This window comes from Benincasa hispida, chromosome 9, assembly GCF_027475165.1.
Source record: "Benincasa hispida cultivar pf3 chromosome 9, pf3_genome.v1.1, whole genome shotgun sequence".
NCBI classification, from domain to species: Eukaryota; Viridiplantae; Streptophyta; class Magnoliopsida; order Cucurbitales; family Cucurbitaceae; genus Benincasa; species Benincasa hispida.
The window spans coordinates 45,235,049-45,307,137 of NC_143486.1; the positions used below are offsets into that span (position 1 = coordinate 45,235,049).

General features: G+C 33.8%; 3 protein-coding genes across 4 annotated transcripts; 2 read left to right on the plus strand and 1 right to left on the minus strand.

Annotated features, from left to right (window-relative positions):
- The first annotated feature begins 5,718 nt into the window (after nt 1-5,718).
- On the plus strand, nt 5,719-17,482 carry LOC120085489 (Ikzf5 (DUF668)). The gene is made up of 13 exons (XM_039041480.2): nt 5,719-6,247; nt 6,528-7,142; nt 7,720-8,045; nt 8,156-8,248; nt 8,361-8,451; nt 10,362-10,455; nt 10,863-10,960; nt 11,283-11,352; nt 14,559-14,662; nt 15,848-15,964; nt 16,077-16,153; nt 16,494-16,538; nt 16,629-17,482. The coding sequence occupies exons 2-13, from the start codon at nt 6,819-6,821 to the stop codon at nt 17,146-17,148; spliced, it is 1,959 nt and encodes a 652-aa protein (XP_038897408.1). The 5' UTR covers nt 5,719-6,247; nt 6,528-6,818; the 3' UTR covers nt 17,149-17,482.
- A 3,417-nt stretch (nt 17,483-20,899) lies between these two features.
- LOC120085392 (forkhead-associated (FHA) domain-containing protein) lies at nt 20,900-25,775 on the plus strand. The gene is made up of 6 exons (XM_039041346.2): nt 20,900-21,315; nt 21,404-21,612; nt 22,218-24,377; nt 24,457-24,592; nt 24,729-25,114; nt 25,299-25,775. The coding sequence occupies exons 1-6, from the start codon at nt 21,057-21,059 to the stop codon at nt 25,530-25,532; spliced, it is 3,384 nt and encodes a 1,127-aa protein (XP_038897274.2). The 5' UTR covers nt 20,900-21,056; the 3' UTR covers nt 25,533-25,775.
- Nucleotides 25,776-36,241: 10,466 nt separating this feature from the next.
- On the minus strand, nt 36,242-39,114 carry STOP1 (C2H2 and C2HC zinc fingers superfamily protein). 2 transcript variants are annotated; one of them, XM_039043361.2, is made up of 2 exons: nt 38,704-39,114; nt 36,242-37,952 (listed from the first exon to the last, which is right to left on the minus strand). In XM_039043361.2, the coding sequence occupies exon 2, from the start codon at nt 37,874-37,876 to the stop codon at nt 36,341-36,343; it is 1,536 nt and encodes a 511-aa protein (XP_038899289.1). In that variant the 5' UTR covers nt 37,877-37,952; nt 38,704-39,114; the 3' UTR covers nt 36,242-36,340. The 2 variants fall into 2 exon arrangements, with proteins under 2 accessions (XP_038899289.1, XP_038899288.1); XM_039043360.2 differs by having other exon boundaries at nt 36,242-37,925; nt 38,704-38,991.
- Between the last annotated feature and the right edge of the window lie 32,975 nt (nt 39,115-72,089).

A 72,089-nucleotide genomic window follows, 5' to 3' on the forward strand; every position in this document is an offset into this window, starting at 1 on the left:
GAAAGATCCGCTTTCGCTAGAGGTACTCTTGTATAAGAGTTCCTTCAGTTACATGTAACTGTAAGCATGTGTCAGAGGACTGGCTTATAAATAACCTCATTTAACCACCTTAAAAGGGGAGAGAGATGATCTAAAAAAAAAAAGAGAAATATGGCCTTACTTCTTGTTGTGCTTAGCTTAATTTGCCACTCTTAGTACTATCTTAATCATCAGAGTATAGTAGGCTTGACACCACATCGGTGCAAGGATCTCTTACTACTACAACAAAATATACAATCCATGACATATGAACAGTAGCACATATAAAGGGGAGAGTGAAAAAACGGACATAAAAGCTCATTTCTCGCGTTTTTGGTAGAAAAACACGGAGTTTTCCAAAATTTTCAAAATTCATGAAAGTTTTTTTGTGTCACAAATTTATGACCGAAAAAATGTGTCACTAAATGTAGAAAAACGAGAAGTGTGCGATTTAGGTGAGAAAAAATGAAAAATTTCTAACTTTTTTTACTACTGTGATAGTTTTCTTGTGTCAATAACTAATGACTATAATCAAACGAATCTTTGTTTGTGGGAAGCAAATTTTTTTGTAGAATTTCTGGACTTTTATGACTATTATTTAGTATCATCAATCTATGACTTGTACGAATTGTTATTAAAAAGAAAATTAGTTGTAGTTGACTTTTTCAACCATGAAGATGATTGGGAATATGAAGGAAAAATATACCAGTAATGCCTCACGTAACTAAATTTTAACTATAATTTAGAAAATTAAGACATCATATTATCGTTTAAGTGAGCTAAGTTAAAGTGAGATTTTGAGTGAAATGTAGTCAACAAATTGATGTAGAATGTGAATATCAAGATCAATGTATATCTGACCTATGTATATTGTTATTATTATTGACATTATTGTATTGACTTAAATTATAATATGGATATTTTATTTACTTAGGTCTTTGCACAAGTTATTGAAGCAAGGAAACCCATCAAGTAAATTATTTATATATGTTTTTTTTTTTTTTGTGACAATAGCATCAAATTAGTTGTAATTACTAGATTTGTAAATGACTTAATCAAAGTTTGGTTACTGGTTTTGTTGTATATAGTTTTTTTGTATTAACATTACAAACTCTATTGTTGTATATGAAAGTTCATATTTATATTTGTATACATTTTTTGTGTAAAAAATTGAAGGAATTATAAGTGGAATAATAGGTATGAAACAAATAGTCATCCAATATTAAAAACATTCTTTTGACATTTGTCATGAGGTGTAGTTATATAATATTGAAATATTGTCATCAATCAGACTATAATCACTATAAATAAGTATCAATTAACGTAATTCAATGGCGTTTTGACAATGTCACAATTAAGGCATTATTGACACTGTAAATGTGTCATTGTTAACGTTTTTGTGATGGATCTTCATTGTCAAGATAAATGTTTAATTGATAGAAAAAGTCAATTTTTGAGTCATTTTATTGATAATGAGAAATTGTTATAGGAAATGTTACCATGATAGGTAATTAATATCACTAAATTATTATTGTTGACTGAATTTAAAAGTCATAAAACAACCAATTATGACAGATTTTTCACTTGTCATCTATACACACTTTGATGATGGATTCAAGGACTAAAAGAAAGAGCCACGAAAAGTGGTAATGACAAATTTTTAAGTCATGAAAACTCGTCTTTGTTGTAGTATACGTAGGTTAGATTGGATGAGATTGATACCAGATTAGAGGAAAGCGAGCTAGAGGTTATGGTCATCGGGCACTCGCAACCCTCTACTAAAAAAATTAATGACTTAAAACCATGTTTGGAATTGACTTTTAGAATAAGTGTTTTGAACTAAAGTATTTAATTATAATTAATTTTGTGAAAGTGTTATAAACCATGTTATTATTTGACTTCATACTTATATAAATGACTTCAATTTAATTAAAAGTATTTCTAAATAATTACGATTTATTTTCAAAGATAGTTTAGAATATATATATATTTGAGATTGAAGAAAGGAAAATTATTTCAAATAATAAAATTGCTGAAAATATTTCCAACATATAGTAAAATTTCATAATCTATCAATGATAGACATTGATGGTCACTGATAGACTTCTATTAATGTCTATCAATGTCATTGATAAACACCGATAGAAGTCTATCAGTAGTTATCAGTGTCTATCATTGATAGATTCTGAAATTTTACTATATTTTGTAAATATTTTTATTCATTTTTCTATATTTAAAACAGTCCAAAAAAAAATTAGTGGCAGCGAAAATTATATAGGAAGAAATAAAAGTTTAAAAATGAAAAACTACTTCAGGTTAAAAAACCATTGAAGGGATTTCCTAAACAAACATTGGAGAGAGAAAGAATGATAAAAATAATATTTTAAAAATATAATAAAATTAAAGGTAAACACTATAAAAAGACTTTAGCAAGAAATAAAGATAAAAATGGACCACAATTTTAAAAAGAAATATACAAATTTTCTAAAATTTTTAGAACAAAATAAAGTGAAATAGGAGGAGATTTTTTCTAAAGAAAAATAAAATGAAACGATAGTCTTTTATAAAAAGAACAACAACACACAATAACCTAACATAAATCACCTCCTAAATGATTAATAGACAATCACTTTGATTTTGAATGTTTTTAGAATCATTTTTTTTAATTTTAAAACTCTAGCAATTTAAAAGTTAGTAACTCATTGTTAAAGCCTAATGATAATTTTTTTTTTTAAAAAAAAAAACCCAAAATTAATTGGCCCAACTCTAAGGAGAGCTATAGAAGGTTACTTTGTGATCGAAGACCATGAAATAAGGAGAACTACTTCCCCATTCAAGATTTGAACACTCCACAAAACAAGTTGATTAAAATCTTATTTGAATGCTTAAACATGCAACTTATAATCAAGAATTACAGAAAGGACGTGTGATGAATCTCCATCATCAACACAAAGGAAAAATATAATTCTTAAATTCAAATTCAAAAATCAGTTATGTACAATTGAGTTATCAAGCGTCATACACCTTAGTAAAATGATAAAAAGATCTTTATTTAATATGCTTAGAAAGGATAAATTTGGAAAATAAGAAATTTACATCGAAATTAATAAAATTACTGTCGAATATCCAAAATACTAAACATATTCTAAACTATTTAACATTTGTATCAAGAAGCTGAGAAGTTTAAAAAATTTAAAAAATTTGGGCCCAACGGGCAAGTTAGACAATTTGCTCAAATATCAGACCTAAATGAAAATGAGAGAAATTTGTTACCCCTTTTTTTTACCTTAATCTTATTTTAAATGGAAATCTGTCTCCTTGAGATGTAAAATAATAATAATAATAATAATAAATAAATAAATAAATAAATAAATAAAAATTAATTAATTAATTAATTTAAAAAAATCTATTTGAAAATTCAATTTTACAATTTTTTTTAAATATTAAGGGTCGATTTTATAAACATTTTTTTCACTTATAAATAGTTATTTAAATATTTTAGAAACTAAATTGTTCTTAAATTAAAAAAACACCTATATTTGAACATTATCTTTTTCAGTTCAACCCATTATTTCTATAGAGTGGAACTATACTAAAGTCATTATACACATATAAATAAATTCAAGGTGGCCACATTTAAACATTGCTATTAAATACGATATTGATATTTGAATAAAAACAATATGAATATTTTGGCCCAAAAGACAAAAAAAAAAAAAAAAAAATGAAATTATTCAAATTTTTTTTTTTTAAGATGACCAAAATGAGCATAAGTGAATCACATGTACTATATTTTTTAAAGTTCAAAATTAAAAGAAATTGAGAAAAATTCTTTGGTTCTTACATTTTGGGTTTAGTTTCTATTTGATCACTGATTTTTAATGTTATGCTTTTACCCCTAAACTTTAAGTTTAATTTTTATTTGGTCCTAAAGTTTCAAAATATTACAACTTTACTATTAAGTTTCGAGCTTTGTTTTCAATTCGGTCAATTTTCAAATATTGGTATCAATGTCTATTTTATTAATATAAAATAATAAAATTAAAGGCAAATATCAATTTATACTCCTGAATTTCGGGAGTTGTATCAATTTTGTATCAATTTAAACACTAAACTTTATGATTGTATCAATTTAGACCCTAAACTAAACATTGTACCAATTTAAACTCTGAATTTTCATAAGTTTATCAATTTAAACCCTAAACTTTCGTAAGTGTATCAATTTAAACCATTCGTTATGTTTTATTTGGATAAACATCTTGTGAGACTTGTAAATTTATCAATTAAATCTCCAAACTCACATAACCAAATCAATTTAGACTCTTAATTAAGATTTATTTGAAAATCATCCCCTCAAATTATAATTGCGATCTTATTAAATAAATATTTGAAGAAATCTATACATGTATAAAAATAGTTGCAAATATAACAATCAGACCTAAAGTATTAACAAACATAACATAATGTAAAAAAAAATTATAAATATGACAAAATTTAGATAGTCTATCAGTAATAGATCATACCACTAATATGAGGTTATCAATGATAGATCATATCGCTGGTAAGAGTCTATCAATTATAGAAATCTATCGTTGATAGACTTTGTTATATTTGCAATTTTTTTTTAAAAAATGTTCTTTGTACACTTGATTATTATCCCTAGAAATGCTATCCATTACAATTACCCTTTATACATTGACAATTTTCAAATATATTCCTTATAAAGATTTTAAATCGAATTCACTTATAACAATTTATAAGTTTAATTGAAAAAATTAAGGTCCCGGTTGGTAATCATTTTGTTTTTGGTTTTTGTTTTTGAAAAATAAGTTTATGAACACTACTTTCACCTACAAACTTCTTCTATTGTTATCTACTTTTCACCAATAATTTAAAAAACGAAGTCAAATTTTGAGAACTAAAAAATGTAGTTTTCAAAAAGGAGTTTTGGTTTTGGAATTTGGCTAAGAATTCAACCATTGTGCTTAAGAAAGATGCAAATCATTATAAGAAATGTATATGAAATAAGCTTAATTTTAAAAGACAAAAACAAAAAATCAAATGATTATCAAACGAGACCTATGTTTTACATGATATTTTTCAAACTAAATTTGAAGGAAAATATAAATTAATATACTTATAAAAGTTTAGGGTTTAAATTGATGTACTTATGAAATTTCAGGGTTTAAATTGATACAATTATTAGTTTGAGGTTTAAATTGATACCATTCCCAAAGTTTAGGATTTAGATGAATACGATTATTAATTAAATTGATACGTTTCCAAATTCAGAGATATAAATTGATATTTCTAAAATTAAATTAGTTTCCTCTTAACTTTTTATCCCTATTAAAAATAATTAAAAAATTTTACATCCTAATTATTTTTAGTTAGTTAACTAAAAATTAACATCAAATATCAAAATGAGTATTTCAAAGACAAAGTTGCAAAATATAAAATTTAAAAATTAAATAAAAACTAAATTCAAAACTCGTATAATATTTTAAAATATTTAATTAAACAAAAATTAAATTCAAAACTCGTACAACATTTTTAAAATATAGAAATCAAATGAAAGATAAACTCGAAATTTAAAAATCAAATAGAAACTATATTGAAATGATGAATTGAGATTTTAAAAAAATTGAAGGTGGGAAAATGGGAATAAGCCACGTGTAGAACACGCGCCATAGACGAGAATGGTAGAGTTTGATGGAATAAGAGAGAGAAGTCCACCGAAGTGAGGGATTGAGGAGTTTTAAAGAAGAAAGAGAGCAAAGAAATATATATTTTTATTTTTTCTTTTGGAATTAGTAAGCAATGGAGGCTGGGTAAGCTTCATGGGGCTTTGACCAGACCCGCTTCCCTTCAACCATGGCTTCTTCTATCACTAACCCCATTTTATAGACTTCAGACTTCTACTTCCTTTTTCATTTTCTGAAAGCTGCCTTCCCTGACTTTGTCTCTCAACTGGGTTTTCTTCCATTTTCATTTCCCTTCATTTATAGTCTCTCATTTTCTTTCTCTTTGGACTTTCCCCCCCTCCTTCTCTCTTTCTCTCTCTATAATCCTTTTCACCTGATTCATCACTCTAAATCGCTCAACATCATCGTTTCTACATACCCTTTGATTTTCATCGCATGTTTTTGGTGTTTGTTTCAGTGGACCGGCAGAGTTTCAATCTGGGTTTTCTTATAGATCCATCTCTACGCCTGCCAATTGTTTGCTGGTTTGTCTCTTTTGTCTCTATGCCTTTAAAACTTGCTGAATTTACTGATTTTACCCTTTTTTCTATGAGCTGTGGTGTAGATCTTTGCCATGACTTTACTTGACTTGCTTTAGTGCTGATTTTTCATTTTAATGATTGTGTTTGTTGCTTTTTGTTGTTTTGAGGATTAGATATCGCTTTTTGAAATATGGGTTTTGGTGAAGGCTTCCTATTTTGCTCCTCTATGTATTTATTTTAATTCTTGATCTTTGTACTCTGTTGTTTGTGTTTCGATTCACAGTTGAATGCCTATGGTGGATGGGTTGGAGCTTCAAAATTTGTCCAGATATGTTTTGTGGTAATTGGGTTCATCAGGGGTTTTCAGTTTTGCGGTTTAGATTGTCAATGTTTGCAGAAGTTCAGTTTGGAAACGGTCAACTTTATAAAAATTAATTGAGGCAGGATTTCTGTGCGGATATTTAGTTTTCTGCTTCAGTGAGGACTAGTTTCATCTCTAGAGATAAAGAGGCAAATATTTGCCTTTTTATGGAAATTGTGGACGCAGGAGAAATATAATTTGTTTTTGTATACAATGGGTGGAGTTTGTTCGAGAACAAGAAGAACCACTTCAGATGATATTGGTGGCCATACTGGTGAAGGGGGTTTCACGCATGCAAATGGTTATTCTAACAATGAGTCGGGGATGGTTTATCAGCCTCGTGGACTGCCCTTGAAAATTAGTGACTCCACGCCGTCTACTGTTGATGATAATAAGTCGCTGCGAGAACCGTTTTCGTTCCCTGAGGTGAATGTGGTTCCATATGGACTGGATGATATCAATGATGGAATTCCTCGCTTATCTAGAACATTATCTCAGAAATCTAGATCAACCAAGTCCAGACAAGCTGTTGCTAAGGTAAAAGCACTTAGGTTTTACTTGCAACTATGCAACCTCTTCTTGTAAGTAGTGGAACAGTATAAATAATTTGTATGAAGTTCTATTTACAGATGAGCAAAAATATTTGTATTCGACTGACTCTTGCATCTTTGTTCATAAAATGATTACAAAGAGCTTCACATTTTCACAGAGTTTCTTCTTTATATAAGATATTTTTCATTAGATTTTTCCCCATGAAATTGAGCCACACTTCTTATCAAGAGAAGATAAAGCCAAGTATCCTTGGGAATAGCATTCTGTAAGAGGGCGACGCATTGATGTTTCAGGGTTCATAGGAATTGCTTAATTGTGCTGATACCCACTTACACTACCAAGTGTTTTCTTTCTTCTGAAACATTGCATGCCCATGAAATATGAACTTTGTAATTTTCAAATTACCAGAAGAGGGAGTTCACCGAGTTTCTTTGTGTGTAAGTTTTATATTTGAACCTATTTTTTTGGTCTTCTAGGGAACCAAAATCTGGTAGTTCAAAAATCAACATTATCTCATCATTTTTTCTCTGTCAACTCAAAAAAATTTCATTTTGTAATATAGGTTTCAGAAATGAGCTCTCTTATAGGCAGAGCAGGTACTGTTGGGCTTGGAAAGGCTGTTGATGTTTTAGATACACTTGGTAGTAGTGTGACAAGTTTAAACATTGGCGGTGGTTTCACCTCGGGGGTGGCAACAAAAGGGAACAAAATTTCAATCTTAGCTTTTGAAGTTGCCAACACCATTGTGAAGGGTTCTAGTCTAATGCAATCCCTCTCAAAACGTAATATCAGAGTTTTAAAGGAGGAAGTGCTTCCGTCAGAAGGGGTCCAAAATTTAATATCAAGAGACATGGATGAACTCTTGAGAATTGCAGCAGCAGACAAGAGGTGGATAGTTTAGTAAAATTTTCTTAGTTCAGTATACTATTATATTGTCTGGATAGTTGTTAGAAGTCAAAGCTGTGAAAAGAATAATTCTCTTCTATGAATTCTGGCAGAGAAGAACTGAAAGTTTTCACTTGTGAAGTGATTCGCTTTGGCAATCGATGCAAAGATCCTCAGTGGCACAATTTGCACCGCTATTTTGAAAAGTAATGTCTGATGGAACGCTAGCCTCCCATTTTCCTGATTTCTAAATCTTAATATTCTTGGACTTGTAAATTGTAATTGTTTCTGCGTCGTCTTTTGTTGTTTTATACTCAGGTTAGGTTCAGAAGTTACACAACAAAAGCAATTGAAGGACGATGCTGAGGCAGTGATGCAGCAGATGATGACATATGTACACTACACAGCAGTGAGTATTTATAGGTTTCCTATTGTAAATATATATTCTCTTCTTTCTCTTGTACTTGTTGCAGCTTTGTGTCAATAGTTATCAATTATCATTAAATTCTTTACGGGCTCTAACAGATAGTTGTATCGAGTTATTTAAAATATTGTTTGGGACTTAATATCTTGTGATATGTTCTAACTGAACAAATTTCCACTGGTGGGAAAAGTCACTATTACAGACATGCATGACAGCTGATATTGATATCAGTGTGTGCTTGTTTATTTGTTGCATTTTGGTTCCAATCCTTATTTGGTTCAGATTTCTTTACTATTTGATTCACAGCCGATTTGTCTACTCCACCTCATTCTTTGTATTAAAAGTATGAGTAGGCCGTTGATAGCATCTTGCCATCTAGTACTGAACTATCTGGTGTTTCTCATTAAAATTGCATGAGGTTTGCTTGTTGGTTTGTTCATGGTTGAATGTGCAACAGTTTGACTGGTCGATATGATAGTGTTTCTTTGTGTATTCTCAGTGTTTATAGCATATTCCTTATTACATATCCTTTCATGGGATTGTTGCAATATGTAACGTGCTAAGGACCATGTTCCTACACTTTGGAAAGCCATTAAATAAGTAAGAATATTACTTCCACTGGAAATTGAAAATGCTAAGAAAAATGGGTTACTGTTATAGTATTTTGCTCTATCTCGCTCTATGTTTCTGTAGAATACGGCATAGTTAGGTTCTCTATACTGGTGCAAGCATGTCAGCATCTCATGGTTTGCCTACCTACTTCAAGTCTCTCTTTTTGACTTTGATGCTTGTCTTTTATTTATTTTTTTAACTGTGAAATTTCATTTTATGATCCTTCTAAATCATTTCTAGTGAGGATCTTAAGTAAGTTCTAATTATTATCAGGCTTTTACACATATTTAAGACTAACCTGTTCTCCTGTGCAATACAGATTAGCCTGTTCATTGTTTTCTAATAAGTTAGAAACCTTCCTGGTCTCCGAGTACCTTTTTCGGGCATGACCATTGTATCTTTATTACCGGTTGAGGTTGTTTTTTATTCTACATGACTGAATGTCATGAGTTAATTGTACGTGATGAACTTTTGTTTACATCCGCTTTTAGCATAATTCATAATTTAGTTCTTGTATGGTATTGAATTTTCTGTTTTAAACCTTTACTTTAGAAGTTTTCTTCGTTATTGTGCTGTAAAACTAATGTTTTTATAATATTGATTGAGGGTTGGGTTGAGTAGTTTTGGTGTAAAAGAACGGATTTGGGTCCTTCTTTGTATCCAATTTTCTTATATACAAGAGATTTTAAATTGTAAAAACCCAATTTTCTGTAATATTAAGTAATTAGTTTTAATTGCTTTCTGGATGTTGTTTGTTTTAATTTGTACGTAGGCTTTGAAAATTTTCTTTCTTTAGTGATGTTATTTCCTTGTTTACTTTGCTAAAACGCTTAAATGCAGTGGTCAATAACATTGGCTAATGCAGAAAAATTGTCTTATGTGAATATACATCTAGTTTCTCATTGCTGCTTACATAATGACTTCCACGTATTTAGATTAAAGGAGAGATGGTTAGTGTCTCCCCTGGCCGAGTCAGGAACAGCCTTCAGGGTTCTTTGAAACATATGTTTAAGGCTACTCACCTCTGGTGGAAATCTCACACACCCCCACCCCCACCCACCACCACCACCACCAGTTACAGGAAGAAAGATGTACATATACCCAATACCTTCGTAAAGTTGTTCCTGATTTCAAAGCTTATAAAATCATCAACTTGTAGCCTTAACTCTGGTCTTTTACAACGTAATTGAACTTTTGAACGTTCCATTTCCAAGGTAAATAATGGAATTTGCTATCCTTTCTTATGTTACTTAAAAAATTTGCAAAATATTTTTTGTTTGTAGGAACTTTATCATGAGTTACAAGCCTTAGACAGATTTGAACAAGATTACCGGCGCAAGCTTCAAGAAGAGGATAACTCCAACACCGCTCAAAGAGGTAACTATTGACTTCAATTATGTTGGGCTCTCTTATAATTGAAGATCATTTCTTGCATGGCCTATAGCACCATAGCAGTTTTCTAGTTGAAGGCTATGATGTCAAACTTCAGAAAAAAATTGGGGTACTGGGATAGTAGTTCTCATGTTTATATAGTTTCTTATCAAAAAAATGAAAAAAAAAGGGTATTGACGCTATAGTCTTCTGAATCTTAATTTCTATTGGGTTGGCTGATATAAAATGTCCCAGAGGCTGGTCTGTCGTTTAGGCTTTTTACAGTATTTTATCTCTCGAAGTGTGTGTGTGTTTGAGGTAAAATGACCTGTAGTTAATTGTAGTTTTGTGAAATTATGAACTTGCATTTCTCCAAGTTTGCTCACTTTGTTGAATATTTCTTTGGCATACAGGAGATAGCATTTCAATATTAAAGGCCGAGTTAAAGAACCAAAAGAAGCATGTCCGAAGTTTGAAGAAGAGATCTCTCTGGGCCAGGATACTGGAAGAGGTAGCAAATGGTTATAACTCTTTATAAAACTGTTTTTGGGATCAAATGGATTTTTCTTGGATGGGATCAACGCCCCCTTTTTGTATAATTTCATATAATCAATGAAATGTTTTCTATCCCAAAATAATAATAATAATAATAATAACAACAACAACAATAATAATAATAAGATAGAATCAACCTTTGTCTTCTTAAGTAGACGTTACCATAAAAGAATCATTCGTTGGAAAATTACCAGCACATGTACTTGCAAACATTAAGGTGCTTTTATTCCAGTGTGATGGGATCATAGGAACAGTAAGAGAATATCATGTATTCGCAGGTGATGGAGAAGCTTGTGGACATAGTGCATTACTTACACTTGGAGATTCATGAAGCCTTTGGTAGTGCTGGTACGCATTTAAAACGATGAATAACTTTTCTTTCTTTCTTTCTTTTCTTCAGATTTCTTTCGTTTTTTCCTTCCATATTTCTTTCTTTTTTCGTTTTTTTTTGTTGACAACTGGTGAATAACATGTTGGTAATTTAGCAAATGCTACCCGTGCTTTTTTTCTTAATAAGTGAAGGTAGGTGTGGAGGCCATGTTTATTTTGACATGAACTTCAATGGAGAAGTGAGGAATTAGGGTACTAAGGGTATATTAGTAATTAATTAAGGAGTTTGTAGGATCTGTCAAAAATAAAATGACTGGGGAAGGATGCAGGTAAGTAGTTGGTTCAGGCTTAAGTAATTTTCATGATAAGTGGCCTATAATTTCACTTTTAGTTGTTTGTATTTGAGGGAGAAAAATGACACATTAACAAGTCCCTTCGAAAGCTAAAACAAATCAGATTTTATTTTATTTATTTCAATAAGAAGCTAAGCTTTCATCAAGAAAAATGGAGGAATGTACAAGGCCATGATAAAACAAAACAAGCCCATCTAAAGGAGCTATAACACCAGCTACAAGAGTGACAATTCAAAAGAATGAGACCAAGTTCGGAATTACAAAATGTCCAACTAACGAAAGTCCATAAAAAAGAATAAAACTTAACCGACTCCCAAAGCTCCTTCAAAGATTTCTTGGCTCTGTTAGTACCTCCTCGGTCATAGAACATCAAACTTTATTTTGAGTCAAAACAACCCTTGAAGTCCTGCAAAACCAACTCCAAAAGAAGAAAGCAAACTGGCAATCTCACAATGAACGATCAAGGTACTCTGCGAGCTGCCTGCAATGCATCATTGTGGGTGAAAAACAAAAGAACAATGTCTCTGGATGTGATTTTGAGTGTTCACCCTCCCATTTCGAACTCACTAGGGGAAGAATTTCACTTTCATATGAATTTTAACCTTCAGAGGAAAATTCTGAGGCACCTTGGGAGGGAGAAAGGGAGTAAAGGATATGGGAAAATGAACTACAAGAGAAACTCTCAACTGGATTGGGGACCCAAATTTGGGAGCATCTTCTCCCATAACAGATCAACTAGTTAGAAACTAGGAATTCTTAGAGGCTATTGAATGTATCCTCTTATTTGACAAATGGTAAAGCTGTAGAAGCAACGCACCAAGGGGCTCATCCCCCATCTAAAAATCCTCCCAGAATAGGTATTTGAACCATCCCCAATCAATCAATTAATAAACATAGAGAACAAAGGGAGTGTTGCTAAGAGGTGCTTGTCAGAGGCCCAAAACCCTACCTACCATCTGAAATCCACTCAAAAAGGTGTGGTCCATACTTGCTCACAATATTTACATCACATAGCACTTGGCTCCATGAATAAACGACACACCATTTTGTCATAGAGCTTTTTTTTTTTTTTTTTAAAAAAAAAGAAATTATTAACACTAAGTACATTTGAAACCGAGTAAAATTAATTAAAATATAGAGTTTGGGTTAAAGCTTGAAAAGCTTTGGCATATGCTTTTACAAGACGAATAAAAGCCCAAATATGAAAAGTCAAGTCAATAATAAATAAACATTCTTAAAAACGAGTGGAAATAGGTTCTAGGGTTTAGGGAGCTTGGTCCAGCAGGCCTTAGAGTAAACACTGGGTTTCAAGGGAGCAACATAGGTTGGACAAGTCGAGTGGGCTTGGGGGCCAAGGGTGGTGCTCATCTGGGCTTCCTTGGAGGTTATTTAGGTCCTTGAGGTAGCTTGGCAGGGTGGCACATGGGTTTTCTCCTTGCTCAGCCTTTAGATCATGGAAGGAATGTTTAGATCTAGATGAGGATTTGGTTATCAGCGTTAGTAGGGAAGAACCCGAGTTATTTCCTCCAGATCATGGGAGGAATGCTTGGCTGGAAACATTGAACTTTTCAGGAGTAATGAGTTCAATATTTTCCTCCAATGTCTTGAGGCTTTTCCTCTTATAGAGGCGAGATGTAAGCATGGAGACGGTATGAAGTGTAAGCTTCAAATAGCGAATTAATTTTTTTTTACAAATCCTAAATTGATATAACCAAGTACAACCAAACATGATGGTCATATAAAAGTGTGAAAAGAAAATTCACCCCACAATTTTCACTTAATAAAAAATTCTAAAGGATATCAATATTGTCACTACTATTATTATCATTAATAGGATTGATTTATGCTTCAAAATTTGCCTTCAATATCTTCAAAGTCACAACAGTAAAGGTAGTCCTAGTTTGTATTGTCACAACTCAAACCTTAATATTTTTGAAGAACTAGGAAAATCATCGTTATCTTTTTAATCATTAGATGAGACAGAGAGATTTTTTTAAGAGAAGAAATATTTCATATAAATGAAACAAATGATAACTCATTAGACGAGATATAGAAATTTTTTTAAGAGAAGAAATATTTCATATAAATGAAACAAAAGGGAAAGAGACGTAGGGATTTTAAGTCTCAATGCATTTTCATAAAGACGTAAGCCTCTTCCATGAGAGATGCAAGCCTCTTATGGTTTAGTGAACACGTAAGTCTCGAGGCTACGCGTAAGCCTTAATAGCTTTCAAAACATTGTTTGCAACACGTAAGTCTAGAACCTTTGAAGATGAGTTTAATTCTCTTGATTCATTCTTGGATTGTGTTCAGAATACAGCCTCTAGGTGGTGCACAAATTTACACCACACTTTTGTAATTACAGCCCTTGTATAGTTCCCTCTTGGGAGGGGGTTCCCTCTTCCCCCTGCCCTTTAGCTGTACTTCCTCTCCTTTTTTATGAATATATCTCTGTTTCTTATTTTTTAAAAAAAAGAACATTGTTTGCAACCCCAAGATTAGAAAATCTATCCTCCAAATTTTGACCGATTCCTTTTGTCATGCACTTTTCATCATTTCCAAGAAATTTCTTGTGGTTCACGCTCTAATTGTGTACGAAGGGAATTTATTTAGATTTTCATTAAAATGGCATTTTAAGACTTCTCCTTTGTTACTAAAAATAGATTCTGGGCTTAAATTTTAGCAGGCTTTTCTTGGCATCAATGTAATCTTATTCTCTTGCTTTATGCCCTCTAAACATTGTTTTGACTTTGTTCGGATTATTAACTATCGTTGAATTATTTGTCTGTTTTATTATTTGATTCACCATACTTTCTATTTTGAATTGGCTGTGCTCTTTGCTCATGTTATATTTTTTCTGGGATCTTGTAGATGATGATAAACCAACCAAAGGTTCTCAGAGTAACCACAAAAAGTTGGGGACTGCCGGTCTCGCTCTGCATTATGCAAATATTATTAGTCAAATTGATACACTTGTAAGTAATGATTCGTCAGCTCCCAAAATCGTTTTTTTTTCAAGTTTTTGTTCTTGTTGCCTGTTTTCACATGATGCAAATTTTGTTATCTACTCCACTTGTAGCCTAGGCATTTTTGGAGAAGGGTTTTCTCTTTGTTTTGAAATAATCTTCAATGATTTGGAAACCAATTTCACTGGGAGGAATTCGATCCTCCCAATCCAAGACATGAATATTACACAATATACTTCAATAGGCAGTAGTGCAAAAGGGAGAATGATTACAGAAGTCCTTATTAAGAGAAAACACATGAAGTTTTTTTTTTTTTTTTTTTTTTTGGAAGGTGATTTACAATACTTAATGTTCTTCCGCATGCAGAGGTTTGGGCTGGTTTGTTTGCTTTTAGTGGAACGGTCTTCGATGTGTCTGCATGTAGAACAATTAAATTGAATCGAGCATAGAAATGCATACCAATGCAAGTTTTACTCATCAAGTTGATGGACTGACCAAATGATTAATAAAACACCAATATAGAAAATCAATATGATGATCGAATAATGTTAGTACAGATACCCATCATTTCTAGAGTTGTAAAATGAAATCAAAGATTATAACATTGTGAGCTCGAAAAAAGAAAAAGGAAAAAAGAAAAAAAGTCCTTGAGTAGAAAGTTTGTGAGCTCGAAAAAAGAAAAAAGAAAAAAGAAAAAAAGTCGTTGAGTAGAAAGTTTGCCGTTTTTTCTTTCTTTTTAGTTCAACATTTTCAAATTGGGTATCAAATCATCAATCTTTTGGATGGTAGTTTGTGTCCTATTTATTGAGCTATGTTCAGATCCACTCTGTTTCAATAGTTTTTATTTTTCAAAGATTAAACCCAGTTTCGAATTTGGGATACAGTTTAAAGTTTTAAACTCAAGCATATTCGATTGATGAATTGCCCAGAATGCAATAATCCTAACGGAGGGATACCTTATCCTTAACAAAGTCATCCTCCTGCTCATAGAGAAAATTAATTGATGCCTTGTGGAGCGCTTTCATGGCTGAGGACATTTGGACACAATGAACTGACTTAATTTAAACTTTATCCAATGATGTCTGGTTTTGAATTGAGCTATGAATGGAATGGTTTAGAGTTTTTTTTGTTTTTTGTTTTTCTAAAGAAAAGAGAGACAAAATCATTCTGAATTAGGATATGTTTTCAAATTAGGTATCGCGTTCAAGTTCTGTACCTCCTAATACGAGGGATGCTTTATATCAAGGACTACCACCCAGTATAAAGTCAGCATTACGCTCAAAACTACAGTCATTTCAGCCCAAGGAAGAGGTATTTGTAAATTTTACTGAAGAGAAAATTCATTGTACTATTTTGTTAAAATAATCTACTTTAATTGGTTTTGCTCTGTGCCATTCTTAATTTTCTGAATTTATTTATGAAGCTAACAATTCCTCAAATCAAAGCCGAGATGGAGAAAACTTTGCACTGGCTTGTTCCCATTGCTAACAACACTACCAAGTATAACTGCTTACTCTTGATATAGAGCAAGTATTTTCATTCTTATTCTCGTTCCTTTTATTCTTGAGCTTCATACATGTTTTCGGGAAGGTCTCGGGTTTCGTTATTTATTTCATTCATTTCCTTTCAGTAGAATGTACTTTTAGTTCCATTGATTAAAAAGAATGCGCAAATTGTACTTAGCCGGAATATTGATTGTTCAAATATTACCAGTTTTGTTGGCAAACAATCTGAACCTTTTGATGCTCTTTGACTTCAGTTTCTAATAGCAGTTGGAAGGCAGGTTGTGGTCGGCTCATGTTTTGTGGTTGATATTTATTTTTTTCTTCTTGCTCTCCAGGGCTCATCATGGATTTGGTTGGGTTGGAGAATGGGCAAATACAGGGTGAGTTATGAACATGCTGCTTCCTTGTTCCATAATTCGCACACCCTCTATGTTTTTTCTTTAACTAACCCAAGCAATCTGTTGTTTCAGGGCTGAAGCAAATCGAAAACCTTCTGGCCAGAATGAGTTACTAAGGATCGAGACACTCTATCATGCGGATAAAGAAAAAACTGAATCTTATATTCTTGAACTGGTGGTATGGCTTCACCATCTAATCAGCCAAGCTAGAGCTTGTAATACTGGAATAAGGTCTCCTGTTAAATCCCCAATTAGATCTCCAAATCAGCGGACAATTCAGTTATCGAACCAGAAACCAAGTTCTCCATCTCCGATGTTGACCATAGAAGACCAGGAGATGCTTCAGTACGTGAGTAAAAGGAAACTTACTCCAGGAATAAGCAAGAGTCAGGAATTTGATTCATCAAAAACCAGGTTAAGCAAGCACCATAGGCTAAGTAAAAGCAGTAACCATTCTCCAACCAATGAAAGCAAAAAAGATCCATTCCCCCTTCGAAGGCCAAACTCCGTCCCGGTTATTGATTTTGATATCGACCGCATGAAAGCTTTGGACGTCATTGATAGAGTCGACAACATTCGAAGCTTTTCATAATCTTGGATTGAAGTGAAAGAAAAACAATCGCTGCTAGTGTATGCATAAGGTATAACATGCCATTTTCCGATTCGATTCGTGTGCTTGGTAGTGTTTATGGTGAAGGAGAAGAAGATTGTTGTTATGAGATGATGGAAGGAAAATTGTAAGGCTTTGTTCTTTTTGGATGTGAAAATATATAAGGGTAATAGCATGTTCATGTCAGAGGACAGCTTTAAAATAGTTGTAGAAATTGTGAGAGGTTTCAGATAATAGTTTCTTTCAGTTCTGTGTATAGAAATACTTTTATTATTTCATAATAATTGAAAGGTATTTGGATTCTTTTTCTTCTCTATTCTTTGTAATATTTCTTTTAATCCAAAGAAAGTCTTTCCCTCTACTGCTCAATCAGACTTGAATTTCTGGTTTTGGAACTCTTTTTGTTGGTTGCAAATGTAGTTTTAGAATTTCTATCTAGTCTGCTAAACCTTATGAAGTTTCAATTACATTATTGAACTTTCAAGTTCTGAATTAAACACTTCAAAGTAATCAACTTCATATTGTCAAGTGTTTTCAAGGTAGTGAATTTATTGAATATATTTGTATTGAAAACAGGTTTATTGTGTACCATGGATCATTTAATTTTTATGACTAAAAGTTTAGGGGTATAATACAACTATATTACAGTATCAAAATGAATCAAAGTTGTAACTAGAATGATCAAAATGACCCTATAAACTAAAGTTGAAAGTATAGAGACTAAAATAAACATTTGAAATTATAAGGGTCAAAATGAATCAAAATTAAAAATATAAGGACTAAAATGAATGAAACCTAAAAATACAAAGATCAAAGTAGTATTTAAATTTTTAATTTTTTATGCAATACTCGTACTAATGATTTAATTGATATTGTTTAGTTCAAAAGAAAATTAATCATATATGCTCTATATTTGAAGTATCTTAGGATACTCTTCATTTAGCTTAATTAACTTCATATTGTGAAGATTAATTAAATGTTACGTTATCATTCTATTGAATTTCTTTATGCAATATTTGGCCAAAAAAAATTATAAATATAAGTTACACGAGACAAAGTTAGCATTATATTCTTAAAATTTCCATCTAACTAGACATATAAAGTATACTGAGTCATTCTAAACCATTCATTTGTAAATTGGTTAGGTATACATCATTTTTATATCAAATTTAAATAATCTTACATAATTTTCAATGATTAAAATTTCAGCATCATAAAATTTGAGGAAACAAATTACAGAGTAATTAATGATTTTCTTGTCCATGCAAGATCATAATTTATTCAAAGTCAGAGAAACCTTATATTCAAGGATAATTGTAATGGGTGGCAAATTTGATTATCATATTTACAAATATTTCACAAAAAAAATAATTTAAAAATATGACACATTTTAATTTTTTGGTATATTATTGATATAGCATTTATATATTTTATCGGTGATAAGCCTCTATGATCGAAGGGTTGTTGAGCTCGATTATGAACCTAGCTAAACTTGTAATAATAATAAGACGAGTAGATACCACAGAAAACCAAATTAGTCTCTCTAATTATACTTCAGATTTCATGGGAACACGGAATTTGTGATTACAAATGATAATATAATGAAAAAGGAGTGAAATCAATTAACATGTGAAGATGGATTGTAAATGTTGAAAGGGAAATTTCAAATGTTTCAAGGTCTACCCTAAAAGTTAGAATCCACCCCATTGTTCAATTGACCATCAAATTTTCAATTTTAATGATCTAATCATGCAAGTGTGGGGATTCACCAGAGTTTCGTGTTTCCTTCGGGATTCACCAGAGGTGGTGATCTCCTTCGAGACTTCACTAGAGGTTTGTATTTCCTTCGAGATTCATCAGAGGTTTGTAGGTACACCTAATCTACAGTAGAGCGGGTTCAACTATTTCACTAGTTAATCCCATGGAAAGTAGAGGTCTATGCATGTCTCATTAAAAAATGACATCTAGAGGACATAGATGTTTAGCCTGACCCTAGTAGTGGAATTATTTGCTGAGTATTTTATATTCATTTTTTTTTTTTTATGTTATGTTTTTCAGGTAAGTATGTACTAGTGAATGGTAAAAGGAATCTGTGATATGCCATTGGGACTAGAGAAATGCTCCCGTTCATGTTTTCATGTTTTAGTGTTTTTAAATTTAGTCTTGATGTTTGAACTTAGAGTTCCCTTGTTGAAATTTTTATTTATAAAACTTCAAGAAATTTATTTTAAACTTATATTTCAGGGGGACCTCGATCAAAGATTTTCAGTTATTTAGATTTTACAAAAGTTATTTATTTAATAAAATTCTTTTGATTTAGTTAAAATTTGTAAGAGAGTCGTTTTGAGATTTTTGTATGCATATAGTAATGGCCTAGTATAAGTCTTAGAAAGTCAGGTCGTTACATCCGAGATGTAAGAAGAATGGTAAATACAACTTAAATTGAAATATTACAGTGAAAACTAGAAAAAGGGGAGAAATCGAGGTTGGGGATAAAAGGGATGGTTTGACCTAAAAGAGGAGAAAAAGAACCTTTTAGTGAGCTCACAGTGTCACAACGCAATTGAAACATTGTGACATTATCAGCGTTGAACCCTAGTGTATATGCTACTAATGATGGTGAACTTTAGAGCATCATGATGATTTGGGACAGCGTCGCAAAACTGAATCTCTATATTGCATCGTTAGAAAACGTGAGGTTGTAACGTTGTGACCCTCCTAATCTTTCTTGAAGCATTAAGACGCTCTCCTAAAAAAAATTAGTTTGCTCCCTCCTCGATTTAGGTGACATTTAAGGACTTCAAAAATTCCATTTTAGCACGATTTTTGCACAAACGTCCGACCTGCCTCTAAATCGCTCGATTCCTTTAAAAGCATCACATAAACACACAAAATAACCTAACTAGTATGACGACTTAAGCCAATCAAGATAACACTTTTGAAGTGTTACCATATCACCAGTAATTTAGAATCTTCTTAGTCCTCAAACAAGGTAGAAAAAGAAACTAACTTATAGACCATTTATATAGTCTATCAGTGATAAACTTCTATCATCGATAGGTTATCTTAATAGTCTATCATTAATGGATTTTTATCACTAACAAACAATGTAATTTTTTTTCTTCTAACTGATGGTACATTCTATATTTATAATTGATAAATGTCTATTACTTATCAACAATTTTTATGTATATATTATCTACTGACTATTAATATGTCCATTAGTGATATTTTTTTTTAAAAAAAATAACTAATATAAATATATATTTTTTTAAATTCTATTGACAACTTTAAACTAAATGTATGGTAGACTGTTTTTATGTATTTTTTGCATTTATAATTGAATGACTGTACAAGTAATCACCTAATAGTAACTAAAGTAAAATGATATGTTTATTATACGCTATATTTGTATACTATTGATATGATATATTAATAACAAACATTAATAGCAAATGGGCATGCAAATAAATCAATGATAGACACCGACTAATGATAGTAGTCAATGATATGTAAATATGTCTTTGATAAATCTATTTGTGATATAACTCTGATAGTAATATATATTGATATAAGCTAAAATTTTGTCATATTTATAAATTATTTTAGATCCTATTAAAATTGCTATTATTTTGTATTAGATTCCCATACATGCCATTGCCCAAAATTAAATTAAGAAAAATAATGATTTGTAACCGTTAAATAATTATTCTCAACGGTCGCCTTTTCAAATATTCAAATTAGAAACGACTAAAAGCAAAAATCCAAACAACAACACAAAAACATCCAATCTTTCCTCTCTCCCACAGCGTGTTTACAAAACTCAAAACCCATTTCATCTCGTTCCCTCTCAAGAAAATCGAAGAACCTGAGCGGAGTCTTCTTCGAAAATGGCGGATAGGGAAGAAGAAACCCCAGATCAAACCGAGATGAAAATCCCCGTCTTCACCGTCCTCAAGAACGGCGCAATTCTCAAGAACATCTTCATAGTCAACAATGTTGGAGATCGAGTGAACGAGGAGGTAATAACACTCGGACGACACCCAGATTGCAACATAATGCTCACACATCCAAGCATTAGCAGATTCCATCTCCAAATCCATTCAAACCTCTCTTCGCAGAAGCTTTGTGTTGTAGATTTATCGTCAGGTAATTCGTAAATTTGTAATACCCTTTTTCATTTCTTGTTTTGTTTTCTTCGATTCATGGATTGTAACGGAATTTGGGTCTTGTATAGTGCACGGAACATGCATTTCAGGGAAGAGGATTGAAACAGGGGATAGAGTTGAGATGAGGGAAGGAGATACTCTCAGGGTTGGTGGTTCGAGCAGAGTTTATAGGCTTCATTGGGTTCCTTTGAGCTGCGCTTATGATTTTGAAGGTCCTAAAGAAAAGAAGGAACATGAAGTAGCAATTGTAGAAGAGAAGGCTGTGCAGGATTGCGAGGTAATCTTTCCCGTAAGGTGTTTGTGAAAATGCTCTCTCAGATTTAATTATTTTTCGGTCAAATTACTAGTTTAGTCGCAAAACTTTAAGTTTATGCTAACAAGTCCATGAATTTTAAGAAGTGTGGCTCTTAAGCTTACATTTTGGTGTTGGAGTCCTTGAACTTTAGACTATTTAATGGGTAATTTTCAATTAGTTGTGCGATAGATGCCTGCTATGTTTTTGTTTTTTGTTTTTTGTTTTTAAAAATTTATTTTTAAATTAAACCAAATTAATATGAATTTTAAAGTTTGGAGATTTGTTACACTTTTTAAAATCCAAAGACCTATTAATTGAAAGCTCAATAATCTATTAGACACTTTTTGAAGTTCAAGATTGAATAGACTCATATTTAAAAGATTCGGGATTAAAGTTGTTTAACTTGTAAAGATGTGGTTTGTTATTGCTTAGTGGTGGGATTGGGTTTCAAACTTGATTGTTTGAAGTTAGGGAACTAGAGAATTTATGCGGGGAAAAAGGATGGGATTGAGAGGAAACGGAGTTATTTTGATTAAATCTGATGCTTTGTATCTTCTCTTGATTTTATTAAACGGATTGTTGGGCAGAAGGAGATTTCATTGTTGGATGAAACTAAAGAAACTGTGGTGGATTCAGTTTTTGGTAGTATTGAGCCACTATATTCTGATGAGAATTGGAACATGGAGATGATGAAAGAGGCTCCTTTAGCACCTCCATTGAGTGAAGTTGAGGAGGCTGTGTCTTCTGTTGACCATGTCAAATGTGCGAGTGACCTGAGAACTGAATGTGAACAAGTGGAAACTAGTTTGTTAAGCATACCTTTTGGAAATGAAATGAATGGTTTGGAAATGACTTTTCAACCCCCTTCTCTGTCTCTTTCAGCAGAGAATTTTCCTTTCAATGTTGAAAACATTATCATGTCGTCATTCTTTGGGAGTGACAGCCAGAGTTCCTCGAGTAGTACGAACGATACTAGTAGTATCTGGAACATACCATTGGAGAATATATCAAGTTCTCAGTATGGAAAGCAACAGTGTCAGACTAAAATTGAGAGCCCTCAACAACCTTCTCTGCCTCTTTCAGCTGAGAATCTGTCTTTCAATGTTGAAAACATTATCATGTCTTCATTCTTTGACGGTGAAAGCAAGAATTCATCTTGTAATATGTTTGAATGGAAGGAAACTGGTAATATCTTGACCATACCATTGGAAAATAACTCAAACATTTTATCTGTGGTTGATGATATTGAAGCTACTCCAGAGTATGAATATCAACTATTAGTTGATGAAAACAAGAGCCTGCGACTGCATTCCATGTCTCTTTACAAAGAGAATTCTTCTGATGTTCAAGACACTGCCATGACTGCGTTCAGTGATGTTGAATGGGGGAGTCCATCTAGAAATAAGTTTGAACAGAAGGAAATCAGTAACATCATGACCATGCCTCTTGGACATGAATTAAGCCATGTGACTGTGGTTGATAATGAGAAGCCTATTTCTGATAATGAAAGTCGTCAATTTGTTGCAGAGAGGAATTTGTCTTCGAATTTCGCAGATGTTGATGAAACCCAAGATCTACCAGTCCATGAAGTAAAATCATCAAGTACACAACCTCTACTTGCTTTGCAATCAGAAACAGTCACAGAAAAGAATGAGTTCATAGCGGAACATGAGTTGCATCCTCTACAGGACAATCATTCTTCAATTAGCAAAGAAAAAGGGATTCAGGAAATTGAAATGCATACCAAAATCCAAGCAGAAGACGGAGAAGGTTATGTCGATAAAGGAAATGGAGAATTGTATCATCAGATAACAGAGTGTTTACTGGATTGCCTATCAGAATACAAAAATGACAGTTCTGTGAAGGCCACATTTGAGATAACAACAAACTCACTAATGAAACAGAACGTTGAATGTTGCATTGAAGAAACATATAATGCAAGACTCAAAACACTCGAACCGAGCAAAAGCAGCATGGCATGGGGAGATTATGAACACAAAGAACTCTCAGAGCCCAGTTTTATATCTTGTGCATTGGAATATGTTTACTCATCTCTTCCAGGTGAGGAAGTTCCCCCGGAGATTGCAGTTGAGAAAGAATGCCAGACACCACATGGGAACTCAGACGTGACCTTGCCCATAAGATCGGAGAGTGCATCAGCCATGGGGGGAAATATTTGGTTAAGAAGAGGTAAACCAACTAGTTTTCCTCGAATCGAGACAGGCCTGATTCGAACAAATCGAGCAGGGACATCGTTAATGGATGAAATTAACCATGAGATAGCAGGAGATAAATCAGTAACAAATACTCTTTCTCATTTGGGTGAGGAGGAGGAAGAAGAAATGTTTACTCCAGACAAGGAGAATTTCACACCAAACACACTTTTGATGAAATCGTTGAAAAAGAAGGCTAGCATAGAAGACAGTGGGAATTGCTTCAGGTCATCCAAGTCCCAAACATCAATTTTCAAGTCTAGACATAAAGTCAAACTAGAAGAAGAGCTAAGTGAAGAATCAGACAAGGAGAACCAAACTCCCAGAGTTCTCCAAGAACAAAAACTGTCAAAACAAATCTCTAAGAATAGGAGGTTCGGACAGGAAAAAACAATGACAAAGAAAGGAGGAGTAGAACGCACTCCGTTTCAATCTTTGCAGTCAAACATTGCCGGAAAGAAGAGACTGGAGGCTACTGTAGTTAAGAAGTCTGCCAGAAAGAGTAATATATATGTTTGCACAGGGGCAATGAAGGTCAGTTTATCAACTATTTACCTCATGCTTTCAAATGATTCTAATAAAGAACACAAGTTTAATAAATGTTTCTTTGCAGAATAAATTCACTGTGGAAGGAAAGAAGCGTTGGACTATGGTTGTGGACACCAATTCTCTTCTGAACAAGGAATCGATGAAGTCACTACAGCTTTTAGAAGGTCTGCAAGGGACACATTTGATCATTCCACGAATCGGTAATGAGTTCAAGAAGTTTCACACATTATTTTTCTTGTTTGATCTATTCTTACTGATCAAAGCTTGTTCATATGATTAATATAATTGACACCAATTCTCTTCAATCAGTCTAATTGACACCAATTCTCTTCACAGTCATAAAGGAGCTAGATTCGTTGAAGAGACACGCCAGCCTCTTTCGAAAAACGACAGAGGCAGCTTCAGTTCTTCAATGGATCGAAGATTGTATGGTGCAAACAAGGTGGTGGATTCATGTTCAGAGTTTGGAAGAAGGTGTGCCTCCTGTGACGCCTCCTGCTACTCCTCAGTCTCCATATACTGAGGGGAGCAGTCAAAGTTTGTTCTGGAGAACAACAAGCTCAATCCAATCCACAACGCAGAGAGTCATGGAAGCTCCTTCACCAACTCCAGAAGACCATATCCTTGACTGTGCACTTCACTTTAGGAGGAGGGGAGTGAATCATGGACAACTTGTTCTTATAAGCGACGATGTGACCCTGAAAATAAAAGCTATGGCGGAGGTACTAATATCGCTAACACGAGTTATCTATACTACTATACTCTATCTCATATTGATTGAATTCAGTGGAAAACCTGTATTTGATGAAAGTTGTGATGACAAGTCTATCTCTATCAATTATGATCACTTTAAGAACGTTCTTCAAATCATTTCCTAAGGCATGCCTTTTTTGGTTGTTTTCACAGGGACTAATTTGTGAAACAGCCAAAGAGTTCAGGGAGAGCCTAGTGAATCCATTTTCAGAGAGGTTCTTGTGGGCTGACAGTTCTCCAAGGGGCCTTACATGGTCTTGCCCTGATGATATTGTGTTGAGGGAACGATACGATCGATGCTCGTTGAGGTCGTCGAAAGGAGCAGAGGGAGCTAAGGGTCTGAAGCTCATTTTGCTTCACAACTCCCATTATGGAATGTTCAGATAAAGAGATTTCTGTTTTCTTGTAATACCATGTTCTGTTTGGTTCATTTTGGGCTTTGTGGGTTATTTCAACAATGAGGAGCCATTTTGCAGATTCTAGCAAATCGGTGTTTGTTAGGACAATTGGAGTGATTTTTAACCGTTAAAATCACTTTTGTCATTTTTGTTCAAAATCAATTTTGGTAATATAAAAATTTGTACTTAAAAGTACAAAGTCAAACATTTTAAATTGACTTTGAATGATAAATGTGTGTTTCAGAATGATTTTTAACATGAAAAATTGAGGAAAAGTTATTATAAATGAAAAAAATATGAAATTATCTACGTATATAGCAAAAACAAGATTAGCCCATTTGATAAATTTGATAAATTTTACTATATGTGTCAATAGTTTAGCACATTTTTTATATTTAAAAATGCCCAACACGAATTTGACCCTTTTAAAATCACTGGTATCGTATGTAAATTTAAAGGGGAGAAAAGTAAACTAACTTTGAGTTTTTTTACTTCTTTTTTCTTTACCTTTTTCTTGTTTATAATTTAAAAATGAGAATAATATATTAAAATTAAAATAAGTGCTGAGAAAGACGTAATTAAAATATTATTGCCTCGTAAGTGACAAATTTTTAAATCTAATACATAGGTAATTATTTTAAATGACAAAATTATTGAAAATATTTTCAAATATAACAAAATATCACTATCTATAAAACGATAGATAGTGACATTTTGCTAAATTGACTCATTTTCTTATATTTGAAAACAATTATTTTGTTCATTTCGATGACAACTTCAAACAAAAACTTCTTCAAAAAGAATAAAATTTGTCAAAATGATCATGACTCAATTGGCATGGTATGTGTACTAGAATTTAGGAAATTAGTTAAACACTTTGAAATATACATATAACTAATATTTCTCAAAGGTCTAAAAATTTAGTAATATTCCATAACTAGATTTTAACAATATTTTGGGACATATTTAACTTTTTGATATTCTCTCACGTACTTTAATTTTGTAATATTTTAAAATAAAAAGTATATCATTTCTTAATTTATTAATAATTATATAAGGATTTTATTTTTTTGAAATATCATTAATTAAATTATCTCTTATCAATAAATTTCAAAATATTTAATTCTTTCTTTATTAAATCATTTTTGAATTTTGACTTTGTTTTTGTTATTTATTGATTTCGGTTAATATTCATTTAATGTAGAATATTTCAAATTAATGTTTCCTTCATTCTAGGAGATTTCATTTATTTTCTTCTATATTCCTAGCTGAAAATCGATCACTCGCTATCGAGACCTCAAATATATGTTGAATATGTTGGTGTTGACATTCAACATGCGGAAGAAATTAGGATCTTAATCACTCTAATTACATCAATTTTAGCATAGAAACATAGAAACATGCAAGTTCATAAATTAAAAATAGGTTTTTGATGATATACCTTTGAAAAACTCTTTAATCTTCGAATTCAGCTTGATCTTCACTCTAAATGCTTGTAGACCACCACTAGATCTTTTTTACTATTCTCTAAGACCTTAAATTGGGTGGGAGAATCCAACCTGAGCTGAATTTAAGGGAGTTTAGAGGAAAGATAACTTTTAGTGTTCAAATGATGAAGAAGTTCAACCAAAAACTTAGAAAATTTCAAAGTGCATGGTCCTTCTCTCAATAATTGGAGTGAGTATTTGTTCACATATCTCATGCAATTTGATTGCATGGTGGATTGACACCAAATAGCTCAAAATTGAAGTGGAATTTGTGTGTTCAAAGTGGGATAAACCCACTATATGGAAAAATTGATTTAAAATCAAATTTTATTCAAATTTCATTTAAAAAATCAATTTTCAAATTTTAATTTTAAATTATCAAAATTTAAATTAAAAAATTTATTTAAATTTTCATAAAATTCAAACTTTCAGTTTTAAATAAAATTAATTCAAACAATTAATTTTAAATTTAATTTAATTAATTAATTAAATAATTTAATTAATTAAAATAATTCAATATCCAATATTAAATTATTCATGAATCCCTATTCATGTAATTAATATTTAAATCAAATATAAATATGATCAAATTCTCCAATTTCGTTTAATTCGATAATTAAATGTGTAATTATATCTTATATAATTATCGATTCCCTTAATTCGAATTTGAACGTTTCAAATTCATTCATCACACTATTCTAAGGTTTGTTCCGTTTGTGAGCTAGTAAGGGACCTAATGAACCTATAGATCATGAACTCCAACGATCCGAGATTAATTGGTTAAACTCTTTAAACCGAATTAATCAACATTTGTTAACTACCGGGTCATTTCACTAAAGCCTGTAGCTGCACTCTTCTGACTGTAGATATACTTCTGTCTGCTCAATATAACCATAATCAGTAAGTCAACCTTTCACAGGTTGTTCGTAATAACGGCTGGGTCAAAAGTTGTTTTACCCCTAAGATTACATCTTGCTTCTTAAGTCCCACTGATCCTCTAATGAACAATTGATTTGTGATCTAATCACTAAACCGAGTCTCTCTCAGGCCATCGAGAGGGTAGGATCCCTTGTTCAAAACCTGGAGTCAGTATTTAAGGGAATAACATCTCTACTACCCCTAAAAGCCAGTAAGAGTGTATTATGTCTTGCACCCTATGTCCCTTGCTATCTACTTGGTCTTAACCCTAAAATGAGAGGTTTATTGAGCCGACACTGTTGAGTCAACCCTCACCCATGCAAATCTAAGGATAATCCCGAAAAAAAAAGGGGTTTATAGTTAGCTTAGGATTAAGGTCATGTTACCTAGGTCATCGCTTTGAAATAGTCAGTCTTAAATAGTAAACAACGTTATAAAATAAGAGTGACTTTATTTCTTGGTCTGGTCTTATACAAACTTTTTGCATAGGATGCCTTCACTCGCATGTCTTCACATGAATGATTCAGGATCACATCGTTTGTACTAAATACAAAGTGGGCCGCATACTTGTCTCAAGAATAAGGTACCCAACCTTATCCGTATACTATAAACCGTTTTGACTATCTACTCAAACTTGATCAATTCTTATGTCTCTACATAAAGTCCAATTACTCATGTAATAACTATGAATCTTAGTTTATTGGATTTAGTGTAATTTACATATTCAAAAACAATTTTATTGAACAAAATCTCAATAACTTTTTTTTTATTGTAAATAAAATATGTTTAATTTTACAAACTACGAGTTTTAGGACATACAACCCAACAAGATATACTAATAATATACCGAAAAATGTAAATATACATTGCATACATCATGGTTAATTTTTGGGTGTGTTTACAAATATACTGAAATATATAAATATATATCGCATATATATTGTTTGATATATAAGATGATATATTATATAAATAATCTTATTCATGCACTTATCAAATATACCTTGATTTATTTCTAGAAAATTCAAATATTCAGTGCTTTATATATCAAGCATACCTTGTTTTCTCCTTCGAAAGCTTCTTGCTGATTCTTGCTTTCATTTATGAGGGCAACAATTTTCAAATTTTTTAAGAAAATTTTCTTACAAGTTACATGTGTTGGTTTTGAAAAGAAAACCGATTTGGAAAGCTCATAATCACAAGAAACTTCCTTTACATGCTTCTTTTGGTATCATCATCATCATTATTAATATATATTAAAAAAAGGTAAAAGACACAGAAGGCTAAAAAATAAATTGCGTCAAACTTTTGTGTAAAATAATAGCCATTAAGTATTCATGTAAAAAGTAGAAATTGTGAAATTGACCTATTTATTTACACTATATGTGTAGAAAGCTCTTTTTAATTATATAAGTTAAACTTATTGCGGTAATTTTGGATCAAAGGAATAAACCTAAAAGAAAATGACACCACATTGATACCTTAAAAAAGAAAAAATGGCACAAATGGTAAGATCGAGACGAAAAAACAAAATACTATCTAAAATTGGAACAAACAAGAGTCAGACCTTAAAAGTTCAACTAGTGAAAGGTGCCCACTTTGGCTTTAGACGTCAATTCTATCCTAGAAAGGAATAGAGAAAACCCAAGGTTTACTTCCTTATAAATATGCCATTACAACTTAAGCATCATAGTTTTGTGACAAATACTACACCAGTGTGTTACTTTTATCGTTTAGAAATTGTGCTAAATATACTTGGTTTTGGATCAGAATCATATAATGTCTAATATAAACTTATTCATTAATCATAAAATTTTATGGATTTATCAAACATTTTATATATGTTACCAAAATATTCTTAAGTTAATAAATAAAATGTCAAGGCGAACATAACTTAATTGGCATATAAATTTTTATTTTTAGGACAATATAAAAAAAAAGTTAAAGTTAGGCCCAACCAACCTCTAATAAATTGGTGTGACAGGCCTAATAAAAAATAAAAACCTCCATCCCCGACGCCATATTAAAATTTGGAGGCTAACCCTAATCGGCCAAATCCAAAACTAAGCCGGCTCTAAAACTCTACACATCTGACCTAAAACCAAAAGAATGCATTTATAGAATCATGAGAGTGTCATGGTGCTCTTAAGACAAAATTGTGATGCTTGCAGCGTTGCTCAACGCTTTGCTAGTTCGTCATCTCGAGAACGTCGTGATGCTTTAAAACAGTGTCATAACACTTGCCTCTTGTCTTCAAGTATCGTGGAGCGTCAAACAAAGCATTGGGGGGTGCACTCTGCACATAAGTATTTTGGTCTTTTTGTCATCTTCGACTTCGATTGCCCGTATAAACTCATGTTTACTCCATTTTCATATCAATTTGCTCTAAACGCTTTGAAATACACCTTATGCTCGATTCCCTATAAATAAACTAGTTCGGAGGCATTTGGGGTACAAGTTTGAAATCATAAGCCTAGAAATTAAATGTTTGAGAGCTTATTTGAGAGGGTTCTGGAGCTTGAGAATCACAAATGTCTATGTTTAGAGGACAAACATAGTTTTTTTTCCTTATTTTTTACTAGTTGTTTTTGTGAATTATATAACTTCTAATATATCATGGAACAATTTTTATAATAATTTGAGTAAGAACTTAATTTTTCATTAATTTATATTAGTTTTTTTCTTTTGTACTCTTACATTAATTCATTTGATATATTTCCACGAAAATAATATAGAAATGACAATGATTTGGTTATTTTATTTGTATTTAGAAAAGAATTAATAGTTTTGAAATTAGTTTTTAAAACAAACTTATAACAATATCAATTTGGCTTTAAATTTCTAATGTATCTCCTTTTAAATAACAAATTTATCTTTTGATAGCAAAGTAGTATATTAACACATTTATAATATGTTAGTTTTACTTTAAATCCCTAAATTACCTCTTTTTCTTGTAGTCATGAAATGAATTTATCTTTTAGGTTTGTTTTTAATAGCATTCTTAATCCATCCGTCAATTACTATTTATTTTTTTTGTGAGAAAATGAAGAAGAATGAGAAGGGAATGAGAAATTGAACGAAAAAGAAGGAGGAAGGAGTAAAGGAAAAAGTAATTGTTGGTGCCTGCCAATGGGTGAGCAACGATGGTAGGTAGGTAGTGATCGGTGATCTTAGTAACCGACAGTGGGTGGCAGATAACGAAGATAATTCGACAATTTACGACTAGCATAATCAACACCATGCTCCACTGAGGAAGATCCTTGAAAAGGGAGATTGTCTTTATTTTTTTATTTTTGTGAAAACAGAAAAGGGAAAAAGAATGAAAAATCCAAGGGAAAAAGGGAGGACAAAGGGGAAATGGAGCGGGAAAAAGTTGTTGAAGCCAATTGTCCACTATCGCAGGTAGACATGCATCAGTCAAAGTAATGGAATGTACAAGTATTCAGCGGAAGCAATCAGAATCAATAAGCACTCAAATTCTTTTTAATTTGAGTTTCAAAAGCATACTAAATCAGAATTTCAGAAAAGAGGGTTTCAAGAACTTATACTTTTGAAGATTTTCACCAAATCTAAGTTGTTCTCCATGAATTTGAACTTCAAATCGATAGTTGACCACGAGAGTGTCTTCTCTACTATTCTCCAATTTGGATTTGAGTGGTGGAACTCTAGATTGATAGAAATTGAGTAAGGGGAAAGGAGGGTTTTGAAGAAAGGTAAAGCATAAACCAATTTTTGCAGAATCTCCTTCAAGTTCAGCATCCCTCACCTTCTTCAATTCAAAACTGAAACTTTTAAACAAGTATTACATGCAGGCACTAACCCAATATTGCTGATTGACACTTCAATCAAACTATATTGAGTGGGATAGGCGTTCAAATGTGGAAAGAACAACTAACCAACATCAAATATTAGACAATTCCACTATTGTTTTTTAATTTTCAATTAATTCAAAATTAATAATGAAAAATTCAATTCTTGAAATTGAATTTTGAAAATTGAAAATTAGTTTGTTTTTTAAATAAATAATTAAATATATTTAATTAATTAATTAAAAATAATTTAATATCAAATATTAAATTAATAAAACACCTAATTCAAACATAAATTCTGTTCATGTAATCGATATTTAAATTAACATTTAAATATTCTAAACTCTCGAACTACGTTTAATTTCAATAAAATTAAACGTTAATTATATCGAATATAATTATCCAAACCCTAAATTGAATTTGAACATTTCAAATTCAAACCCTAATTTAAAATTTGAACACTTCAAATTGAATTCCCAAAATGAATTTGAACACTTCAAATTTACTCAATATACTAATCCAAGGTGTCAAGTTTTACGAGCTAGTAGAGGGACCTTATGAACCTCCAGATCATGAGTTCCAACGAATTGAGATTAATTGGCTAAACTCTTTAAACTGAATTAATAAATATTTGTTAACTATTGAGATATACCACTATAGCTCAGTAGTTGTACTCTCCTTACTGTAGATATATTTCTATCCACTTCATTTAACATAATCAGTAAGTCGACCATTCACAGATTGTTCGTAATATCGATTGTGTTAAATGTTGTTTTATCCCCGAAATTATATCTTGCTCCTTAAGTCCCACTGATCCTCTAATGAACAATTGGTTTGCGATCCAATCATTAAATCGAGTCCCTCTCGGGCCAATGAGAGGGTGTGACCCTTTGTTAAAGACCTGGATTCAGTACTTAAGAGAACATCCTTTCTACTATCCCTAAATCGGGTAGGTGTGAATTCCATCTTGCATTCTATATCCCAGCTATCTACCCGATCACACCCCTGAAATGAGAGGCTTATTGAGCCAACGCTATTGATCCAACCTTCACCTATACAAATCAAAAGATAATCTCAAATAAACAGAAGTTCATAGTTAGCTCAAGATTAAGGTCAAGTTACTTAGGTCATCGATTTGAAACAGTCAGTGTTAAACACTAATCAACGTTATAAAGTAAGAGTGACTTTTTTCTAGGTTTGATCTTATGCAAACTCATTGTATAGGATGCCCTTGCTTCTCATGTCACTACATGAACGAATCAAGATCATTTCGTTTGTAGCACTTTATAATAAATTGTAACAACTACAGAGTGGGTCGCATCTGATAGTGTTATGCACCCAACCTTATTCATATACTATAGATTGCTTTGGCTATTTATTCGAACTTGATCCATCTTTATATCGCCACATAAAGTTCAAATATTCATGTATTAACCATGGATTTTAGTTTATTGAATTTAGTTTTTGTAAGTGCAATTTACATATTCAATAACAACTTTATCGAATAAATGTCAATAACATCTTTATTGATAATAGAAAATGTCTAACTTTACAAACTTCGAGTTTTAAGACATACAACTCAACATAAAGACGATCACAATGGTTGATTGATGACGGTCATGTCAGTCGATTGACAAGAGTCGTGATGATCACAATGGTTGCGATGGTCAGTCGATCGTCGACAGTCACAAAGGTGAATCGCTATAGTCATGACGATCAGTTGCCAACGATCACAATGGTTGGTCACAACAGTTGGTTGCCGATTGTCAAAAAGGTTGGTCATTGACGGTCATGACAGTCGGTCACGATGGTTAAGGCATTCGATCGTGACGGTTGATCGCCAACGATTGATCATGAAAATTAGTTGATTGTTGTTGTCGATAGTCATGGGTGATCATTGATAAGAGGTATGTGATGAAGGGAAAATTTTCTTAAACCCATGACATTATTAAAAAATATATTCCAAAATCACGGGCTTGATTTCTTAACCCTGAAAATTTTATTCTAATGGCCCAAACATAGGCTTGGCTTCGAAAGGCAAACCCCCATAATTCCAAACTCATGGGCCAAACACCCGCTTAAGGTCATAAAATATATTCAACTAGTACAATTTATTGGGTTTAAGAAATGGATTTTATGGAGCTATAAATACAAAGTAATAAAAATTGAAAATCAAGGAAGTTTACTAAAATTGGCCAAATACGAAACCAAGTCAATCATAAATCTTTACACCTTTGACAAAAAAAAAAAGGAATTTTACAAAACTATATTAATTGGGGAGAGTATTGCAAGGAATGAGAGAAGAGAGGGGATTGGTGGAGGAGGAGGGGAGAATGAGTATAAAATACTCGATAAGTAACTCATTTGTCGAGAAACTCCAACACTTAAGGAAATATCAAATTCAATTTTTTAGAAAGCAAGGTGAAGGGAGAATTGCCCAAACTAACCCAAAACCCAAAAACTTCTATGTGATTGACCTCTTTTTCTAAAACATGATTTTTTTTGACCTTTTGAAGGCATGAAATACCCACTTCGCCCTCAATTTTATATGAAACTCTTCTCACTTCTTCCTCAGTTTTTGGGTTTCTTATATTACTAAACATCATATACCAAAAATGATCTAAGTTTAAACATTGTGAAGCCATTTCAAAGTAAAGTTACATTCAATTTTTTCTCAATATATAAGTATTATTGGAAAAAATACGAAAAATGTATGAAAACAAAGTCATTTAGTTTAAAAGAAGTTGTATCGACGGGTACATGAGCAAAACAAAATTGCAAAGTGAAAGTTCAGTGATCGCATGCTCGATGTCAGTAATCGCACCATTTTTCTGCATGAATGATAATTTTGTATTGGTCATATCTTTGTCAATATGACTCTATTTTAGTTAAATAATCATTTATTTTTATACTTTTTCGTGTTCTTTCCAATCAAGCTTATATATTGAACCAAATGTTAAAGCAACTTTACTTTTAAATGGCTTCATATAGTTCAAAATTTAGATTACATTTGGTATGTGATGTTTTGGTAATATAAGGGCCAGTTTCTTAGAAAATTTGGAAATAGAAATTTGAAAACAAGGGATTCAATAGAAACAGAGTTGTATTTCATGTTTTCAGATATGTGTTTGGTAGCAAATTTAGAAATTAGATTCTTATTTAAACAATTGTTTAAAATGTGTTTGATATTGTATATTTATAAATCATAAAACTAGTTGTAGTTACCTACTAATATTTATCTGACAATACATTGATATTAATTTATTTATGAATATGATTTATGTTAAAAACATTATATAACTATTATTTTGTAATAATATATAATTTATAATACATTACATAATGCATATTATATTTTTTAGAAAATGAATTGAGTTTATAACATGATATATTATATTTCTAAATATTTTATATCTTTATTTAATATAATTCTGTATTTTAAAATCGAAATTCAAAATCTAAATACAAAGAAAATATAAAAATATTGTTTTCAGAATTTATATTATTTGGATCATGGAATTCAAAAACAGAATTCAGGTTGTATGCCAAACACATTTTTTCTGAACTCAGTGAATCTGAAAACATAAACAAAATCTGGATTCTCTACTAAACATGCTCTAAGAAACTCAAAATTTTGTGTTAAGAAATGGAGAAAAATTATGTTGTGTAATTGAGTGTTCAAAAATTGAATTCAAAATTTTGGGTTTAGTACATGAATATTTAATAGAGAATTTATTATGTTTTAAGAATGAAAAAAAATGGAAGTTTTTTGTTTGTCTTAAAAAAGTTAGGAAAATGTGTATAGTTGAAAATTAAAATCAACAATAGCGCAAAAAAAAAAAAAAAAAAAAAAAAAAATCCAAGACAAAATCAATCTCATTTAGAAAATCTACGATATCTCAATGCAATTCAACTTAACTGCATATGAAACATAGACTTTCTACTCAATTCAACTCAGCACCCCAAACATAAACAGTCATTACCAACTAAACTCAGCATCTCAAATACAAACAATTTAACTCTCCAGATAAATATCCCTAAAACAGAAGTGAGAAGTATTTTATTTAAAACTAAGGACAAAGTGGGTATTCCACATCTTCAAAAGGTCAAATAAATGGCCTGAAGGGTCATTTATTATATTTCTTTTTAAAAAAATTTAAAAATTATTGTTTTAATTTAAAATTTAAAATTTTGTTTTTTCAAATACATGGTCTCTATTAATTGAGGGTCCAAAATGGACCATTTAGGAAATGTGAGACTTGATTCAATTTTGAAATCAAGGGAATTTAGAACAAACTTCAAACTTAGAAATCAAAAGTGTAATTTTTTCAAAAATATATCATCATCATCAATAGTAATTCAAATGGAATTTAAAGATTGAAAAAAAGGTAAATAATAATAATAATAATAACAATAACAATTAGAATGAACATTTTTGACAAGTATTTCCTATTATGGCAGGTTGAAAATAATGGAGCCACAAGTAGTTAGTAAAAACAATTCATATAGGAACTGAACTTACAAAAGTACATCATATTGCAATTTTACAGAAAACCAGGAGGACTAAGGAAAGGAAACATCATTCATTCAAGGTTATTAGAGCTTAATTCTGCACCAGATTTTTGGGTGTAATTGCTAGATGCTGGGATAAGGAACGAAAATGCATTGTCTGTGTTCTCGAATGGCGGTCGAGGAAACTCGTGAAAACCACCAAAATTACACGAATCGAAGTTCAGAGGCGAGAAATAACTAAGAGGATCATCAACACCACCTTTTGCATCTGCCATGGTTTCAACTGAGCTTCCTCCCGAAGCAACCGACCCAAAACTGAAATTTATGCTCCCAAGCTTGTTCATTGTTTCATAGTGTTCTCCTCGATCACAGGACATGCCTGCTCCCTTCGACTCGTCGAGAGGAATTGCAGGAGTGTGGCCTTGGAAGAGAGCAATGTGTCCAAAGAGCTTGTCTTTCCTAGAGAAAGTAGTCCCACAAGAACAAAGCCACTTATCTTTCCCACAATGCTTCTCATGAGTTTTGAGATCAGCAATTACTGAGAATTTCTTAGAGTTGCATTTGCTGCAAGTGAAGCTTTTGTCACAGTGAGTTCTCTTGTAATGGTTTTTAACACACAGAATAGTTTTTAAAGGCTGAAACTTCTTATGATCCTTGTTCCGCTTGCAGCCAGTGAAGGGGCAGGAATATCTCTTAATTAGCATGCTCTCGGAACCCAGTTCTTTGTGTGGCTTAGCAAGGGCAGCTGCGGTTTTATACTCATCACCATGACCCCTCATGTGCATTCGTAAATTTGCATCTCTCTTGAACCCTTTTCCACATATTGCACAGAAGTGGGTGTGAGGTGCTAGGATCTCTTCTTTTTCCAGCTGCAATATTTCATATGAACCGGGTGGTAGGTTCTCGTTTTCATCTGCATCTTCTTCATCCTTTGATTCCTGTTCTTCAATGGTCATGTTCTGTTCCTTCCCACACTTGCTAATTCCGTCCACTTGTGTTGGAAGTTCGGGGAGTTTGGTTCCATCACCATGCTGTGACTGAACACCATTATTAATCCCGGGTCCAGACGCGAAAAGAACCCTGTCGAGCTGCTCCAGCTGCCCGACTGGAGGAACAGCAGCAGACAAGTTATGCTTTACAGATGGAAGCAGACTACCTGCCGTTGAGATTAACTGAACAATAATTGAAGTTAGATCTGCAGTTATCAGCTGCTGTTGCTGAACTATGAGTTCATCTGGCCTCCCGAAGACTTGGCTCCTCCGACCAACGATCAAATGCACGAGTTCCTGAAGCTGATGAATCTTCTGCTCAAGGAAAGAAAGATTATTTAGCATGGCTCTCGGGTCCCAATCTTGAATTTTACTGGCTAGAAGTGCTGCATTTATCTGATTACTATCTTTATCTAGGATTTCAATTTGTTGATTCGGGTTACAGCTTTGTGAGGCCTTCGATTCGGTCCGTTCTTCAAATTTTTGGAAAGGTTGTTCCATAGCATAGTCTAAAATGGACGCATCTGCCCATTTTTGTGCTGGTTGCTGAACATTATTATTAGGAAAAGAAGATTTTGTCCAAACTTCAGAGCTACACAAACTATCTTCAGGTTCCATCTTTAAGACTTTTCTCTACTACAAAGATTCAGTACTGTTTGATTTGGATCTGCAACAAGTTACAAACTCTCAAACTCTGTAAAATGAAGAAAATTTTAGTTCATTCCAGTTGATAAAGTTTTTCATTTACAGTTTTCAGTTTCTAAAACTGATGATTTATTTACAAAAATAAAAATTCTTTGTTTTCTAATCTAATTGAGTACAGCTTCTAAAATGTTAACCAAATATTGAAATGTGAAAAGTAGCTTTAGAAAAAAAATTAACATATCATTAATATTTCAAAAGGGTATTTAAAAAGCTGAAATCTAAGCAACAAATAGTTATGATAACTTAATTTTTAAGGGCAGAAAACCAAAAACAAAATCATGATCAACTCAAGAAACCAAAGAAACAAGGCCAAATCTATTAGATTTGCCAAAATTAATTCCCTTAAGATCCAATTTCCCAACCACAAAAGAGTATTTAGATCACATAAGAGTTCATGCTCATTGATCAAACAGAAAAAGAATGAAGTATTCAGAAGGAAAGTCAAGTTCTGAAAGTAAAATCCCTAAGTTGAGTCATCATCCTTACAGAGTCCTCCAATAATCCATTTCATTCTATTGATTTTTACATACTCCACTTACAAATCTAAATCCACAACACAAATCCTAAATTCCAGATTAATGTGAAAAAAGAATCAAACCCTTGTTCCAATAATAACCATAAATCCCAAAATTGCAGCAAACAGAATCCAACTCAATGAACAGGAAAAAAAAACAAAGAACACACATAAACAAAATCAAGAAAACCGAATCCAAACAGGGCTAATTCGAAAAGAAATTTACCGATTCGATTCACGATTCAAATTCAATCAATCACCTCATCGATGGCTGCTCCAAATCCTAGAGAGAGAGAGAGAGAGAGAGAGAGAGAGAGAGAGAAAGTGAAGTGGGTCTGTAATTTAAGAGGAAGAAGAGGAGCAGCCTGTGAAGACTTTCTCGAGTCTCAGCTTCCAAAAGGGAATGGCTGAGGTGGGGCTTGGGAGATCGGTCAACCCCATGAATCAGAGCCGTCAAATGGGGTTGGAGAAATGAGAGCCGTGGATTGATGGGGGGTTTGATGAAAGTGGAAACAGGGGATTAGAGGAAGAAGGAGGAAGAAGACAAGAAAGAGGGGGAGGGGGGAATGGGACCCATCAAAGTTGGATGATTCTTCTTCTTCATTGGAGTGGATGAATGTGTATACCTTTTGACCTTGAGGATTAATCAAATGGAGGGATTGTTTTCAAGACAAACAGAAAGTGAAGGAGTATTAAAATAATGGAAAGGGAATTTGGACTGGGGAAGGTTCACTCTTGAGTACTAGCCATGAACTGCATTCTTGCATAGGGCCTTCCAGGAACTTAATAATTATAATATGCTAAGTTTTCTAAATAATAATAACAATAAGGATTAGGTATGCTTTTATGTTGATGTGGTTTGTTTTTCTCGATTCATCCATATAAATGTCTGATGGGTTAACAAAAAGTAGTTTAAGTTAAGGTTAATGTTGCAAAACATGTTCGGATTTATGTTAAATAATTAGAGTATTATCATAGTAGGGATTAAAATAATTTTATATGCAGAATTTTTAAACTGAAACAAAATATTTGGAAGCTGAGTGATTAAAATACAATATTTAAACTTTAGGGGACGTGTGTGTGCGCCCATATATATGGCTTTGAATTTTTCCAATATGTGAAATTGTATACTTGCTTTAAGAGTTATTTACATATGTTGCTATTAGTATTTTTGTTGGCAGTTGAATCGTGTTTTCGGTGCTACTTTGGGATTGATTTAGAGGGCTTGAATTAAGGTTTTAAACTACTTCGTTAGTTTTTTATGCTGAAGTTTCACTTTAGATCAATTCAAACTCTTTCTAAATGGTGAACTTACTTTATAACTCTTGGGAACTGTACTACAACACTTGGGAACTCTCTGTTGTAGTTTGAGACTGATTCACAATGTTGAATTAAGGTTTAATCTTGTGTTTTTACTAGGTCTTGCACGAATCCTCTGAAGTGGTAAAGCTACCAAGCAAGTGATTGACGTTTGATTAGTGAAAAAACTTGTTGTAATATAGTTACTCGTAGCAATACCTTGATGTATTTAGTTTCTTTGTAAAAAATTTATGAAGGTTGGTTATTAGTTTGCTTGTATTTGTCTCTTTGGGGAAATTCGATAGTTTCCTTGTATTTAGTATCTTTGTAAAAACATTATCAACTTTATTCTTATATATGGAACTTCCTATTTATGTTGATACCAATTTTGTGTTAAAATAAGATTAGTTGATGATGAAAATCATGTGCGTAATGACAAGGTTCAAAGAAATAACAAACTATTAGGAGATGTATTTTTACTAGGTGTCACCTTGCACTCTTTTCTTACTAGTAGGTGTCACCTTGCACTCTTTTGAACAAGGAAGCTTGTGGGAGTTTTCTGTGTTTTTAAGGGAAGGAGATAAATCACGAGAAACTTTTATCTATTATATATATATTTTAAGAGAATCTCATTAATCAGATAAATGATCTAGTCTTTCCTCCTGTGATCCCCTTTTTATATCTATGGGAGACGGTCACAGATGAGAATTACGTGAGAGGAGAAAACTCCCTCTTCACTCCCACTACTCCACTCCCTTGTAACTACAAGGGAGTTAATTAATTAATTAAATTAAATTAACTAAATTAATAAAAAATAATTAAATTAATTATTAATTAGATTTAATTAATATATTTTAATATCTTATATTTAATTTAATGTATATTTGAATCATAATCTAATATACATATCTCTCATAACCTATACTATTAATATAAATATCATTTATATTAATTTTAACCCATAGTTTCAATATAAATCTAATTCATATTAATTAATATTTGAATTTAATTCAAATTAACTTTATATTATAATGTATCTATATACATTAAATTAGTTGTATCATATGCAATAAATTTTCTTAAACCATAATTTGAATATTTCAAATTTTCAACACTTAAATCCTTGTTTAAACCCGTTTGTGAGCTAGTAGAAGGACCTAATGGACCTACAGTTATAAGCTCCAATAATATATGATTAATTAATTAAACTTTTTAATAAATTAATCATCATTCATTAACTTGGGATACTCCACTAAAGACCTATAGTTGCACTCTTATAAATAGTACATTTATGTGCCCATTAATTTAACTATTTTATGTAAGTCAATCCTTCACAGATTGTTCGTAATTACAACTAGATCAAATTATCGTTTTACTCCTATAATTATCTCTTATACCTTAAGTATCACTGATCCTCTAATGAACAATTCTGTTTATGGTCCGACCATAAAAAAAGTCCATCTTAAGCCAGTGAGATGGTGAGACCTCATTGTTCAAGTTCTAGAGTCGGCACTTAAAGGAACAACCTACTTTCCCTAAATTCGGGAAGGAGTGAACTCCATCTTGTGAAGCTATGTTCCCAGCTCCTCACTCGGTATCTCCCCAAAATAGTTGGCATATTGAGTCGGTAACTAAGGCCACTCTCACCCATAGAAATCAAAGAACGACCCTCATGAGTATGAGTTCATAAATCACTCGGGATTGAGATTGAGTCACATGATTATCAATTTAAAAATTAATCTCTTCAGTTAATGGTGTTACAAAAAGAGATTATATCCAGGTCTGGTCTTATATAAACTCACTGTATAGGATATCCCTACTTACATGTCATTACATGAACGATTTGGATCAAATCATTTGTGAAACTTACAACATTTGTAATATTTACAAAGTGGGTCATATCTATAGTATTATCAGGATAAGGTACCTAATCTTATCCATATACTATGGACCTTTTAGGTTTTTTTCTTGAACACGATCGACTTGTATGTCAACCACGTACATTTCAAGTTACATTAAATAACCTCGGATTTTAGTTATGAAAATAATAAATAAACTGTATTTATTTCAAATAGATAATATTTTATTTATTTAATAATTTGATTACAAATTTACATATAATACAAGATTGATGACATAAATCCCAACATTACAGTATATTAATAATGATTATGTGTCATTGTTATACTCAATGCAAAAAATATCAATGATAGTTGTATATCAATAATTATATGCATTTCATGTATATATAATAGTTGAAGTGTATCACTAAAGATATTCACACTCGTTGAAAATGTCATTTCAATATAACATTGATATATCAATATTTTTTTACTGTGTGGGTTGATCCTCCTTTTCTTTTCTTCTTCTTTTTTTCTTTTTGGTACTCCTTCATGTTTTTCTTCAATCTTTCATGAATATGTAAAATATTATTATTGATGCCAAACTTTTGACAAAGGAAACACACCTGACCTTCACGTGACAATAGTATGAACTTGTTTGAAGAGGTGAAAAACGTGGCCTGCAAAAGAGAAAACTTATACACCGGTATGGTGCTTGCCACACACACTTCGATACTTAAATAAAAGTGAAAGAGTCTGGAAGTTAGAGATTTTGAGTGTAAGACTTAAGTTACTTCATATTGTTGGAGTTTATAAAGACAAATTACATATCTAATAAAATAAGAGATATTTTCTTGACGTTTAGATTGCATTAATTCAATCCAATAGCTAAGACCCAAGGTTATCTGATGAAACTTATGAAGGAAATCATGACCGAGAATTTCCATGAGCAGCGGAAAGATCATTCCAAATTACAATCATATATGAACTTTACAATTACAGTTATAAACAGGAACATATAGTTATGTAATCATTACAGAAATTACAACATGATACTACAAATAATCAAGGAGAAATGCTACACACATTTGTAGACTCATCGCCAAGCTCCTTGATTACGAACGCTTGAACATAGCAACCTCGAACACTCATCCAACACGACCGCTACACAGCACGAACACCGCACACTCGAACTTAGCGATCACCTCGGTCACGAACACCTCAACAGCACGAATAACCTCTATAGAACCTCGACAGTGTCGAGTCGAGTATGACACCACCAAGCAGGCTACCTTGTTATTCTTGGTGTGAGAATCTACAGGGTAGGCTCTGTGTGAACTTGGTTTGAGGCAGAAGATGGAGGAAACAACAATGGTGTAAACGATTGAGGAAGTGGGAGAAGGCATAATCCATCGTATAGGTCGATGCCCAATTGTTTAGCAAAAGCTAAGAGATCGTCTAACAAAAGCTAAGTGATCGTTTAGCTCATCGCTTAGCTGCATATCTGTCTCCTACAAACACAACACGATCGTTTAGCTTGCTCCAAGTTGTCGCTTAGTAAATCATATTTACTTGACAACTTCCATGAGATTATTTTTCGAGAGAGAAAATCTCAAACTTCAACAATTTTCAAAATTAACCTTACTAAAATTAGGAAAATTTTTTCCTTTTATCTCACAGTTACCATGAAACCACCAATAACCTCCCAATCAATTGGTTATTAGAGAAAAAGATTTAATTATCCAATAATTAATATTATTATAAATATAAATGATAACCAACTTATCATACTATATTTATAACCTATAGTTTTAATATTTCATCTCATGAAACATATAAACCATAGCTCTTTTTCTATTCCGTGGCACTTAATGTAAGTCTCATTTACATTAATCCTCCACTAGATGTATCTCATACATCATACCGATCATATCATATATAATCAAATTACCTCTTGTTAATTTGAACATTTCAAATTAACACCAAGAACTGATCCTCAACTGAATCTATTGAGCTACCAAGGGGACCTTATAGACCTGTAGCTCGAAGCTCCAACGGTACATGAATAACTGACTAAACTCTTTAGTCAGGGGATCCACCATCCATAAATTGCCAGGCACTCCACTAAAGACTGATAGCTGAACTCTCCTTACTGTAGATATATTATGGGTCTATCTTAACCAATCAGAAGTACGACAACCCTTCACAGATCGCTCGTAAGTACAGCTCGGCCAATAACCGTTATGCCCCTGTAGTTACATCTAACTCCTTAAGTACCACTGATACCTCTAATGAACATAAGTCATAGTCCTACTATGACTGAGTCCTCTCTTCCAAAGAGAAGTTATGGCCACTATGTTCAAGCCCTGAAATTAGTCCTTAAGGGAGTAATCTCTCTACTTATCCCTACTTCGGGAAAGAAGTGAATTTCATCTTATGGATTGAGTTCCCAGCTCCCAGATTAGACAAGTCCCTAAAAAGATAGGCATGTTGAGTTGGCAATCTGGCCACTTTCACCCATACTAATTAAAGGACTGCTTTCAAAGGCAGGAGTTCCCAAAACACTCAAGATTGAGGTCGTGTCACCTATGGTCGTTTAGGTGAGATGTAAGTCTCTAGTATCAACGACGTTATATACAGAGTCTAGTCATCTCGTGGTCTGATCTTATACAAATTCTTTGTATAGGACACCGCCGCTCGCACGTCTCCACATAAATGGTCAGAATCTACAATATGTAGTAGTTTACAACACTTGCAAACCTCTACAAAGCGGGCCGTATCTATAGTGTCACCAGGATTAGGTATCCCACCTTAATCCTGATACTATAGACCTATTTAAGTTATCACTTAAGGCATGATCTACTTGTATATCACATATACATGCTTAAGTTCACATAAAATAACCATGGAGATTTGTTTATTGGATATGAGTAAATGCTAGAATGAAATAACAATTATTTTATTCATCACACAATGTGTATCATTACAAACAATGAGACTCTGGGAGAATTAGGACACCAATCCCAACAATCTCCCACTTGTCCTAATGACTCGGGAGACTAATGTACAATACAATATAAAAATGTACAATAGACAATAAACTAGGGCATACCTCAGTATCATGTCTCACTTGCCCTAGACAAGATGCCGCATGTACCGCAGACCCAGATTCTCCAGGTGACCCTCGAACACTTTAGCCGTAAGGGCCTTTGTAAAGGGATCAGCAACGTTGTGCTCCGATGCGATCTTCGTGACTATCACATCACCGCGATGCACAAACTCCCTAATCAAGTGGTATTTTCGTTCTATGTGCTTACCCCGACGATGACTCCGAGGCTCCTTTGAATTTTCCACATCCCCATTGTTATTACAATAAAGAGTGATAGAAAAATCCATTTTGGAACAACTTCTAAATCTGAAAGGAATTTCCTCGGCCAAACAGCTTCCTTAGCTGCTTCACAAGTCGCTACGTATTCTGCTTCCATAGTGGAGTCCGTGATACATTCTTGCTTGATGCTTCGCCACACTACAACCCCTCCATTCAGAGTAAAAAATGACCTTGATGTCGATTTGCAAGAATCTCTATCGGTCTGAAAGTCAAAGTCCGTGTATTCTTTAAGAATCAGATCCTTATCTCCATACTTATGACGTGGACTTTCTAGAATCCTTGTCAGCTTGGAAATCAGAGTCTGTGTATCTGGTAAGGATCAAATCTTTAGCTCCATACAGTTTCATATAGTCCCTCGTTCTCCTAAGATACTTGAGGATATTCTTAACCGCAGTCTAGTGGTCTAACCTTGGAATGGACTGGTACCTACTGACTATTCCTACTACATAACAAATGTCAAGCCTAGTGTAGAGTATAGCATACATTAAGCTACCCACAGCTGAGGCATAGAGAATATGTCTCATGTCCTCAACTTCTTGAGAGGTCTTAGGATACTGTTCCTTTGACAAATGAACTCCATGCTTGAAAGGCAATAAACACTTCTTAGAGTTTTGCATCGAATATCGAATCAACATCTTGTCAATATAAGTTGCTTGAGACATTGCTAGCGTTCTATTCTTACGATCTCTAATTCTTTAGATCCTAAGAATATATTGTGTCTCTGCCAAATCTTTCATTTGAAAGTGGGTTGCTAGCCACTTTTTAACATCAGTAAGGTATCCTATATCATTCTCAATGAGTAGGATATCGTCCACATAAAGTACTAAGAAAACTACTTTATCTTGATCATCTTCTTGTAAACACAAGACTCATCAACATTTTGGTCAAAGCCAAAATATTTAATCGTAGTATCAAACCTAATATTCCAAGATCTTGATGCCTATTTCAACCTATAAATAGATCGATTCAATCTGCAAACTTTTTGCTCCCGACCTTGGGCTATGAACCCCTCGGGCTGAGACATAAAGATATTCTCTTCAAGATTGCCATTCAGAAAGGTTTTCTTAACATCCATTTGCCATATTTCATGTCATAATAGATTTAAGCATAGCAACAGGAGAAAAAGTTTCCTCATAGTCAACCCTTCCCTTTTTGGCTATAACTCTTTGCTATGAGTCTAGCTTTGAAGGTCTGTACCTTCCCAGCTACATCTCTCTTTCACTTGTAGATCCATTTACACCCTATGGGTTTAACCCCTTTAGGTGGATCTATAAGATCCCAAACTGAATTGAAGTACATTGACTTCATTTCAACGTCCATGGCTTTGACCCATTGGTTCTTATCTACGTCATTCATTGCCTGCCTATAAGACAATAGATCCTCAACACCATCATCTGGTATGACGACTTGAGTTTCAGTTAAACCCAAGTAACAGTCAGATTGTGCTACAACCCTTCTACTGCATCGAGGCAATCTTAACGATTAAGAATGACGAGACTAACTTGAAGTGCTAGTCCCTTCATTAACTTTTGATAAAGGACCAACATCATCATCAACAACTCTTGTTGATTCTTCAGCAGCTTCAATTAATACTAATTTGCTTCATGGTGTATGATCTCTCATGTGATCTTCTTCCAAGAATGTTGCGTTTGTCGATACAAATACTTTGTTTTCTTGTGGATCGAAGAATAGACCACCTCTCATTTCCTTAGGATAACCTACAAATTGGCATAATCTTGAACGAAGTTCCAATTTCTTAGGATTTGTCACTAGCACATATGCTAGACAACCCCATATTCTGAAGTAGCGCAAACTAGGTTTACGCCCCCTCCATAACTCGTAAGGTGTTTCAAAAACACTCTTCGAGGGAACGTTGTTCAAGATATGAACTGCAGTCTCTACTGCATACCCCCAAAACGAGCTAGGAAATTTTGAAGGAACTCTTAAACAAGAGTATCCATGAGCGGATGTGGATCTTTTCGATTTCATTGTGACAGAATTACCACACATATATTCTAACAAACAAATATGCATTGTAACACTAATTATAGGCATGTTTGAACAATTAAAATACAAAAGTCTGAGTAAACGTACCAGTTGAAGACAATCTTCACTCGAACTTAGTCCAGCGGAAGATAACATCTCTACGCTTCTTATCGCTCAGCAAACAGTCGCCTACCAGCACCACGATCGTCTCCACGAACGACAGCGCATGAACCAACAGCAACCGGGAACGACACCACCACTCGAAGCCCTTGGTATTCTCGGAGTGAGAATCCAAAGGGTGGACTTTGATGGAATTGGTAGAGGGAGGAGGAAAAGACGATCGTGTAGTACGAACAAGCAAGTGGGAGATAGTAGATGACTATCGTATAGTCGGGTGCTTGTTGTTTAGAGAAAGGTACAAGATCGTGTAGGTTTTACTAAGCGATTGTCTAGCAAATAGTAAGTGATCATTTAGGTTTGCTCATTGCGTTAAGCGATCGTTTAGAAAAGGTAAGCGATCGTTTAGAAATCCCGCGCGATCGTTTAGTGCACGAGTGTGCGATCATCTAGAACGATGGGCGCTATTGCATAGGCTCTCAACGCTAAACGATCGTAAAGTTTTCACACCGTGAGTGAATTTTCTAACCTCTTACAAAAATGAAAAATAATTTTCAGAACTAGACCATAAGGTCAACAACATGTTCTTTAACTGATTGGCCTTCCTTCATACATGCTTTATAAACGTATTTGAGGGCCTCGTGCCATATTTGAATGGACGGTTGTCCAAACATGCCTTGGAGGGACTCCATGATTTCATGAGCAATGAGCATTGCCTCATGCTTCTTGTTGAGTACATCAGATAGACTTACCAAGGTATAGACTTGGGCCTTTTCATTGGCCTTTGTCCAACAGTCATATGCATCCCTAACATTTAGGGATGCATTTCGAGTGGGGACCTGAGGACACTCCTTAGTTAAGACAAACCACAGATTATCGATAACAAGAAATTGTATTCAAGTTTGATTTCCACGTCGCGTAATTTTCGTCGGTTAATTCTCATTTTTAAATAAAACGATAATCGAGGAAGACATGCTGAAAAACAAACAAATGGCTGTTTTAGTTATCTTTGCCTTAACCCATTGCACAAAACATCCAATAAGTTTAGCAAAAACAAGCAATCATAGAACCCTAAATAAACTATTGATTTGGTTTTTGCAACGATACTTTAGAAGTTTAGAACAACAGCCACCGAAGGGTGATCAACTATCCCTCCCCTGAATTGAGACTATCTGAGCTAATTACTAATTCCATAATAACTCTTATTCCTATAGCTCTTAGCTACCGTTAGTTTGGTCAAGGATTCATTAACTCGTTTAATTCATCCTATAAGTGTGACCCTTTCATTTTCGAATTTCAAAGGTATGCTTCAATAGGCTACCATTAGCAAAGACAATTGTTGAAAATTGACTTAAGAAATCCTATCCATTTCTGGAGTTTACGTTGTTCCGAAACCTATGATCAGGCCCTCCGAAGGGATGGTCGCTCTAGGATGACACGCAGGCGGATCATAAGAATCTTGCGGTGCAACCTAATGAAGAACACCGTAGGATACGCTGACATGTGTCCTTCTCCCACTTACTATGAACATTTCCCCTATTCACCTTGATATTGACCCATGCAAACACTTTTCGAAGGGAGACTGCACCCAGGGAAACACGAAGCTGAGCATGGATCTCACGGTGTGAACTTTTAGGGACATGAGAGCTTAAAAATGATATATCATATGTACCAATTTTCTCCTACTAAAATGTTCTAATTATCTTAGGATTTTTTACACTTAGATAAATTCTAGCTAATGAATATATCTAAGTCTATGCCTATTATAAATCTTATAATAAGGTCTTTATACTAAAGTTCTAGGTTTATTAAACCATTTAATTTACCTAGTGACATTGCATGCTAATAAGACCTCGGCTAATTCAACTCAAGTTTCGACCCAGTTCCCAGTTAGGAGGTGCTACGTAAACCGTCAACTTAAATACCTCTAGTCTAGATAGAAATGTATCGGTTGAGTTCCCTTATAACCTTAATCCTATTTGTCCTACTTAGTCAATTTTAAAACTAACTTTAAAGAAACTAAGTAATTATTCTACTCTAATTAGAAATGAGATCTTAGGTCTAATTAATTTTAAACAATTTAAAATTAAAAAAAATATATATTTTTCCTAAGATCCTATGTTTACTTGCAACTCTTTGTTATAGGTTAATGGTTACTAATCATTAATTTTTATAACTATTACAAATTTTAAGGATTAGTCCTATAATATTCTCTATAATATACTCACTGTGATTTTAGTTAATTAACAATCATATTCTAATTAAAAAAAAATTAAATCATATTACATGCATTTCATGACTTTAATATAACAATTATATTAAGCTATGGATGTGTCATGCTCAATGCATATTTATTTCCAATTAAATATAACACTTATATAAAATTATGAAAATCAACCAAGCATATTCATATACATTAATAAATATAACTAATTATATTTTCTAATTAATGTCATGCAACATACTTCTACAATTTCACATATTTAACATATCACATACATTAAATAAATCTTGAAATTATAAATCATGTATTTCATACCATACATTATAACACTTATAATATATAAAAAATGCATGAATATGCTTAACCTAAGGTGAGATTTATTTAAATGACATCCACAAAGCATTTAAATAGCAAATGAATCTGAAATTTTTGGCCCCTAGGATAAAATAAAATAATAAATTACACTAATTTAACTAATTTTATCCTAAAAATTTCTTCTGCCGCTTTGAACCAGACCAGACCAACCTGAACTGGCTTGAATTGGATCACCAAGCTGTGAACCAAGCCAAGCCAACCGAACCAGACCACCAACTGAACCACAGTCGAACCGAACCTGCTTTGAATTCTTTGTAGAATTGTGCAGGGAAGCAGAATGTTGACATGAACCCTAATTCTAAACCCAGACTTACAGAAGAACGATTTACAACAATAATGCAAAAAAACACAGGCCTTTACATTGATCATTTCAAAATTGTAAATCTAAGGCCAAATATTGTAGAAAACATTCAATTGCAAACTATAACATTCATAATGTAGTAAATCCCACCAAACCAATGGGAAAAAAAAAATTAATGGCCAAATTGATAATCCAATTTATCTCTGATACCAATTGAAGGGATGAAACCCTAAGGCATAGCGGAAGCCAAAACACAGAACCCAAATGTATTTTAAATTGACATTTAAAATAGAACAATTTTGTATTGGAATAAAATAGAAAAATGGATTAAGCATGCAATTAAAAAACATAATTATACAAGGAAGGAATTTTACCTTGCAAACCTTAAAAAAAAAATGCAGAGTTTTGAAAATTTAAAAATCGATCAATTGATCTTCTCTATTTTTTTTTCTTTTGTTTTGATACAGAGAGAATGGGAGAGAGGGTGAAAGAGGAGACATGGGATTCATCTCACATCTCCGTGGGGAGTTACATTTTATTTAATTAAGATTAAATAAAATTATTTATCTAATTTTATTAAATAAAACTATTTATTTAATTTGATCAAATAAATAAAAACAATAACTATTTAAATCATATTTAAATGGTTCCCTCCCACATAACCTATAGTTTTACTGTCATCTAATGTGCATTAATTTTAACCTATACTTTTGATTTAATCAATTTAATTAAATTCAAAATTCAATTAAATTAAATAATTAACTAATTCTCCAATTAAAGATCACATATTTAATTTAAATTTCTCATTTGAATTATATTCAAATATATTTCTCTCATTTAACCTATAGTTTTAATGTGCATCCAATGCACATTATTTTTAACCTATAGTTTTCAATATAAATCTTATTCATATTAAATTAATATTTGAACTCCTTTCAAATATTTCGATCTCTCATTTATTAATTTTGAATCATATCCAAAATTAATAATAAAGTCTAAAATTAAAATTTATATTAAAATGTATCTACATTAAAAAATTTTCAATTATGAATTTTAACATTTCAAATTCAATTTAATAACAAATTACCTCAATACCCTTTACAAGCTAGGAAGAGGACCTAATGGACCTACAGATTAGAAGCTAAAACGATGTAAGATTAATTGGCTAAACTCATTAATCAAATTAATAAATATTTGTTAACTCTTCTCACTACAGATATGTTTCTGTTTCCATGGATATAGACCAATAACAACAAGTTAGTCCTTCACGAGTGTTCATAACATTAGTTAGGTCAAATTACCATTTTACCCCTGGTTACCTCTACATCCTTAAGTACCAGTGCTCCTCTAATGAACAACCTGTTTATGGTCCAACCATTAAATAGAAACCCTCTTAGGCTAGTGAGAGGGTAGGGCCCTTTGTTCAAGTCCCGAAGACACCATTTAAGGGAACACTCATCTACTTACCCTGAAGTTGGGAATGAGTGAAATTCATCTTGTATGATTATGTTCCCAGCTACTCACTCGGTTTTATCCCCAAAATGGTAGGCATATTGAGGTGAAGATCTGACCACTCTCATCTATACAAATTAAAGGACAATCCCTCATGAACGGGAGTTCATAATATACTCAAGAGTAAGACTAAGTTGCCTAAGTCATCCTAGTGAAATAGAAACCTAACTAGCCAACGGAGTTATATCTGGTGGTTACTATTTAACGAACTGTCTTGATCAAAATCATTGTCCAAGATACCCCCACTCACATGTCTCCTACACGAACGCATTGGATCACTGCGTTTGTATCAAATACAAAGTGGATCGTATCCATAGTGTTACCAGGATAAGGTACCCAACCTTACCCCTATACTATATACCCTTTAGGTTGTATCTTGAACATTGATCCCTATATGTCTCTACATATAGTTCAAGACTCATAATACAGCGTAGGGTTAATAAGACAAAATTAAATAAAAAATTTAAATAAAAAATTAAATAAGACAAAATTAGGGTTAATAAGACAAAATTAAATAAAAAAATCAATAACACTTATTGAGAAAAACATTAATAACTATTTATTAATGACGATCATTTAATTACATTCACTATCTACGAGTTTTAGGGCATAAAACCCAACATAGTCACCTATGGTCATCCTAGTGAAATGTAAGTCTCTTCTAGCAATGACGTTATAAAGAGAGACTTAACATTTCATGGTTCAATCTTTATACAAACTCTTTTATATAAAATATCCCCGCTCACATGTCTTCACAAGAATGATCAGGATCAGATCATTTGTAGTACTTTACAATAATTGTAACAACTACAAAGCGGGTTGTATCAATAGTGTTACCAGGATAAAGCACCCAACCTTATCCATATACTATAGACCATTTAGGTTATCACTTAAACATGATCCACTTGTATGACTCCACATACATGTTTAAGTTACATCAGATAACCTTAGATCTTAGGTTAATGGATTACTGCGCAAGTAATATAAAACAAATCAACCATTGATTCAACTAACATAAAACTATGAGCCTTTAGGGCACACACCCCAACAATCTTCCACTTGCACTAAAGTTGGGGAAATATGAGCCAGTGAGATATGTATCCTAGGGCATACACTATACCCTACATGCTCTCCCACTTGCCCTAGCATACTAGAGATATGTCTCATAGTCCTAGACAGTCTAGGAGATCCTCCCACACTTTAGCCTAGAGAATCCTTTTATATAATACAAACAGTTAAGTCAATAAGAACCATTTGTTCACCAGCGAGATATACTCACATTCCATATTATTCTTTCCACTAGGTGCTTACATATGGCCTCCAACTTAATCCTTGAATCACGTTATCAATTAAAGTGAATAGATTAAGTTATATCTGAAACAGTTTTTAAATAGCTCAAGACACTTTGAACATAGGCAAATTATTGCTTCACAAGCAAAATACTGTCTCTCAGTCCAATAGGCACCATCTAGGATAAAACATAGATTTCTCTAAATCCAATGTGAAACTGTGTAATGTGTAAACTATATACACTGAAATTTCATTATTCGTAAGTTTTAATTTTCAAACACTCAGTGGTCATACCATCAAATTTCCCGATTAGACCAACAAATTGTATATTAAATATTAATGAAGTCTCATGTAAAATTGATATCCCCTCAACATTTGAGGTGTCTTAGGATACATTTTCCTTAGACATATCAACGTCATTGTAGATTGGTACATTACCATTCCATCTCCAACAATCACATCGAACATTAAAAAACTACTTTGTAAATGTAAAATGCATGAGACAAATTAAACAACACGTCCTAAACATCTATATGTGGACTTTTAATATACAAAATCACTTCAAATCAATTATTTGAAATTGGTTGAATAGTCAAAACTTATATATTGATTTTTACTTCATTCATAATGAGCAAATATCAATATAGAACAAATAAATATCCACGTTTCATTTTCTTTTCTATACAAGAATATCGTCATCGCTTAAAGTCATTGATTATGATACTATATAAAAAAATTACTTAAAATTGTATAGATGCTTTGAACTCCTTTTCATAAAAGAAAGTATTCATTTTTACATATCTCATATGCAATAACAAATGCACTAAGACTCTGCTATAAAACTAGGTAGAAAATTTATTCATAGTCTATTTTCACCCAATAGTTCTAGTGTGGGTTTTCACCTAATGCCAAAAGTCTTATTTTGAAGATTGATGACGGGCAGAAATGCGCGTCATTATAGGTCTTTTATTTAGAATTATGAGGGCTGTTAAGTAGAAGATGCAGCGAATATACTAAGAATTCATGAGAAAACGAGCTTGCGACGATCGGCATTAAGAATTTCAGTTAACCCACTACTATGCGTTATTATGTGTTCAATTGTTTATTTTTGTAGCAAACGCAGGAATCGATCACATGCGTGGAAGCCAGGCTATCGTGAAGATGGTCGCATGCGGTGATCACATACGTCAGTCGTATGGGTGTTGTGGTTATCGAGCGAATGCGGTCATCGCAGGGAGATTGCGGCTACAGAATAATAACCATAATAGAAGAGCGGTCGCAAGGTTGGTGGAATGCAAGCATGAACACATACACTGGGATTATAAAAAAGGTGATGTTGACATTTCACCTACCACGCCGTTGGTAGCAGAGATTTAGAGTAGGTCCATCACGTCCATCACGCCGTTAGCTGCAGAATTTCACAGAAGGACCATTAATGCTGTCGGCAATCAAGCTCTATAAATAGAAGCCTTAGAGCACAAATTCAAATCATCCAAGGTCACTTGCCTGAAGGGCTTTCGAGCTTCTGCCTTCGGGCAGATCCTTGTGATCCAGAAAAAAGCGTGAGAAGATATTCTTGAGAGTTTTTCATTCTTTCATCCATTCCAAGTGACGATCGAAGCCTTCGCCGGAGTTAGATCTCAAGAGAGTCTACTCCACCGTCCATCTATGGCACCACCGGCAGCTTTGACACACATCTGATGGAAGCAAGACATTGCTTCCATCTGGCCCTCCATTTCTCTTCTATCTTTGTATTGTATTACATTGTAGCTTAAGAGATTAATACATTTTGTGATCAATGCATTTCTATATTTTCCTTCGATTCCATCTTCATCTTCATTTACTTAGCATCCTTTACTTTCATTGCATCACTAAGTAAGACTGCTAGAGTATCATATACTTAATCATGCGACATAGACATATGAAGCATGTAGCAAACCATCGAGAGTTGTGCGTTGCACGAGTGTTGTGAGAAAATCTTATTTGCTTAGTATGAAGCTGTAGCAATGCTTGTCTATAAGTAGAATCAGCAGTAACCAACTGTCTGGGACGGTAAATAGTTGATCGCATGAAGCAATGTAAGCAAGTGTTCACTAGAGATAGGAATAATCTTACGTCAACCATGTTTTATGTGATTATCTTGTCTTATGAGCGCTTCATTCATCATTTAGGCTTACTTGGGAGAGTAATCTAAAAACTAAATCTAGACTCGAGAGAGCGGATTGGATCGCATAAGCAAGAATGGAGACTTAGGAATAAGCTCCGCTTGCTATTACACAGCATATGCACCCTATAGATAGGATATGAAAGTATGCGGTCACGTCGCATACGACTAGAAGTAGGATAAGGTTGTATGTGGTCATCTTGTTTATGTGTGAGAGCACGTGAGCGGGAATAGAGACTTAGAAAAAGGCCTCTCGACACTATCGCATATACATCGCATGCATCTTCGTCAAGTGTGTGTAGCATAATCGCATAGCTTGCGCTGGCTGGGGTTACGCTTACGGTCGAGCTTATTGATGTGGTGAAGACATCCCCGCCGTTTTATCTATTTTTCCCATACATCTTATTACGCGTTAACAGTTGCCGTGTCTCTACCTCTCAGTCATACTTCCACTGCTTAATCTGTTAGTTAGGAGTAGAAGTAGTGCATAGCCCATAACCTTCAATATTCTTCTATTCTTTGCCGCGAACACATTACTTCATGACATTTAGCTGCAAGTCCCTGAGTTTGACCTCGGATCCCCCGAAAAACTTGCGATCTCGTTATACCTGGCGAGAGAGCAAAAAAAATTGTGATAAGAACGCATGGTCATTGCATACGAGATTAACGCATACTTTCCATTCCAACGCATGACCACTGATGCATGAGAACAAATGCATAGCCTAAGACATGTATAATATATGCTTTCCAAAATTCTTATCACCAAAGATTTATATCTCCAAATACTACATTTTCAAGCTTTCTTTTCGTAGACCCCTGCATATCCTGTGAGATAACCTCAACAATGAAAGTCTACAAAAAGCGGATTAAGATTAAGTACAATACTTCATCTCATAATTATGACTTTAATAACTTTTGTCAACTTCTTTCAATACTTGTCATCTAGTATGACATCTTTGGCTTCCAGTTAGTCATAGCGTAGTTTGAGTCACCACATGACTCTCCCACTACTGAAAGGTTCATAAGTGCTCTCCCACTATTGAAAGATTCATAAGTTGTCATTTTATCATCTTATATGGCAATAAAGACTTTAGGTAAGCCTTGTCATAAAGGTCGAGTTATCTCATAACTCTCCCACTATCATGAAAACTTATCTGTTTGATAGTTAGAAATTGACGTTCAAATTAAACAAAAGGTTAACAACACTTGTTAACTATTACGTGAGTTACTTGAAATAAATTCATCAACACAGTCTGCACCCTTCAACTTTCCAAATAAATCAGTATTTGTCACACAAATACATCATTTTACTTTGGAAAATCCAAAGGAATACTTAGGTATCTTTTGAACATTACTTTTAGTAAGGGTTTGTTTTGATACAGGTGTCTCAACTTACCCAAAACCTGAAATGTCATAAACAAGTTTTATAACACTTCCATGATACAACAATGTTTCGCAAACATGTTGGCAGAAATAATGTTCAAAGTAATGAAATCTATATCACATTACCTTAATAAAGTCAGACATCACTGTAATTTAAAAACATTAGGACTTAATTCAATAGATAATTTAAAATGCACTAAGTTGAATAAGACCATATTTTTCCTACAGCAAAGTGTCACACAAACTATATTGAATGCTCCAAGTGAGATATCATCTCATCTTTGTCAATTAGACTTAGTACATCAAATATCCGATACTATTTATGATCAGATCATAATGTCACAATACGCTTGTCTAAGTGATTTAAACTTTAGTCTAATTTCTTTTAAACATTTCAAAGAAAATAAGTCATGAATTGAATTGGAATAGGATACATTTATTCATAAATACTCATCAATCATATTAATGGATTGTCTATGAAATCAAAGTTATGTTTTCTAACATAGGACCACTTAGGTAAAAGAAAGAAAGTCAAACATTGGCTAGATGGTCTAATAAGGTTTAATGACACACCTGCATGAGAAGTAAGACTTTTGATAAGTAGTAATAATTTAACTCTAACTCCTGACAGGTAATAATAACTTAACATAAGTCTGGTAATACCATTGGATGTGGCCCACTCTATATTAATACAAACGATGTGTCTTGAATCGTTCATGTGGAGACATGCGAGTGAGTGGCATCCTATGCAATGAGTTTGCGTAAGACCGGACCAAGAAACAAGTCACTCTTACTTTATAACGTTATTTACTGTTTAAGACTAACTATTTCAACGTGATAACCTAGGTAACTCGACCTTAATCCCAAACTAACTATGAAATCCTGTTTATTCGGGATTATCCTTAGATTTGCATAGGTGAGGGTTGGCTCAACAGCACGGGCTCAATAAGCCTCCCATTTCAAGGGTAAGACCAGGTAGATAGCTGGGGACATAGGGTGTAAGACAGAATTCACTCTTACCCACTTTTAGGGATAGTGGAGAGGTTGTTCTCTTAAGTACTAATTCTAGGTCTTGAACAAGGGGCCCCACCCTCTCACTGGTCTGAGAGAGACTCGATTTAGTGACTGGATCATGAACCAATTGTTCATTAGAGGATAAGTGGGACTTAAGGAGAAAGATGTCATCTCGGGGGTAAAATAGCATTTGATCTAGCCATTATTATGAACAATTTGTGAAGGGTCAACTTACTGATTACAGTTAGATCAAATGTTGGACTACATCTTGTTGCTGAGGAGATTCAAGTTGATTTTGAAGATAAAAGAGTTCTTCAAAGGTAAACTCACAAAACCCTATTTTCTTATTATGAACATGCTTAATTAGATACTAAAATTAATGAATTAGAGTGCTTAATAATCTTGATTTCTTTTGCTGATTGCTTGCTAAGTCCTTCAATTGGTATCAGAGCATGATTTAAGCACTCAATTCGTGTTAATGTTAGCTTGGGGGGTGATTTTCATAGGTTGTATGAAAATGGTTGCTGATATGGATAATTTCAAATTTGACATTTAAATTCTTTTCAATTAAGTGTTAATTATTGTAATTGGCTCTTTTTTTAAGGGTCTTAATGTGTGATTAAGTGTCCGTAATTTTTTTAGAGTCAATAGAGTTGTAATTAGGCTGTAATTGAAGAAAGAAGCAAGGGAGGTTAGCTGCAGAATTTTAAGATTGAAGCTACTACTAGGCAGGGTTGCAATGTTGCCCTTAGAACATTGCAGCACTACTCATCAGACAGCCTAGAAATGGGAACACCTCGAAGCGTTGCAACGTTATGCTTGAACCTTTCCAGAAACACGTGCGCGCAGCTCTGCCGGGCTTAACCGATTCGAGGGTGAACTGTTTTGATCGGTTCAGACCATTCAGTTCATGATGGTCCAGTTCAGCCCGATTTTGGTCGGTTCAACTGGTTTTGGTGCTTTAGAGATCCAATTCAGGCAGTTCGAGTCCCGTTTAGCTCAGTTCGAGTGGTGCAGAAGCAGTTTGGAGCTGATTTTGATTTTTATTGTAATAATTTAGGTTGTTGCTTGCTTAGAATGCCAAACTGGTCCATAACATTGCGTGTTTAATTCTTTATGCATTATGAATGTATGTTATAATTAAGTAAATGTTGTATGTGCATATAGTATGCCATGTAGATTTAAAATCTCATCATAGGAAGCATGTAGCATGCGCTGAAAGTATGTTATAAATAGTTATAATGTATAGTATGCATGCTTTAGGGTTTCAAGTTTTTAATATAAAATGTTATATTAAATTCTGAAATGCTTGATGTATGTTATGGATGAAAAGCATGTCTATAGTTTTATAAGTTGTTATAAAATTGGATTAGACATTTAAAATCCATAACAAAGATAAGATGCATGCTCACCTAGGTTAACAAATAACAACTTGTTTTAATAGTTAAAATAGGTCGTTATTTTGTAAAATTTGGTTACAAACTCAATCAGTCTATAATCCTGTCTAAGGCTGGAGGTATTTAAGTTGACGGTTTATGGAACACCTCCTACCTGGGGATTATAACCGAATAATTGAGCATTGTTAACTCGATTTTATAAGCATGCGTGAGCGATGTGAGGTTTTAAATCTGGTTTATCACCTAGACATCATAGGTTAAAACCAAATATAAAAGTTATATTTAGAAGATCACCTAGACTTAGGTTGTTTATTAGCCATAATAAACCTGAGTAAATATTTACTGAAAACAAAATAGAACACTTCAGTCGGAGATTAATAATATATACGATATATTGTTCTTAGCTCTCACGTCCCTAAGAGTTCATATTGTGAGATTCATGCTTGGCTTCGTGTCACCCTGGGAGTGATCTCCATTCAGAAAGTGTTTGCATGGGTCAATAACAAGGTGAATAGGGGAAGTAGTTCATAGTAAGTGGGTGAAGGACGCGTCTCAACATGTCCTGTGGTCTCTTCCATTAGTTTGGACCATGAGATTCCTATGTCGCCTGCTTTTCATTTTTAGGCGACATAAGCTAATCGTTTTACAACAGCCATCCCTTCAGAGGGTTGTAACATGGGATTGGGAACAACTCAAATTCCAGAAATGGATAGAATTTCTTAGGTCGATTCCCAACCTTGACTTTCCAATTCAGTAGCATCGTTGGGGTCGACCTCTGAGGTCTAAAAATGGAAGGTTACACTTACAAGAATTACTAAATATTAGTAAGTTCTTGATAAAAAAATAATAACTAAATAACTATAGGAATAAGAGTTATTCTGCAAATAGTATTTAGTCAAGAATGTCTTGCTTCGATGAGAAGTATTTGACTGACCCTCGGTAGCATCTATTCTGACTCACTAAAGTATCATTGCAAATAAAATAATGATATTTGGGTACATTATTACTTTGCTAAAATTTGATTGGATATGAAAGCAATTTACTAATTAGAATTTATTTATAATTTTAGCATGTCGAACTCTTCAAAATCACTCGCTTTCAATGAATATAACAGTCTTAATCATTCAACATTAAATATAAACACAATACTAGCAGATGATGATTTAAAATTTGTTTTAATAGATGATGATTTTAAAATTGTTTTAACATTAAATATGATTTACTTGTCATTGAGACATGTTTAGTGGAAAATAATAAATTAACCTGGATATTAGATTTAGGTACCGCCAACCATATCTGTGCTTTCGCTTAGGAAACTTGTTCCTGGAGATAGCTTACAGAAGGTGAAACTGAAGGGATGAAAACCATAAGGCATAGCGGAAGCCAAAATACAGAACCATTTCGTTTTTTTTAATTGGCATTTAAAATCAAAATAATTTTGCATTGAAATAAAAGATAATATCAATTAAGCAAGCAATTCCCAAAAAGACTAATTATATAGGGGAAGAAACCTTACCTTGCAAACCTTTTGACAATTCTGTAGAATTTTTCTATTGAATTGGGATTAGGCACCACCACTTGGAAACTTCCGTATTCTTGTAGAGAGTTGAGGCTATGGAGAATTGTGAGATTCTCTCTTAGGGATTTGGGAATATCACAGAATGATTTTTTTCTTTCTTTTCTCAGGAAGACGAAGACACACATAGAGAGCTTCAGAGCCCACCCCTCCCTCTGCAAAACAAAACCCTTTTGTTAGAGAGAGAGGGTGAGAAAAATGTGATATTGATCTCACGTTTTCTCCTAACTTCCCTAAAATGGGAAGTTAATTTTTTTAATTTAAATAAAATAAAATTTATTAATTAAATCATATTTAATTAAATGTGTTGGAGATGTCCTAAAACTCACAGTTCATACATATTGGAAACATATTTTATTTATCAATAAAAGTATTATTGAGTTATTCATTCAATAAATGTTATTGATATTGCATTCTGTTGTAAAATCCAATAAACGAATCCATGGTTATAGTATGAATACTTTGACTTTATGTAGAGACATGAATGTGGATCAAGTTTTAGTTTATATCCAAAATGGTCTATAAGTATATGGATGAGATTGGGTACCTCATCCTGGGGACACTATTTGATGCGATCTACTTTGTATAACTGATACAAACGATATAATCCTGAAATCGTTCATGTAGAGATATGCTAGTGGGGACATCCTATGTAAAGGATGTTTGCATAAGACTGAACCTCGAAATAGTCACTTTTCTTTATAATGATTGTTTACTGTTAAAACTCAAATTCAATAACCTAAGGTAACTTGATCTTAATCCTGAGCTAACTATGAACTCCTGTTTATTTGGGATTGTCCTTCGATCTGCATATGTAAGATTAGTCCAATAATACTACTCAATAAGCCTCCCATTTTGAGGATAAGACCGAAGAGATAGCTGATGATATAGTTCTGCAAGATGGAATTCACTCTTACCCAATTTAGGTTAGCAGATAGGTTGTTCTCTTAAGTATTGATTCCTGGTCTTGAATAACGGGGCCTACCCTCTCATGATCAAAAGGGTCATGGTTTATTAGTTTGACTATAAACCAATTGTTCAATAGAGGATCAGTGGGAGCTTAAGAAGCAAGACGTATTTATAGGGGTAAAACGGTAATTTTTACCTAGTTGTAAACACGAACGACCTATGAAGGATCAACTTACTGATTATAGTTAAAGTGGACAAAAGTATATCTACAGTGATGAGAGTGAAACTATCGAGCTATAGTGGTGTGTCTCTGTAGTTAACGAATAATAACTAATTTGGTCTAAATAGTTTAGCCAATTAATCTCAAATCATTGGAGCTAATGATATTTAGGTCCATAAGGTCCCTCTACTAGCTCGTAAAATTACTCCTTGGATTAATGAATTGAGCGGATTTGAAATGTTTTAAATCGAAATTAGGGTTTTAAATTTAAAGTATTCAAATTCAATTTAGGGTTTGATTAATTATGTTTTATATAATTTAAACGTTTAAATTTATCAAAATTAAACGTAAATTTGAGAATTTATAATATTTAAATATTGATTTAAATATTAATTAACGTGAATATGATTCATGTTTGAATTAGGTGTTTTATTAATTTAATATTTTATATTAAATTATTTTTTAAATTAATTAAATATGTTTAATTAATTAAAAAATTGAATATTGATTTGAATTTATGTTTTTTGGTCTAATTTGATTTTAGAATTAAAAAAATTAGATTCAGAATCAAAATTAAATTGAGTTTTTAAATTGAAAGTGGAAACATCCCAAAAATTTGATTTTAGTGGAATTGTCCATGTTTAAGTCCACTTTGTTAGTGGTTGATGAAGTGTCATCAAGCTGATTAATACAGTGCTTGCATGAATTAGTTCTTTAAAAACTTCAATTTCCAGAATTTGAAGTTCTTCATGCAATTGAATTTCAGAATTATACACTCTCTCTCAAACCCTCCTCACTCCATTCACCTATTGAGCTAATTCAAAGATTCCACCTTTCAATCCAAGTTAGAGGATAGTAGAGAAGATCCTCCTAGTAGTCTACTGTGAATTTGAAGGCCAAATTCATGAAGATGAGCTTGAATTGAAGAGTTACTTCAAAGGTATTGTTCATCTTGAAAACCTCTTATGAAAATAGTTTTCATGCATGCTTTTAAACTCAAATTAAGTATAATTAGAGTGCTTACTGATTGTGATTTCTTCCGCTGAATGTATTTTACTCTACCAATTGGCATCAAAGCATGATTTAAGCACTCAATTAACGTTAATTTGAGTTTGGTAGGTGAACTTCTATGGATGCATGTTTGGTTGACTGATATGGATGTAGTTCAACTTTGGCTTTAAATTACTCTTTAATTTTGTTGTTAAATTAGTTGACTCTTATTTTATGAGCTTATATGTGTGCTCTAGAGTCTGTAATTTTATTAGAGTCAATAGAGTCGAAATTAGGCTGTAATCGAAGATTGAAGCAAGCAAGGTCAGTAGCAGAAACTGGATTGGAACTACTACCCTCGCAGAATCGCGACACTATCCTTAAAGCGTCATGACACTTCTCATCTTGGAGCCCAAGGCATTGCAATGCTGGGATGAAGCGTGATGACGTTGTTTACCCCAACTCAGAAAGACGTGCACGCTCATAAGCCGGTTCGTGCGGGTGAAACCGTTTCGAGCAGTTTGGTTCTTTTTTGGTCCGGTTTAGCTCTCTCTGGTCTGGTTTAGCCTCATCCAAAATTAATAATAAGGTCTAAAATTAAACTTTATGTTAAAATGTATCGACATACATTAAAAATTTTCCAATTATGAATTTGAACATTTCAAATTCAATTTAATGACAAATTACCTCAATACCCTTCACAAGCTAGAAAGGGGACCTAATAGACCTGCAGATCAGAAGCTCCAACGATGTGAGATTAATTGGCTAAACTCATTAACCAAATTAATCAATATTCCTTAACTGTGGGTACACTCTACTGAAGACCCACAACTGCACTCTTCTCACTACAGATATGTTTCTGTGTCTAGGGATATAGACCAATAACAGCAAGTTAGTCCTTCACGAGTGTTCATAACACCAGCGGAGTCAAATTATCGTTTTACCCTTAGGTTACCTCTACATTCTTAAGTACTAGTACTTCTCTAATGAACAACTTGTTTATGGTCTAACCATTAAACAGAAACCCTCTCAGGCTAGTGAGGGGGTAGGGCACCTTTGTTCAAGTCCTGAAGACACCATTTAAGGGAACATTCATCTACTTACCGTGAAGTCGGGTATGAGTGAAATTCATCTTGTATGATTATGTTCCCAGCTACCCATTAGGTATTATTCCCAAAATGATAGGCATATTGAGTCAACGAACTGGCCACTCTCACCCATACAAATCAAAAGACAATTCCTCATAGACAGGAGTTCATAATATACTCATGAGTAAGACTAAGTTGCCTAGGTCATCCTATTGAAATAGAAACCTAACCACTCAACAAAGTTACATATAGTGGTTACTATTTCACGGTCCGATCTTGTACAAACTCATTGCACAGGATACCCCACTCGTGCGTCTCTTACACGAACGTATTGGATCACTGAGTTTGTATGAAATACAAAGTGGACCAATCCATAGTGTTACTAGGATAAGGTACCCAACCTTATCCCTATATTATAGACCTTTTAGGGATTATCTTGAACATCGATTCCTATATGTCTGTACATACAGTTCAAGACTCATAAGACAACCTAGGATGTAAGTTTATTGAATTTTAGGGTTAATAAGACAAAATTAAATAAAACATTGATGACACTTATTGATAAAAACATTAATAACTATTTATTAATGATGATCATTTAATTATATTCACTATCTACGAGTTTTAGGGCATAAAACCCAACAAACTCTCACTTGAACTAAAACTCTAGTTAGTGGGATGTAAATTACATGGAACAACGAAGATGTTACAAATACAAAGTAAAATACAATAAACTAGGGCATCTCATACCCATTACACATCTCTCACTTGCCCTAGATTTCACAATGTATATATCTCGTAGACCTAGTTTATTGTACATATCTTCGTAAATGGATCAACAATGTTGTACTTTGAAGCGATCTTTGTGACGATCACATCTCCTTGTTGCATAATCTCCCGTATCAGGTGATACTTCCTTTCAATGTGGTTTACTCGTTTGTGACGGCGAAGTTCTTTCAAGTTGGCCACAGCCCCACTGTTGTCACAGTATAAGGTGATCGGCAAGTTCATGTTTGGAACAACTTCCAAATCACTTAGGAACTTCCTTAGCCAAACTGCCTCATTTGCTGCTTCACAAGTAGCTACATACTTAGCCTCCATGGTTGATCTGCAATGCATCTTTGCTTGATGCTACACCATACTACAGATCCCCCGTTCAGGGTAAACACTGATCCTAACATGGACTTCCTAGATACCTTGTCAGTTTAGAAATCAGAATCTGTGTATCCAGTAAGGATCAAATCCTTAGATACAGGAGCATATAATCCCTCGTTCTTTTAAGATACTTGAGGATTTTCTTAACCATAATCCAGTGGTCTAACCCTAAATTGGACTAGAACCTACTGACTATTCCCACTGCATAACAATGTCAGGCTTAGTGCAGAGCATAGCATACATTAAGCTACTCACAACCGAGGCACAGGGAGTACGTTTCATGTCCTAACCTTCTTGACGTGTCTTAGGGCAATGTTCCTTTAGACAAGTGAACTCCATGCCTGAAAGGTAATGAACCTTTCTTAGAGTTCTGCATCGAATATCGAATCAACATCTTATCGATATAAGTTGCTTGAGACATAGCTAGCTTTTTGTTCTTACGATCCCTAATGATTTGGATCCTAAGAACATATTGCACCTCTCTCGAATATTTCATTTGAAATTGGGCTGCTAGCCACTTTTTAACATCAGTAAAGTATCCTACATTATTTCCAATGAGTAGGATATCGTCCACATAAAGTACTAAGAAGGCTACTTTATCATTGATGATTTTCTTGTACACACAAGGCTCATCAACGTTTTGGTCAAAACCGAAAAATTTGATCGCAGTATCAAACTTAATATTCCAAGATCTATATGCCTGTTTCAACCCATAAATGGATCAATTCAGTTTGCAAACTTTTTTCTCCTGACCTTAGGCTATGAACCCGTCGGGCTGAGACATAAAGATATTCTCTTCAAGATTTTCATTCAAAAAGGCTGTCTTGACATCCATTTTCCATATCTCATAGTCATAATATGTGGCTATGGATAAGAGAATTCTTTTAGACTTAAACATAGTAACAAGGAAAAAAGTTTCCTTATAGTCAACCTCTTTCTTTTGGGTATAACCCTTTGCTAAGAGTCTAGCTTTGAAGGTCTGTACCTTTCCAGCTATATCTCTCTTTCTCTTGTAGATCCATTTACATTCTATGGGTTTAACTTCTTCAGGTGAATATATAAGATCCCATACGAAATTGAAGTACATTGACTTCATTTCAAGGTCCATGGCTTTGACCCATTGGTCATTGTCTACGTCATTCATTGCCTGCCTATATGACAATGGATCCTCAACACCATCATCTAGTATGAAGACCTGAGTTTCAGTTAAACCCAAGTAATGGTCAGGTTGTGCTACAACCCTACCACTGTAAAACCTACACCTCACTTTCCCCGTTTTCATGATGTCTATTGTTTAAGTAAGCAAAATGTTAGGTTAAATGTTTAAGTTAGATTAGATTTGTGCATTTGAGGTGAAGGATAAGTTTGAAGGGGGAAAAATGTTTAAGTATGGGAACTTAACTCTCGTTTTCTTATTGATCTTGCTTTACAAAGAGAATTTCTGGTTAAGTGTTGGTCATGCTGAAGGGTGTTTGAGCATCGAGTGAGCGCCAGGTGAGCATCAAGTAAATGCTATCGAGCGTCGAGTATAAGTAATCGAGAAAGGTTGAGCATCGAGTAAAGGCAACCGAGTGTCGAGTATAAGTGAGCGAGGAAGGAGGCGAGTGTTGAGGGTAAGCAAGGAAGGATCGCATGTCGAGTTCGAGTGCTGAGTGAGGAGCGTGCGTTGAACGAGCTCCTAGCGCCGAGTTTCCCCATTGAGTAGCGAGTTGATAACTGGTAGAAATACAAGTTATTAAAGCTCAAATTATTAAAACAATAGGAGAAAGCGATGGTAAAATAAGCATTATTAGATTGAATGCAACAAACTAAAAGAAAATTTCGATCGCTAACGCTCATCGCATAAAATAGTTAAATTGTGTTATTCTATGTAAGCACAATACGATGACGCGCTTGAGTTTGCGATCCAAGGGCACAATGCGATGGCGTGCTTAAGTTTGCGATCCAAGGGCACAACGCGATGGCGTGCTTGAGTTTGCGATCCAAGGGCACAACGCGATGGCACGTTTGAGTTTGCGATCCAAGGGTACCTTAAAGATGATCGCGTAAAGACTTTACATAAAGGCAACAACATAATGAAACATGATGGGACGTAAAGCTGATAACAGTCAATTCGGAAATAAAATTGACGACCGTTGAAAAACCATACCATTGCAAATACATTGAACTTCCGGTTATCAGACGATGCAATAGGGTATGGAAATTAATGCTGCCCATCCATGCAACCATTAGTGAGAAGAACTGCTTTGACTAGAAATCTATAAATACCCAATGCTACCAAACCAGAAAGAGAGCGCGTGAGGAGGCAAGATGAAGCCGAGGAAAGGAAATTCTTGAGAGGAAATTAAGTTTCGGAGAGGTCGAGAAACTGTTAGAAACAACACGAAGGAGAGACACCCAACCCTTACGAGAGCAAGATTCTACAATTCGAGAAAGAGTTGAAGTGATAAGAGCAGTGTAAAAAGCCAGAGGAAGCAAGACATTGCATACCTGACTTGATACTTTTTACTCCATTTATTGTTTTGTACTCAGCACTTTAGTTGCAAATTGAATCTTCATTTCAATTTATGTTCAATCTATCCACACCATGCATGCGTAACTAAATTTGCGAATGGGTTGAGAAGTACTTAGCTGGCATGACTTGAGCTATGCACTTCATGCGACGATCTTGTCCTATGTATGCTTCATTCATCATTTGGAGTACTTGAGAAAGTAGTCTAAAGACAGAATCTAGGCTTGATAGAGTCGGATTAGGTCGCATAAGCAAGAGTAGAGACTTAGAAATAAGTTCTATTTGCTACATTCCATACACATTGCATGCATCCTAGAAATAGGAAATGTGGCATTATGCATTGAGAAATGTAGTGCTTAATATTTGTGTATAGCATGATCGCATGACTTATACAAAACCTTAAGAAATGCTAGCTAAATCTCTTCTCAACCCTTTCATCGCATACTTGATACAACACCACCCTTTCATCGCTCCGCATTTAATTTCATTGCATTAAAAAATCTAAGTTAAATCACCATCTACTTCTTTATCACCATTGCAATAGGATCAGAGAGTCCATCGCATATCTATTTGGTAATCCTTACATTCGACCCTGGACTTACCAAGACCCTAAGAAGGCTTATACTTGGGCTTTGTTAGGAAAACTAACATGATCATCGCATCCACACATCCTTACATCACATGATAAATCAACGCATCACGAGTTCTCCCATCAGTATTTAACAGAGAGCCTTGAAATTTTCCGTCGACTAAAGACCTCTCTCTATCGAGTTTTTCAGCGATGATCGAGTTGCTCGAAACGCAAGATTTAAACGCTCAGTTTTAGACTTTTCTTTTAGTTACCTAGACAGATGGCTTAATCTCAACCCTTAAAGGTGGCTTAAGGAGATTTCATGTAAAGGGTTGGACAGTAGTATAAAAAGGAAGAGAACTTCATGGGCTCGTTTTGGATAATTTGCTCGAGCAAACCAGACAAAATTGGTAGCATTGGAAAGCTCTACGAGTCTAGTTTTTGAAATCTAGCCTTTGGAAGGGAGATCTCACTGGAAAGAGGGTCGGAGAAGGAAGGAAGGGTCGAAGGTTCATTTTTGGGCACTCTATGAAGAAACGTAGATCTTGACCGAACCACATGGAAGTTCAAGCTGAAAATTTAAGGTAATATTGTTACCATCCTAGTAAAGTATGTTTAGCTCAATACCTCGAAGTGGTAACTAACTTTAGAGATGGTTGATGATGGGATCCTAGCTACGTACACGTAGGGTTAGTATGGCTAGGAAGATGATGGACAGAGGATCCACATCCCAAAAGATGAATTCAAGTCTCAGTAAAAGTTATAATAAAGCATTGAGTTGGCTTCGTATAAGCAAGGACTATGAAGAGGGATAAACTATGTCATTCAATGATAATTGTTGATAAGTTTATAGGTTTCCAGCAACTAAGCTTCAAGAGATTGCTTAGCATTTTCCTCAAGTATGTACTTGTTCGATTGCATGCCAAGGTAATATGATAGCCTTATTCCATATAAAGTATTCTATGTTGAAGCATGTGATGCATTATTTTATGATGTGGAATTATGAATGAAATATGTTGATGGAGTTGCGTTGAGCACTCAAGTTTTCTCAGCGGAATCCAAGTGTAAACCCCACTGAGTTTCCTGGTAAGTCCAAGTGTAAACTCAGGGACTTGGGAAAACAGGTTGCGGTGGTAATATTTAGAAAAATTTACGGTAACCAAATAAATAAATAAGTTGTTGTGATTGTTGTTTGTGGTAATGGAAATAAACAAATGCGGCAGAGTTTGGAAAGAGTTGATAAAACGGAAGATGCGATGAGTATGCGGTGAACTGGTTGAGAAGGGTTTTGGCTAACACTTCCTAGGATGCGTTCATGCTATGCAATCATTGAACACACATACAATAGTAAACCACCTCTCGGTGTGAATGCTACGACTTCTAATGCTAGAACGCATGCAATATATGCGATAAGTCTATAGGGCCTACACATAAGCCTCCATTTCTATTTACGTGATGAAAAAATGACATCCATACAAATATGCGACTACATAATATCATACCTATCTCTAGGGTGCATGCGATGCAGTGTTAACAAACAGAGTTATCTCTAAGTCCCTATCTCTTGTTTATTCATTTCTAATCTTGCTCTCTCGAGTCTAGATTCTAACCTAGTTCTCTCGAGTCTTAGGTTCTTTCTTTAGACTCTCTCTCGAGTAGCTCTAAAGGGGTGTTGGGCACAACACAAAACAAGACAATCACATGTGTTGAAGATCCTAGGTCATGTTAACTTAGTTCTTCTCAACCCATTCGAGTAGTTTAGCTACTCATGCGTGCTAAGAGAGTGAACAAATGTAGAATGAGAACTTCCATTTCATAAATATAAAGTTGAAGTACAAAATAACAATGCAAGGAAAGAATAAAGAGCCTGGTAGCAATCTCTTGCGTTTCAGACTTTTTACACTGTCTTTCTACTCGTGTTCAAAAGATATTCTCGCTCTCGCGAGAGTCGGCCCGCTCTCTGCTTTTATTCCTCAAGTTCTCTCTCAAGTTACCCTGAGCGATCTTCTGGCGTCTCGGCTCTTCTCTTGCTCCGCCTTAAAATAAAAGAAAACTATGGACAAAAACGTGCTGAGCTAACTGAACCGAACCCCTTTTCTGAAGGATGCCTTTGGTATTTATAGAGCTTCGGGGTGAAGGGCGGCTTCTCTCTCATGATTGCACAGATGGGATGGCTTTAATTCCTTGACTGATGCGCCGAATATTTGTCATCGAAAAGCTGAGTGTACTTGTTATGGTTAGCGGCTGTCAACTTAATTCGAATTCGACCATCATCAGCTTTCTATCCCATCGTGATTAATTATGCCTTTCACCCAGATGCGCCCACCAAGTTGCACCGACCAAGTTGGGGCAATCCTTCTTGAACAAATGCTTGCGAATATGATCACCACAAAGCCTTGCGGTAATGCTGCACTCGACCAATGATTTCCTATGATTGCAATTTCTGCCTTGCATTAACGTATATTTGATAACTTGTAGAAATACAAGTTATTTATGCCACCTTATCTAGATTTTGCGGCCAAAAGTTAGTAATTATGCGCCAATTGTATGAAAATTAACCTAGTATGACAATAATTATAAATGTTTGCAATTACACCCACTAACGCAAAAGATGGAGGACAAGCCAAACTTTACTTTGTTTTGCAGGAGACCAAGTCACTGCTTGCGCTCAAGGCTCATGAGAAACTAATCAACGCATCTCTGTCACATTGTGCCCGTCGATCAACCATGAAGAGACGATTACTGAAGTAACGACGTAATGCGACAGTCGGTCCAGAGCTACGCTTTGACCGCATGTGGTAATAAAAACAAACACCACATGTGAACCCATGATCAAAAGATGCAACTAAGCAACGCGAGAGTGGAGGATTGAGACACGTGTACAACTAATGATTGTGCAGAATTAATGGTCTGATTGCATAACAGAAAGAATAATATCCCTCAATCTGCGAAATTACCATAACCATCACGTGGGGACCACAAGGCCGGAGTCAAAGGATCTGCTCCTATAAATACCCTAGTGATTTCATAGAAAAGTATGCTATTTGATACTGGGCTAAGTGCTGTAAAATTTTAGAAGAGAAAAGGCTGAGCTGAGTGCTGAAGAGAAGAAATCTGGGAAGAGAACGAGATAAGGCCGAGAGGTGAATCTCAGATCCAACCTATCATATACCCGATCGAAGCTCTGTGCAGAGACCCCTGCTACTGGTGGAGCAAGCCTGAGAGGGAAACTCTTCTTGCCATTGAAACCATCCGATCCGGCAAGCAGATCTCCATCGAATCTGTGCCAAGACATTGGTACCGGATTGTATCTGTTCTATCTCTCTTTCATTGTATTCCATATTTTCTTTATCTCTTCATTCACACATCATGTATCAAACATTTAGTAGAAATATTAAATGTTTCGATAGATTTCGTTTACCATTTTCTGTCTAATTTCGTTCACCCATTAGTCACTTTCTTCATGATGTTTTCTTAATCCCTTGACGAGCAATATGAATCACCAAGAACTTAATATGTATTAAAGTTATAAAATATGTTTAGCTAAAGCATGTTAGACGACATCTTCACTTGTGAGAGCAGAAGTGAAGATGTCATTCTGATCTATCGAGAGAAGGTTAGAAGAGTGCGTTAACTAAAGCGAGTAGTACTTCCAGACATGAAAGCAACCTTGCATTCATTACGTTAGACTCTGTTTCACCACAGACATGTGGGAAACGCGGCCGATCACTGAGAGGTGTACACTAAGAGAAGAGCGGAATAGTATTTATACCTTCAATTCAATTAAGAAGTTGCGTTTTTTGCAATAATTATCTTTCTCTTTCTAATCTATTCACAAGACTCGTCGTCGCATCCCACGTCTTTACACAACCTTCACACCCAGCCTTAATCCTAGTATCTTGCACATAAAGCCTGTATCTTGTAACATCTAGCTTAGGTTTATTGTATTTTTATGTCTTATTGCATCTTTACCGCTTTCCTTTATTTTACTGCAATTTACATACTGTACACACCTTTTATAAAGAACTAAAAAAAACCTGGTCGCATATACCATGAACATACCGCAATAACCGACACTACTTCCCCGTGTTCGACCTCGGATCACACCGAGAAACTTGCAGTGGAATTACAATTGGTTCCATCGTAAGGAAACTTGTGAGAATGCAGGGCATACTACCTGAGCAATCCCTAATTAACGCATAAATAGTAGTAGTATCGCATCATTGTGAGCATTTAATATCATACACATATCCCACCGCATTACAATATTCTGCATAAAAACACAAAAATCACCCGTTCC

Excerpts from the sequence above, each read along its gene's own strand:
- STOP1 (XM_039043361.2), bottom strand. The coding sequence starts at position 37,876 with ATGGAACCTGAAGATAGTTTGTGTAGCTCTGAAGTTTGGACAAAATCT.
- LOC120085489 (XM_039041480.2), top strand. The coding sequence starts at position 6,819 with ATGGGTGGAGTTTGTTCGAGAACAAGAAGAACCACTTCAGATGATATT. Across the intron at positions 7,143-7,719 it reads CCAGACAAGCTGTTGCTAAG|GTTTCAGAAATGAGCTCTCT; the intron begins GTAAAAGCACTT and ends TTTGTAATATAG. Across the intron at positions 15,965-16,076 it reads CATTTCAGCCCAAGGAAGAG|CTAACAATTCCTCAAATCAA; the intron begins GTATTTGTAAAT and ends TTATTTATGAAG.
- LOC120085392 (XM_039041346.2), top strand. The coding sequence starts at position 21,057 with ATGGCGGATAGGGAAGAAGAAACCCCAGATCAAACCGAGATGAAAATC. Across the intron at positions 24,378-24,456 it reads TTTGCACAGGGGCAATGAAG|AATAAATTCACTGTGGAAGG; the intron begins GTCAGTTTATCA and ends GTTTCTTTGCAG. Across the intron at positions 24,593-24,728 it reads TTTGATCATTCCACGAATCG|TCATAAAGGAGCTAGATTCG; the intron begins GTAATGAGTTCA and ends TTCTCTTCACAG.